Here is a 72,089-nt window from a genome sequence, read left to right on the forward strand (position 1 = left end):
GAACACTGCACTGCAATGTGTATATATTTTTTTGTAATAATATACTATTTTGTAATAATATCCATATTATGTTGGAATGCCAGCTCTAAAGGTAAGGCCACACTGCACGCGCGTTGGCGTTGAAAATCTGCATTTTTGCATAGGGAACCATTGGTTTAAGCGTAGACGCGTTACACGCATTAAAGCGGCACGTTAGTGGCGTTAGACGCAGCATACGCACGTAATGACGCACGTGAACGCACCAACGCACCAACGCACAAAGTTCAAAAAAAACTTTTGATGTGCCTACGCGTGACGCTTAGCCAACCAGCGTGGAGCTTGACCCGACGTCACTGGCAGAGAGTAGTGACGCTTGCACAGAAGCATATGGCGGGCATCTTTCTTTATTCTGGGTGGAAATAGTAACATAGTTACGCCATTAAAAGCGTTTATGTAAACATTTTTAGCGAGAAATTTGCATTTTACTTTCATAATGTTTGCTCAGTGAATGTGAAGGATGTTTGGTTTGATAGTTATGACGAAGAGGGAACGCTCCATTCACTTGCATGGACAGCGTCTCTGGTTCCTAAGCAACCTCAAAGTCTTGGCGGACTATATCTCTGCTGATCAACACTACGAATGCTGGAAACACACCAGACACACCATGTGAAGTTATTTAACCCGATTATTGTTATTTATATCCGAGATTATTTAATCTAACCCGATCTAAACTCTATCATTCACCCGAACACGGCGGCGTTTGGGTTTCCTACCTCGGACTCCTAAAATCCAGCGCAGCAACAGGCGCGTTAGGCGCGTTGAACCATTTTTGTGACACACAATGATCAAGCGTCAAGCTAGGCGCGTAATGCGCGTTTTTTAACCCGGAAAAACGCGTGCAGTGTGGCCTTAAGTTACAGTTTAAGTTACAAATCTAACCTTGATAAATGGATGTGTGGAAATAATGCCTGATATGACGGAGGCTAATAAATATTGATTGAATGATAATTATTGATGTATTATTGATTATGTCCATATTTTTTAATTTAATATCTTTTTGATTTGATAAAATGAATAATTTACATTATTTTGTTTTTGTGGACATAGAAAATATTGTTTGAGGCAAGCTATATATTTGTCATTGGCTCAAGTTATTCAATATAGATGTGAACCATTACCCTACATTTCTTTAATTGGTTCAATGAAAGACTTTTTACAGTGTGTATTAACTATGCCAAATGCAGAATTGTTCGCCATTAATAACAAGAGTGATGAGGATTTCAAAATGGTTAAGCAACGTCCAACCTGCCTTATTATATCATTTAGGGATTTCACTTTAAATACACCCTATGTAAGTAATGTATAGTATATATTTTTTCCATAGCTGAGAAGCAGCGGCGGTGGCGTAGTGGATTAGTATATATCCCGAACGCCAGCGAACAGGGTTCAAATCTCGCCAGTCTATCATCGTGCATTTTACCCCATAGATGTGGTGCCAGCACGGCCTTGAGAACATGGGTTCAAGTTCGAAAGAAGCACAAAAATATATAATTCCATAACCTTTCATGATTAAGTATTCCATATGCATGAGAATTTGGACTTTTTAAGCTTCACATAAATGCGCGTCACTTGGGAGAAGAACCCCGGACGCAGAAATTGAAGTCTGACGCGCTACCTCCACTCTACCACTCTCTCACGGCGACACAATGCGCAACGGTACGCATTGTCTGCATAAGGTCCAACAAGGACGATCAAATAGCGAATACCCTCTGATCGGAACCTGTATCTCTCATAAAGAATATTCTCAGGAATATTCTCAGACAGAGGCTCCGAAAGAGCCTCTGTCCGAGAGACCCCTGTACGATAAGGGCTCCGAGGTCCACAGGAACACCCAGTAATGTTGACGCCATTGTCAAAGGAGGGCGTCAACATTAATCTGATACTTGGCTGAAAACCTGCTCCCAACCAGGTTTGGTTGAGAGCATAAGGTAGGGCTGGGCGATATGGCCTAAAATAAAAGTCCCTGATTTTTTCACAAAAAATCCGATATCCGATTTAAATCGATATACATAAAAAAGCATTATGGCAGGCCCTGCCATTGTAAACAGTGTAACCTGTAACATAACATAAAATGTAAAATATATGAAATATAGGATAAAATATTTCTGTAAACATAAAATATTACTAATGATAATAGGACTTCTGATAAAGTGCCAACATAACATTCAAACTTTCAACACTGGTCATAAATATACAGTGTTTTGCAAACGGTAATTACCTTAAAAAAGGAAATAGTAACGGGAGAAGAATGAGGAAAAACACACATGCAGCTCTTTCCTTCACTCGTCTGTATTGAATGAGGAAGAGGAGCGCAAACCCCCTACTGGAGCCCAGAGGCATTACCAACAGATCGACAAATTATTAAACCACACATATATTTCAAATGAATTATGTTTACCTCAAAATAGATTATACTATATGAATAAATTGTTGCATACAACTTGTCACACTCGCTGCAATGTTTGTGTATCACTTTGGTAAATGCGCGCTCTGTGCGGGGGGAGGGCTGAGCCCATTCCGAACTACGGGAGCTGAGAGGGAAGCGTTTGCGGATGTTGAAGAAAAAAACGATTTTCATTTGAACAAGTCGACGTGAGCTACACACTCGAATTAATCGATAAAAATCGGTTTATCGCCCAGCCCTAGCATAAGGGTGCACTCACACTAGGCCATCTGGCCGTGACCAGCACGTGGCCGTTTTACCACCTAACCGTGCTCAAATCTGCCAGTGTGAGTGTGGCGAGTCTGGCCAGGCCAACTTGGCCACTTGGGAGAGGTGTGCTGCTACGGTACGGGCCGCCACGGTACAGATGCTAATGAGCCGACACTCGCACACGCACGGCTACGCAACCTGAGCTGGATGACGCATAGTCCATGCGACGACCATGGACATAAAGGCGAAGAGCCTTCTTCCCATTAAACGGTAAACATGGCGTCAAGCGGTTCAACTGTTGGTTCACGTTGGTCCCATAGAGAAGTAGAGTGTCTGTTAGCCATTTGGGCAGACGATGCTATTCAGGCACAGTTGGAGAAGACCCACAAGAATTCCGATGTATTTGGGAGAAACCGCGACCATATGCAAGTCGAGGACACCATCGAACAATGGCCCAGTGTCGGGACAAATATATTATTATGGTCCATGCAGTGGACGCTTGGTGATGACGTGTTACGAGGTGATGACGTATGTAAAAGAGCCTACCGTGGCCAGGCCACAGGTGCGACAGCCAACGGCCAGATGGCCTAATGTGAGTGCACCCTAAGTCAACATGGGGATACAGCAACGCTAAAAGAGATCGACTTTCGTGTCCCAGCTAACCCAGGCTTTGAGCGCAACATACCTCGCTAACCCACTAATCGAGGTTCGTAGTAATACAGGCCACAGCTCTTCAATTACAATGCAGTTCGTCATATTCTTGATTGTTAAAGCAACGTCTAAGTATTATCGCTATCATGTGCTGAAATGTAGATTAACCTTTTCGTGCTTACTGTTTAGCATTATTAATACTACTTTATTAATACAACATATGTAATCATCAAGAAGCTGTGGAGTTTTTAGGGAAACGTTTAACTGATTAGATAGTTGGCTTGCTTGGCTAGCGAGCCCAAGACAATAGTTCAACCGTGCCACAGAGCCACACGCTGCCGCGCCATAGAGCCACACGCAGGCATCACCGAGGGCAGAACAGACTATATTATGAACAAAGTTTCTTTGATACCTTGGAAACATGGTGAGTTTGGCAAGTATGGTAAAATGGCCTCGGTAGAAACGTAGGTGTTCCAGCAGCAAGCATACATACACACAACACAACACATGTATACATACATATCCCACCTAAACAAAACCATGAGCCCACAATACCTAGCCTACGATAGAAAATGTGGAATGGATGGTCCATGTGCATAAGCAGGGTGTGAACTACGGGGGGGCCAGGGGGGGTCTCAGCCCCTCTTAATGAGACATGAGCTCCCCTGAAAACATGATTTGTGAAATTTTGGGGGGGGGTCTCTAAAATATTGCCTAAATGCTGTTTTTTCCCATGCATTTCCTTTTTGATTTGCATAATTATGGATCACGTGTAAAATGTGGCTATTTTAATGTATGATTTGCGCATGAGGGTGATTCATCATCTTCATAAAGATACCGGCCTGCATGCAATTATTGTCCTCACCATTAAAGCGTGGGGGCGCTACGTCTTAAACGTCACTTAAAATCAGACATCGGAGAGCCGCTGGACCCGCGCAATTTCGTATTACATGTTTTGCAGTCCTATCTAAAAGAAAACAGGGAAACCTACTCGCAAATTTCGGATTTTCAAAGAAAACGAAGACGAATGACTGAGGATCAGCAAGAGGAGAGTTCTTCGGCAGATGCTAGCTTGGGGACAACCGACACCACCACCGCTGCACTTGCGGGGACTGCTGCCGGTAAAAGCCCGCCAACAGCCAAAAGCTCAGAGGCCGCTGATGACGGTGACTCCATACATTGCCTGGCCCACGACTACATGTCTCTCAGCTGAAGTTTCAATCAGAGGCCCTGTAGCTCACGGAGTATGTCTTTCATGCAAGCCAGATCCATTATATACTGTATATTAATATTTCTATGAATTATACAGCATTTTTTCCCAATAGCGCCCAGGTCATGTGACCTTATGACTCCAAATCAGTGGTGGATCACATGACTAAACAGGCCGATTAAGACAGACCTCTTTCTATTAGCTTTGAATGGTCCTTATAATAATAAACAAATAAGTCAATATAAATAACGCAACCAGTCAGAATTGCCTTTTAATACTCATTTTAATTTGAAAACCGGAAGCTGGTCTTCTCTGTGTATGGTAAAATGTAGCGGCTGGCTCGACCGCAGTCAGATTTGATGCGTGTGTGGAGGGTTGGATGTGATATGTGCTTACATGTGCTGACATAAGGCAAGTAGGCATACAGGCTTGTAATAATGGATGTGTTTTGAGTAAGCCCCCCCCCCAATATAAGTGAGCCCCCCGAAAGCCGCAGTATAGTTTGCACACTGTGCATAAGTATAAGAAGCTGTTATGGTATGACGGTATAAAAAGTGTGCAAATATATAGGTGTGCAAATAAACGGGTGCAATAAAATAAAAAATACATACATACGTTTGATATATATAAGCAGCTCGAGCTAAAGTTTAAATGAATATTCTTCTGTCCTTACTAAAAAGGGTAGGGGGTATGTCTTAAGAGCAGATGCTGCTCACAGATTTAACTGAATAATTGAATAATTTACACTTTTATCATATCAAACCGCATTAAACCGGTTTCCAAAATCTACAACCTGTGTTCTGACTTTCATTATAATTTCTGACTAAATTTTTGGTTGCAGTCAGATTTGAACGAGGGAACTGCTTCACATGTGCTCTTTGCTCTACGGATTGAGTAATTGCTACGGGTTTGGTAAGACCCCTAGTAATAAAAATAAAGTCTTACCTACTCCACCAGAAGTACCAATCCGTATAATGGTAACATCAGTACAATGGGCATGATGGAGCAGTTTTAATAGCTCGTGCAGCATGATTGAGATGGATGGTATACCCATTCCATGCTGAAAGGCAAAGAGAGCTGTGACATTTAGATTTACTCTATTGATAGATCAAGTATCATCCCAGGCCAGTTATGCTATTGTGTAACTAATGACTTTAATTCCATATTGATGTAGGCTTAATGTGATTGAAATTGCCTATTCACAGTGTATGTGAAATGTAGTTTTTACCGATATAATTGAAGTATTGATATATGTACTTACACTGACGGAGAGGACAGGACCCACTTTGTACATGGCATAACGATCTGTTCCGGCACATATGTTTGGGTACTCTGATTTGGGGTCCTCTAAGCCAAGCTCTCCAGCAATGTATTCAATGAACGACTTCATTCTCCAGGGACTTCCCCCGACACACACAAACTGAAGAACACAAAACACAAGCCAATTATCCAATAGTAGATGATCAAATGTGTCCATTGGCTATGGCAGGCTATACGGTAATTTTTTACTTTGACATCACCAAACAGGGCTGGCAGGTTGTGAGTTGAGGTCCCAAGGTTAAAGTGGTAGAGAACGTCCTCTTTCATCGTCTTCAAGTGGGGATTGTGCACATACACAGGGCTAGGCAGGATTAAAATAGTTATTTTAAAACATAGGCCTATACAATTTGTAACAAATTCACATTTAATACAGTCGAACGTTTTGGTCGATGAGACAAAGTTCTCTTTCACACCTGATTCCCGTAAATAATAAATAATGTATAAGCTAAAATGTGAAGGACTTTACTTTAGTCATGACACTGTGATCAACACTCACCAGCTGCTGGAGCCTTGGTTCTCATGACCTGGGTCCATGGTATCTAGATAGTAATCGGTTGTTTGTAATGACGGAGCCAAAACAAAACGCAACTACGAAGAAAGCAGTGAGTGAATGAGGAACAGGGAACGTAGACAGTTTTAAACGCTAAGGTGGCTCCACATTTCTAGACGTCAGACCACGACTCGTACAACACAAGCTATCAATTAAAGTATTAGAAAGATGGGTTATATTCTAATGAAGCGGCACAAGCGGTGTACCTTGGAATGCCTTATATCTGAGATAGCCTTCATATCAAGTACATATTTCAGCAGAAGACACCGTTTCTACGTGCTTACCTTTCCTTCCTGATTTCAAACCTGCTACTACATAGATGTGCTGACGTCAAACCAACGACACGTGCGTACGTGACTGTCGACCACAGCCGAACGCTTCCGAACCCCGAGCATCCGGTTCTTATGGCAAGCCGAATTGTCATTTATTAACTCAGTTTGACTATCCGGAATTTACATTGCAGATATCTGCAATTCAGTTTCGCCTAGTCAAAACTAACATTTCGGATATCCGCAACTACATTCCTCCTATCCGCAATTGTCATTTCAGATATCCACAAAGACATTCCTCCTAGGCGAAATGACGTCATTTTCGCCATTCATGTCTATGGGGTTTCTCATTGCGGATATCTACAATTCAGTTGCGGATATCCACTTTGTGAATTACGGATATCTGCAACTGAATTGTAGATATCTGTAATTCCAGTTTCAGATATCTACAATTTGATTCTGACTAGTCATAATTCCAGTTCAAGATATCTTTAATTCACCTCAATTCAAGATATCTACATGTCCCTTTTCAGATATCTTCAATTAAGTTTTGACTAGGCGAAATGAAGTTGTAGATATCTCTAACTGGAGTTACGACTAGTCAAAATGACGATGTAGATATCTCTAACTGGAGTTACGACTAGTCAAAATGACGTAGTAGATATCTATTATCAAGTTATAGATATCTTGAAAGGAATTTTGATTAGAGATATCTACAATTGTAGATATCTTTAACTTTCATTCTGCCTAGGCGAAACTGAATTATAGATATCTTGAATTCGAGTTTTGACTAGCTCCTAGTCAAAACTACGTCACAGATATCTCTAACTGTCGTTTCGACTAGTCACAACTACGTAACAGATATCTTGAATGAAGTTGTTGATATCTACAATGTAAATTCCGGATAGTCAAACTTAGTTAAAGGTTGGGTATGGAATTTGCTTTTTTGGCCATTTTTGCAAAATTACTTGAAATCCTTATCATAACCCGCTTACAGCCACTGAGTTAGAAGTACTGACATGAAAATTAAACAAGTCAATCATCTGGGGAACGGGCAGGGCTCGAAAAACTCCAGCCAATCATTTGGATTGCCACCTCGTTGCATTGGACAGTAAGTACGTCAATCAAACGGTCGTACTGCACTCCCCCTCCCCCGCGCCCCGCGCGCGACCCCTTCGTGCAGTACTCGTGACCCAGAGCTCGTGACCCAGAGCAAGCTCCTGTTTGTTGTTATCCTGCGGTAGCTACTGGAACTAGTTAATCCACATTTGGACCTAGCAGTAGAAGACAATTTCCATGGCAGACAAGACGCCACCATCCCCACCACCACCACCACCACCAGCAAAGAGAAGGAAAACTATTTTTCAGAGAGTAATTGATAATAAAAACGCTGAAAGAGAAAAACTGAAATCAAGAATAATCCTAGGCGCTGCTTTCGAACGTTGGCGGCCACTGAAGGACAAGGGTCTAAAAACCGATGCTTGTGTGGCGGTTGACCTAGTTTCAAAGTTTATACCGTTTATATTCCAGTGTTTCCCCTAGAATTTTTTTTAGATTTGAAGAACAAAGAACTTCATTTAATTTTAAAATAACAATATTCAAAACACAGTGAATTAAACACTTGCTATATTAATGACAATAATAATAATGCCAGTAAAGGCCACGGCACTTTCAAGGCAAAATATGTACAGTATGATTCAAAATTAATATCAAGCAATAATCAAGCAACATTGTGAACATTTTTAAATAACAGAGAAAATACAGGCCACATATAAACTTAACTAAAATTCGCCAAACTTCGACTTCGATGTCTCTATCTCTCACACACGCAGGGGCGGATCTAGAAAAATATTCATGGGGTGGCAAGAGGGGGGCAGGAGATTTTGAGGGGGGGCACCCTGTGGCAGAAGTATATACAGTATGCCGATCAATCAATCAATCAATATTTACTTGGAAAGCCCCCACATTTAGATATTTTGACTCGATAACATTATACTTAATTTATTGTGGGATGAGTAAAGCCTTACATTTAAACATAAAAGGTTTCAGACTAAATGTAATAAATTATTGCTGAATAATTACAAAATCAACCTGCCTTACAACAAACACCTGCACTATTACACCAGCAGGGGGCATGGGGCTAAAAATATATGCAAAGAGAGCTGCAATATGTACTTTAGTTAACAATGACTCATTGGTATTTGTCCATGAGATATTCCTATCAGATGTCAATCATAAGTCCAACTTGAGTGCAAATATCACTTTATTCACCGATTCCAATAATTTACATACAATATAGATATACAACCATTAATATAAATATTGTGTGGCATTTTCCCATGTTTGGTGACAAACAGTACCTGTTAAATACATCAGTACAATCAGTGGAACTGGAAAACAACAGAAAGAAAGTGCCACAGTTCAAAAGTAGGTTCTACATGAAGTTTTAATATTTTTAATATTAATATCTTATGGCTGAATGATGCCATAAGAATCTGAAAATGTTCATCATTATGACAGCATGAAAAATAAGGCTTTGTCATCATTTATTAGGCTCAGTGGTTAGCAGAACATGACGTTGGCATGCCTACAGGAGCTGAATGCGGCGATTACCATGTTGTTCAGCAAAACGCCTCACAAACTTTGGGGGCAATATTTCCTGGCTGTGTCACGTTAAAATTGTACCGGGAGCGAAAATTGTACCGGGTACATAATCAGTTGTCCGTTGCCAGGCAACGGACAACAGATTACGTAAGGGGTTGTCCGTTGCCAGGCAGGTTTCAATCGCGCTCATGTTGCCGAAGACGAAATAATATAATACAGATAACGGATCGCTAGATAACACTTGTTTTTACTTTATATTTGTATTGCATTTAATTATTTAATCGAATTTAGCTAGTAAACTGAGTGTTTAATGTGTATCATAGTCTAGCTAGCTCGTGTTAATTTAATTTCAAGAATAGATTATAGGTAATAGATAGATAGATAATAGATAGATATGGGTAGATAGGTGAGCAGGCATTTACTAACTGGTAAATGTTTTTTATTATTATTATTCACGTTATCCCCATAACATGTAGCTATTACTGTGTAGGGAAATAGATAAGTACAATGCAATACAATACAAATATGAAGTTAGGAACGCTAATAAATGTAATTTGTAAAATAAGTGTTATCTGTCTTGTCGCGCTCAATGAACGAGTTCGCGAATGTTCAAGAACCTTCCCACGTCGTTCGACACGATCGCCCGTTGCCAGGCAACGGGCGACGCGATCGTCTGTTGCCCGGCTGGTTTGGAATGGATTACTATGGATGACGTAGGCCGGTACAATTTTCGCCCCCGGTACAATTTTAACGTGACAGCTGCATTCACTTGCAGTCGGACATTTGAAACTCGCTTTCATAAATGTCTTGTAAAAGCAAAAAAAATAATAATAATTAATTTGGCGCTGCCAACTGGGGTGGCAGCTGGGGTGGCAAGGCTTTTTTTAGGGTGGCAGTTGCCACCCAATGCCACACCAGTAGATCCGCCCCTGCACACACGTCCTCTGCCCCACTGTGTTCGCTCTCGCTGTCATCGCTCCCCAGCTGCTCCGCTTCCACGGCTCTGTCACGTTAAATTGTACCGGGGCGAAATTGTACCGGGGGCGAGAATTGTACCGGCCTACGTCATCAGTTGTTTACATCTTGACAACCTGCCTGGCAACAACGACGCGATCGTCTGTTTGCCGGGGCCAGGTTGCAAAAAACCATTTGGCTCATGTTTCCAAAAGACGAAATAACATAATACAGATAAACGGATCGCTAGATAACACTTTTTTTTACTTTATATTGTATTGTATTTAATTGTTTAATCGAATAGCAACAGACGACGCGATTCGTCTGGTTGCCGGGAACGGGCGATCGCGGCAAATGACGTAGGACGCGAATGTTCAAGAACCTTCCTACGGTACAATTTTAACGTGACAGCTCCTCCCAAACTGTTGGCATCTTTGAGACGTTGTTTTGGTGCTCGCCATCTTCTTACGTTACACTCTGTGACCCCGAACTTCTTGGCAGCTTGGCAGTTGTAACTTGACACTGCCTTATTGACGACCATTATTTTAAAATTGGCATTGTCACGTTAAAATTGTACCGGGGGCGAAAATTGTACCGGCCTACGTCATCATTGTTGTTTACATCTTGAAAACCTGCCTGGCAACAAACGGACGCAATCGTCTGTTGCCGGGCCAGGTTGCAAAATTACATTCGGCTCATGTTTTCCAAAAGACCAAAATACATAATACAGATAACGGATCGCTAGATCACACTTCTTTGACTGTATATTTGTATTGTATTGAATTGTTTAATCGAATAGTCAAACAGACCGACGCGATCGTCTGTTGCCGGGAAACGGGCGATCGCCGTGCAATGACGTAGGAAGGTTCTTGTACCATTCGCATCCTACGTCATTTGACGCGATCGCCCGTTTCCCGGCAACAGACGATCGCGTCGTCTGTTGCTATTCGATTAAACCATCAACATCCGCTGTTGTTGATTGACCTGACCCACTTTTGAGCCACTTGTCTCTAAATGGTCAGCTTGTCTTTAAACACCGTTAACGGTCTGGTTGTTAAGGACGCTGGACTACTTCTTCCCGGAACCAATTTCTGGCGCCACCTGCGGCCGCGAATGTGTATTGACATTTAAAGGGAGAGGCGAAGAAGAGAAGCTGCGCTCTGAATACTAGACGACGACCCGACTTTTTCGGACCTATTTCGCGGGGGAAAAAGGAGAGGGGTCTGGCTGCAGACATCCTATGGAGCCAGTTTCCTGCCATAATTCAAACCTGAAAAAAAAAGTTTCAAAGGCTTGTAAGTCTGGGTTTGAAAACTCAATACCTTGTAAAAAAGGTTTTGCAACACTGAAAAAATGTATTATAACCTGAAAGAAATTCAAACAAAAATTCAAACATCTGTAAACATTAGGGGTGTGACGATACACTCAGCTCACGAGACGAGACGAAACACGATATTGGGTTCACGAGAACGAGACGAGACGAGATTTTAAGAAAACTACAATCAAAAATATATGACTGGACCAACAGACTTTTATTTAACCAAGTTGCGCATGCATTTTGAAATGTTTTATTATAACTGTACATGCATGAAATTGAAACTAAAACTAAAATTTATAAAAGTTAAATTAAAATAAATTAAATTAAATAATTCTCTTTTTTTCAAGTGCAAACAATATTATGTGCAAAACCAAATCAAAGTACCCAAAATGTACTTTGATTAAATGTATTTGTTTTCGCGGTTATTCAGCCTCTTCTTCTCCTCCGGAAAAACACGACTGCATTGCACTGTGGTATACGGGAGTAACATGTAGGCTACATCGTATGTACACTCAAATTTTGGGTATTTTAAGTGCACTATATAGTGCATGAAATTAACCACTGAGAATTCGAACACCACTACAAAATGGCGAGCACCCTATATAGTACACTATATCCGTGATAGGGAACGATTTCGAACACAGCTTATGGCTGCTTTCGATGCTTCCCCTGCTTCCCCTCCTTCTCCTCCTCTTCTTTTCCTTCTCCTTCTTTAGGTTCTGGCAGGCTAGATGTAGCAAAGGCGCATTACTGCCCCTGTCACACTAAATTTGTACCGGCTGCCAAATTTGTACCGGGCGCGTCATCAATACATAATCCATTCCAAACCTGCCCGGCAACAGATGATCGCGCGGTCCGTTGCCTGGCAACGGACGATCGCGTCGAATGACGTGAAAGGTTCACGAACATTCGCGAACCTTCTATCTAGCGATCCGTTATCTGTATTGTGCTATTTCGTCCTTGACCTGCTTTAAACACTCAGTTTACTTGCTAAATTTGATTAAACAATGAAATACAATACAAATATAAAGTAAAAACAAGTGTTATCTAGCGATCCGTTTTCTGTATTATGTTATTTCGTCTTTGGCAACATGAGCGCGAATGTTTTTTGAAACCCGCTTTAAACACTCAGTTTACTAGCTATATTTGATTAAAAAATGAAATACAATACAAATATAAAGTAAAAACAAGTGTTATCTAGCGATCCGTTAACTGTACTATGTTTTTCGTCTTTGGCAACATGAGCGCAAATGTTTTTTGAAACCTGCCCGGCAACGGACGACGCGATCATCTGTTGCAGGCAGGTTTGGAATGGATTACGTATGGATGACGCGCCCGGTACAAATTTGGCAGCCGGTACAAATTTTGTGTGACACCCCCACAGGCGACAAATAGAAGTTTGGATAAATCACAAATCTCGCGAGACCGATTTTTAACGCGACGGGTATATCGTCGAGTTTTAATCTCGCGAGATCTCGTCACCCCCTAGTAAACTATGATTTTTGTGTTTCTATTTTATCTTCTTCATCATTTTCACCAACACATTTCACAGTTCAAACCAATTTTCACCAGCGCAGTTTGCAGAGTTAAATCTGGCACGTGTTATAACAGTGTATTTTCATTGTTTCCCGTTTGAATACCTTGTAAATGGGATTCTGCAAACATGGTGTTCATACATTGAGAAATAAGTTTGAAAAGGTTGTATATTTTGTTTTAAAAACCGTGCTAAGAGGTGTACCGTTTACCGCCATGCAACGGATTTTTGTCCAGAACTGACTTTTCAGCATTGGAGACTTTTCAGAGATTTGACCACACAGGATCGCAAGCTTTGAGTCACGTGAATAGTGGCAGTGTTCTGTCGCCATATGTTTTGAAAACTCCTGACCGTCAAGTCTGAAAGAAAACAAAAAACGGTTCCTGGGGGCGGGACCATTTAGCTTTTAAACCTATTGGTTGCTCTCGGCTGACGTACCATTCCAAATCACATTCCTTGTCATCGGCAGAGCACTGTCAATCACGCACAGCCCGGTGAACGGCAGGTGTACATCCTTCGTCCCCCATAACGCCTCGTTTCCGCATACGTATGTTTTTCGTATCCGTGCTTCCGTAAATTTACGGAAGGAGTCGCAAGTGTTTTACGTACGGACATGAATTAGTTACGACAAAGATGGGGGAGCGTATGATAATGGCAGTTTTAGGAGGACCGGTACTTTGGAACATGAGGATCGACACATATTACAGAGATAAAAACAAAAACCAACCAGGCTTGGAAAGAGAATCGGCAGGAGTAGTTTGGCCTGCCAGGCTACTTACATGTTTTGCGAAAAACATAAAAACTTCCATACGGTATCTCCGTAAAACGACGGCGAAAGTTACATTTTTTGAAGTATATTACGGACATACCGGACCGAAATTTTACGGAGGGGAGGAGTCTCGGAGGAAAAACAGACATTACGGAGAATCACATAGGTATGAATGGACTTTCGGTCGGAGACGGTTTGATCGCATACGAGAATGTATGTATGTGGAAACGAGGCGTAAAGGCCCATTCACACCCTACGGTAAATACGGATACGGACAGTTTCGTCCAGTCCCGAGGTGTTTGTTCCGGTAATGGGTCCGTCGCCTCTGAGCTTACGAATCCGGAGTGCTCCGGGAGAACCCGGAAGCAATGCCACCCGGGAAAATCGAGGCGGCAGTATAGAGTCAAAAGTCAGACCATTCGCGAAAATAGATAGAGTAGTATAATATCTGATATGTATATTATATATATATAAGTATTTGACGTTTTGTACTTATATTATACTATATACCTGACATTTTTATTTTATTGTTTATTTTTATTGTTCCCCTGCTTTGGCAATGAGTTGTAACTGGTAATTTAACAACATTTTGAGGAGATAATCCGCTGGTTGGTGAGGGGTGTCACATGCCACCGCACACTTTTTGGCACTTTTTTTTGCCGATTTCGGATGACGCAAAGCAAAATCATCTCAACAGATGTCATGTTTGCATTGTCGATGCCGTTAATTTGTGAAACGACTGTCACTGCCCTCTAGAGGATTTATTGCGTAACATCCATAAGAACGCTGAAACCAGACGGAGGTATGAAGGGTAGTTCCGGGGCAATGTTTGGGGCGATGGACGAATTTCGTCCGGATCCGGAGGTATGGATCTATGGCAAGCCGAATTGACATTTATTAACTAAGTTTGACTATCCGGAATTTACATTGTAGATATCAACAACTTCATTCAAGATATCTGTTACGTAGTTGTGACTAGTCGAAACGACAGTTAGAGATATCTGTGACGTAGTTTTGACCAGTCGAAACGATAGTTAGAGATATCTGTAATTCAGTTTTGACTAGGCGAAACTGAATTACAGATATCTGCAATGACTTCACGGAAAACGACATTCAACTCGTCACACATCTTAAATGACAATTGCAGATATCTGTAATTCAGTTTCGCCTAGGCAGAATGAAAGTTAAAGATATCTCAAACTTCATTTGAGTGTTGGGCATTACGTTTTAGATATCCAGAAATACGTCATTTCCCCTTGCCGCCATAATCAAAGAAGAAGTGGGTTCATTTCCGAATGGAATAAGAAAGGAGCAGTCATGGCGTTGGCTGTGATCGAAAAGATCACGAGAAAATGCCATGAAATTGAACAAGCCCACACACAGGGGATGTGTGGAGAGAGAGAACGTCGTTCTATTGAAAGCTGTCAAAGAAATCTCGGAAGAATTGAATATTTGATATCACCGGAGACCAACAATGAACTCAATATCTGAAACGTCATTACAGATATCTGAAACGTCATTTCGCCTAGTCAAAACTCGAATTCAAGATATCTTTAATTCAGTTTCGCCTAGGCAGAATGAAAGTTAAGATTCTATGGTCAGCCGAATTGACATTGTATTACTAAGTTTGACTACATCCGGAATTTACATTGTAGATATCAACAACTTCATTCAAGATATCTGTGACGTAGTTGTGACTAAGATCGAAACGACAGTTAGAGATATCTGTGACGTAGTTTTGACTAGTCGCAACGATAGTTAGAGATATCGTGTAATTCAGTTTTGAACTAGGCGAAACTGAATTAGGTAGATATCTGTCAATGACTTCAAGGAAAACGACATTCAACTCGTCACACATCTTAAATGACAATTGCAGATATCTGTAATTCAGTTTCGCCTAGCATAATGAAAGTTAAAGATATCTCAAACGTCATTTGAGTGTTGGGCATTACGTTTTAGGATATCCAGAATTACGTAATTTCCCATTGCCGCCATAATCAAAAGAAGAAGTGGGGTTCATTTCCGAATGGAATAAGAAAGGAGCAGTCATGGCGTTGGCTGTGATCGAAAAGATCACGAGAAAATATGAGCGATGTAATCAGTGAATTGTGTGAAATGATGATTGAACGAGGAGCGCTCCGCTCCCGCTTAAAGTAAACGGTCCTATAATTTTCATTACAGATATCTGAAACGTCATTACAGGATATCTGAAACGTCATTAGAGATATCTGAAACGTCATTTCGCCTAGTCAACACTCGAATTCAAGATATCTTTAATTCAGTTTCGCCTAGGCAGAATGAAAGTTAAAGATATCTACAATTGTAGATATCTCTAATCAAAATTCCTTTCAAGATATCTATAACTTGGATATTAGATATCTACACGTCAGGTTCGCCTAGTCGTAACCTCCAGTTAGAGATATCTACAGACGTCATTTTGACTAGTCGTAACTCCAGTTGGAGATATCTACAACTTCATTTCGCCTAGTTGGGTTCAAAACTTAATTTAAGATAGGTCTAAAAGGGACATGTAGATATCTTGAATTGAGGTGAAGTAAAGATATCTTGAACTGGAAATATGCTAGTCAGAATCACATTGTAGATATCTGAAACTGGAATTACAGATATCTACAATTCAGTTGCAGATATCCGTAATTCACAAAGTGGATATCCGCAACTGAATTGTAGATATCCGCAATGAGAAACCCATAGACATGAATGGCGAAAATGACGTAATTTCGCCTAGGAGGAATGTCTTTGTGGATATCGGAAATGACAATTGCGGATAGGAGGAATGTAGTTGCGGATATCCGAAATGTTAGTTTTGACTAGGCGCAACTGAATTGCAGATATGCTGCAATGGTAAATTCCGGATAGTCAAACTGAGTTAATAAATGACAATTCGGCTTGCCATAGATATCTACAATTGTAGATATCTCTAATCAAAATTCCTTTCAAGATATCTATAACTTGATATTAGATATCTACAACTCAGTGCGCCTAGTCCGTAACGCCGTTAGAGATATCTACACCGTCATTTTTTGCTATGTCGTAACTACAGTTAGAGATATCTCCAACTAATGTTCGCCTAGTCAAACTAAAATTTTAAGATATCTGAAAAGGGACAGTAGATATCTTGAATTGAGGTGGAATAAAGATATCTTGAACTGGAATTAGATACTAGTCAGAATCCATGTTATCTCAAACTGAATTACAGATATCTACATTTCCAGTTGCAGATATCAGTAATTCTCAAAGTGGATATCCGCAACTGAATTGTAGATTATCCGCAATGAGAAACCCCATAGACATGAATGGCGAAAATGACGTCATTTCGCCTAGGAGGAATGTCTTGTGGATATCCTGAAATGAAAGTGCGGATAGGAGGAATGTAGTGCGGATATCGAAATGTTAGTTTTGACTAGGCGAAACTGAATTGCAGATATCTGCAATGTAAATTCCGGATAGTCAAACTGAGTTAATAAATGACAATTCGGCTTGCCATATGGATCGGCCTTTATCCCCATGCGGGTGTTGGCGGATGGGGGAGTCTTGGCGGTGGACTGCGACGGCATGATAGTTGTCTGACCCCTTGGAATGTACGTAAGTACATTCCAATCACATTATTTTCATCGGCAGAGCACTGTCAATCACGCACAGCCCGGTGAACGGCACACGTGATTGGAATGTACGTTAGCCGAGAGCAACAATAGGTTTAGAGCTAAATGGTCCCGCCCCAGGAACTTTTTTTTTCTCTTCAGATTTGACTGTCAGGAGTTTCAAAAGCGTAGTGCGCGACAGAACACTGCCAATATTCACGTGACGCAAAGCTTGCGCCTGTGTGGTCAATCGCTGAAAAGTCAGTGCTGAAAAGTCAGTTCTGAAAAAAAACGTTGCAATGGCGTAAACGTACACCTTTACAAGGTTTTAAAACTAAATTTCAACCTTTCAAACGTATTCTCAATGTATGTTTGCAGAATCCCATTTACAAGGTTTCAAAACCGGGAAACAATGAAATACACTGTTAGAACAGTGCCGGATTTGAAACTCTGCAAATACGCTGGTGAAATTGTTTGAACTTTGAAAATGTGTTGGTGAAAATGATGAAGATAAAATAGAACACAAAATCATCATGACAGAGATTACAGATGTAAAGTACAGTATGAGCTAGAAATATATCTCATCATTAATTATATGCCAATAATAGTTAAAGTTGATGCTCTGAAGGGACAATGGACATGGGACAGCAGGAGCTCCTGGAAAGGATACGTTTTTCAATTGATGAAGAAGAAAAGTATCCCCTGCTCTTCACCTTTGATTTTCAGGAAGCATGAGGCATTCCTTAGACATGGCAGCTGAGGAGGATCTTCGAGTCAAGGCCATGTTCCTGGGTCGCTGGGGGAACACTAATTGACATTGCTCTCTGTGTGTGTGTGTGTGTGTGTGTGTGTGTGTGTGTGTGTGTGTGTGTGTGTGTGTGTGTGTGTGTGGAAGTACTGAGTTCGGATATCTGTTGAGTGTTCTGAATAAAGTGTTAAAACGTTTACAATGTATTGATTTTTTCATGAGTTTACTTATTCACTTTGGATAGACACAGGGCTAAGTTAAAACACAGACTTGAGTTTGCCGTATTTAAAAATGGGTGGTCAAATTTTTTTTAAAAAAGGTGGTCCAGCAGCACACGGTAAGACAATATTATAGACAATTAGAGCCAGATATTAAATGAATGATGGTTCAGAGTAAGAATTTAGGAATGCAAAAGTGCTAATAACATAATAAATTATGTTGGAGTGCAGTCGAACCTTATGATATTAAGACAACAGAATGTAACATAACTAGACCTAATATAAATATGTCAGAAAAGGTGAAGCTACTGTATAAAGGAATTGTTCTAACTATTCCTGTCCACTCATAGTTGCTGTCAGCTTTACAATACGAGTATCAGTTTGTGTCCTATCAAATATTAAATTGAGATGATTACAGTATCAGGGTATCTGCAGGTTTCAGCAAGTCAAATTTAAGACTTTTTAAGACCTTTTTAATACCACCTTGAATGAAATTTAAGACCTTAAACACGCAATGGTGGGGGGGATCCCGCTGTATTACAACCCAAGCATAGCATGTGTGTCACTCAATGAGACTCATTCAAGTTTACTTTCTGTCTGTTCATTGAACATAAAGTGATAGTCCAGGGCTCCAGACTAACTTTTTCCTTGGGTGCACTGGTGCGCCTACATTTTTAATTTGGGTGCACCAGCACGTATTTATGGTATTAAATTGCCTTCAGTAAGACCTGGGGGGTATACCACGAACCTCGTTGAACATACCCAGGCTTTCTTGGGAAAACCTGGCTCGACAGAGCCGCAACTCTCAATCACAGTTAAATGGTACCACGACGCTCACTTTAGATTCAATTAGTTGAACCAGGTTTTCCGCTTTAGGTTCAATGCGCGTTCACATAAAAGGGGCGTTTCTCGCGTCATTTGACTCACCCTTATGCAAAATAAATCGCGCAAGAGCGGTGTATTTCATCCAAGGCGAGCAATGTATTATTATGAACTCCTACGAGGAATTCAAAGTTCAAATCACAGCCAAAGGGAACACGGTTGCCCATAATATGGCTAGGGTGGCGTGCTTGTTGGCCTTGTTGACGCTGCAGATTCGCTCGTTTCGGATGAAAGGCGCTGGTCCGAAGCGAGTTATATACGCCGTTTTGTCCCTTCCAGCAGTAAAGGTGCTCGCGATTTGAGAGTCAGGGAACATCAAACCGAAGAGATCTCCTATCCCCTCATTTGAGTTGTAGGACTGGTGCTTGACCACTGTGTTTAGAATCCACAACACCCTCCGCTTTCAGTGTTGGTGTCGCACCAAATGCTACCCTCAGGTCAGTGCTAGCAGCGCGGACCGTCTGCGGCGCCACCGCCGCAGCAGAGATGCAAAACGTAGAAATGGCTGGGGTCTGTGTGTGGCTCCTGGCAGAGGTTTTATGTTTTTGGCTCTGCATATGGCTGACGACAGCCTTAATCCCCATGGTGCCGAGCTTGAATGTAGGCTACTTTTGCACGGAATGCATCTGGCCTGTTCTGGGTTGGCAACGGACGCTAGCCAACCTCGGAAACGGACGTCTTCCAGCCAACTGACGTTGAACTTGCATTTACCCATTGTTGCAGACTAGCTAGCAAGCGCGCAGAGATCCGTTTATATATGCAGCTAGCAAGAAAGTAGCCCCTCGTACATCTCCTTCCCGAAAAGTCCCGCGAGAAAATAAATAAATAAAATAACCCTGCCCCGACAAATTTAAGACCTCCGAGTTATAAATTTAAGACCAGCATATGACATTTTTGACGAATTTAAGACTTTTTAAGGCCTTAAATTTAGAAAAATGAATTTAAGACTTTTTAAGACTTTTAAGACCTCCGCGGACACCCTGAGTATAACACAGAGGGAATTCTGAATAAGAATTCTGAATAAGGTGTGTATTTACAGAAAGAGAAGAGCCATAAACTCCAGCTTAAAGTCAACAGCGGGTGTCAAGTCTTCTGTCCAAAACCGGAAGCGTTTATCCGATTTTATAACGTAGTTTATTACGTTCATTAATGTAAACACATTACTTAACGCCCGTTCATTTATGTAAACACACTACGTAACGCCCGATTTTTTATTTTATTTTCAGATTTTTATTTTTTATTTTCAGATTTCCGGTGTGCTGGTGGATGTTTCTGTGCGTGGATGTCTGCAGCGGAAGTGCGTTTTTTTATTTAGCGAGAAGATACCGAATATATTTTCGTCATGGACAGTTTGTTATTGCTGTTTGCGACAAAGTATACATTTATTCATATCACCTTTGCTTGTACCAAACTAAACTAAACAATCAAATGAAAATAGAAACCTGTAACTAATTTCAAAGAATCATATTCTCAACAAAGTAGGCCAAAAGAGATTTAAACAATATACAATTTTAATTGTGTAACATAAATCAATTCAGCAGCAAATTTGTCAGAAAAGGCCATACCTAAAAAGTATTTTAATAAAATATCAAAAAAAGAAACAAAAGTGCAATTATTGTAGATTTTTCTTTTCACCCAAAGTTCAAAGTGATTCCTTTCTAGTTTCCTGAAGCACGAGATGATGTTCTCCCTGTAAAACACACACACACACACACACACACACACACACACACACACACACACACACCACACACACACACACACACACACACACACACACACACACACACACACACACACACTTAATCAATAAGCACATCCTATAGAGCTGTAGAGGAAAGGAGCTGTACATGTTGACAAATATGTTGATATAGAACAGGGGTGCCCAACCTTTTTTGACCCAAGATCTACTTTTCAAGTAGCCAACCTCCCGAGATCTACCAGCAAACCTACCTTCAAGCCAGGGGGGGGGGGGGGGGGGGGGGGGGGGGGGGTAGAGAACAATTGTTGACGGGGGTGGGGGGGGGGGGGGGGGGTTGTATCGTGAACCTACGGACTTCAGTGGGGGTTTCATTCCGTCTGCGCACGGCACCTTCTCAACGATAATCAATAATCTTCCTCCCACTCAGGGTGAAAATGGTAGGTCTTAGCTTGTTTCCCCTCAGCCATGCCAACGTTTAGGAGTGTGTAACTACTGTTGACGGCTTTCAACTGCTGTTAACAGCACATGCGCTACCGCGCGTATATGTCCCGCGCAAATTTAATTTCATTAAAAAAAAAAAAAATTTTTTTTTTTCTTCTTCACCCCTCGCGATCGACTTGGGATCTGTCGGCGATCTACTGGTAGACCGCGATCGACTGGTTGGGCACCCCTGATATAGAATATATGCCATAAAATACATATATATGATATAGCACTAGCAGTGCTATTTAGTAATTTTAGTAGTATAAAAGCAAGGAATACATAATGTTGAATGAATATGTGACTGGAATAAGAGACTGAATTCACATATAATAAAAAGGAGTAACGTTATTACGCGGTGATTGCAGTCAGGAACGGGGGCTCGTACAATGTCGAAGACAACGCTATACACTATACATATAAAACACCCACCCACAGAATATATGACACATTGTATTAACAATATAAACAATATAATAATGACAAAGGTTATAAGATGCAAGAAAACCGCTAAACTACTGGGTTGTAACCTTTGCGAATATGTTCTCAATGGTTTTATGGGATAAGTATTTCCTTCACTTGTTCACAAAAAACAATATACACAGTCTTGTATCTCTGCCTTTTCTTCAGTTTTCAACAGAAAAAACTTGTTTTATGGTCACGACTACCCTCATAGATGATTGGCTTGGTTCCAGGCTTAAAACTCCTAATATAACGATTTTATGAAAAGTCAATTGAGAATGAATGGGAAATTTAGTCCCGGATCCAGAGCTGTTAAAAAGGGGGCGGTCACTGTTGCGCTCTATTGACACAGCCAATACCCCTTCCACTAACGACAGGCGAGCTACACTAGTTCCTGTTTTCTTTTTATTCTGGAAGTCTCCTCTCTACCAACAAATGATTGATACCCCTCAGTCCCATTATTAGCTAGCTGAGGTTTGCCTTTAAATCTTTGATGTCAAATGATACAAATTACTTGTATTGTAAGTGGAAAGGCATGCAAGAAAACATTTAGCAGAGGACAAAATACAACCTATGCTAATATCAACTTTTGTGGCTCATTGACACTGGCAGACAGTTGGGAACAATTCAGAGGTGAAGAGCTTTTGTTTTGGTATCCTTGAGGGAGATGCCTGATAAATATATAAAAATATTTGGCTTCACCCAGGTTAATTGCCAGATGAAGTCTGATTAACAGTTAATAAATCTATTTTTTTATGTTACGTTTTGTTCTAAGGGTAATACAAGTATGTAAAACCTACAGGCTATCGTCCATGAAAACTCGTCCAGGATGCACACAATGATCGTGCATCCTGACAACCTCGTACGAGTTTGTCAGTGCACAGCGTTACATGCCAAAAATAGATATTCTGTTTGCAAAGGCGTCTGACTTGTTGATTATTTATGAAAATAGACATTTTGAAATGAAAGCTACATTTTGAATAGTTTAATTATAATATTGTTTAATAACTGTTTATGCTGAGACTGCTTTGGTTCTTGCAACCTGTCTGTGTATGGGCTTTGCACACTGTCAAGGGAAAGAGTCAGTGGATGAAAAAAGTATTATGACCGCTTACTCGTTGCTTATAATAGTTTATTAATTTCCCAGTATAATTTCCTTATTTTTGAATTGTAAAATATATACAATCATTTTTAAGCGTTTTTGAAATTATTGGAAGCGAGTCGAGCTGACCTCGCCTACTGTACTGTACTGTATATTGGTGAAACACAATAGCGCATGCGCAACGGGGATTTTTAAAGGTTACTGTACAGTGGCGGCGGCTAGCATCAGGAGCTGAAACATCACTACAGTAGCGCTAAGAAGGTTCTACGAGCGCTTCAGACCAACCTTGCCAACTAAAGACATACGAAAGATAAATTAATGATGGTTCAGAGCAAGAATTTAGGAATGCAAAAGTGCTAATAACATAATAAATTATGTTGGAGTGCAGTCGAACCTTATGATATTAAGACAACAAATGTAACATAACTAGACCTAATAAAAATATGTCAGAAAAGGTGAAGCTACTGTATAAAGGAATTGTTCTAACTATTCCTGTCCACTCATAGTTGCTGTATTTAAAATAATTATTAGCCTCAATCTCTGATGCCTGTCAGCTTTACAATACGAGTATCAGTTTGTGTCCTATCAAATATTAAATTGAGATGATTGCAGTATAACACAGAGGGAATTCTGAATAAGAATTCTGAAAAAGGTGTGTATTTACAGAAAGAGAAGAGCCATAAACTACAGCTTACTGTCCGTCCACACCAGAAGCGAATTGAGCGACCAAATCGCCGGAAGTCATTCACTTTCTATGGGCAAGAGCGACCAGAGCGACCAGAGCGACCAACGCTACCAGCGGCCAAAGTTGAGCGACCAGAGCGTCAAAAAGAAGTTGAAAACTTTTTAACTTTATGCAAATGACTATTATTCGCTTCAGCGACCAAACACTGACAGCCAATCGGAATGTAGACGCTCTTCGCTTGCGTGGATCCCAGGGAACATCGGCAGGCACTTTGGTTCCTACCTACCTTTATTCACTCACTGAACAAAATGTCGGCTGAAGTATTAATCGCGGCTGTAACTGGGCACCCGGTGTTGTACGAACCCACCCTTTTTCAGTTCAGAGATCGAAACGCCATAGTGGTTTGGATATCAAGTGATGATAAGCGGGAGTATTTATAGGCTACATCTAGAACGTTCGTATTTAAGCGGGAATCATTATAATTTGCTCTACATGCCACCAATCTAACCAACCAATCGCGTGTAGCATGCTTTAAACAAAACCAAAAAAGTATTTGAAATCGTCACATAAACAAACTAATCGACAAGACGAGGGATAAATGACAAGGGATATATCTTGTCTTTTATCCCTCTATTCCCCACTATTCACGGAGCCTGAGGTGAATAATTTTTAATTAAATAGTCTAGATAGATAGATAGTCAAGTCTTTATTAATACCAAACGACACAAATCGTCGGGAATCCATTTAGGTGGTTCGTCCCACACAGGACAATAGCCTACAATACCACACAGAACAAGTCTGACTGGATAAAACACACAATACATCACATTAAAACTAGACACGCGTTGATAGATAGATAGACAGAAAGGCCTAGATAGATAGATAGATAGATATGTTCCATTATTTGCCTTGCGGAGCCAACCAGTCCTGTGCACGTATGCAAATGAGCCATGTGTCCCAATGTCTATTTGTTTTGAATGCGACGAATGAGTGCAGATCATGATTTGCAGATCCAGATCAGTGAAACATATTTTAACTACTACAGCACGCAGGGTTTTTTGTTCTCGGTTGTAATTAGCCTACATTTTAGGATTTTTTTTATATTGGGGGAATCACTGTCCTACTTGTTGTCGAAGCACTTTATCGAACAAGCAAAACCGTCTCGGCAATATGGCCAAGGTGTATGGGAGAGTTCACTATTTGATATGGCTGTCTGTAGGGCCTACTAAACGCATACGGCTCCTTTAAATGCGTCTGCATAATTGAATTGTACGTCATGAGCGACTTGAGCGACCAAAGCGAACAGAAAAATTTGCAGCGAAACTTTGTGAGCGACCAGAGCGTCTTTGACGCTTTGGTAGCCTTAGCCGGAAGCGTTTATCCGATTTTATAACGTAGTTTATTACGTTCATTTATGTAAACACATTACTTAACGCCCGTTCATTTATGTAAACACACTACGTAACGCCCGATTTTTATTTTATTTTCAGATTTTTATTTTCCGATTTCCGGTGTGCTGGTGGATGTTTCTGTGCGTGGATGTCTGCAGCGGAATTGCGTTTCTTTATTTAGCGAGAAGATACCGACTATAATAAAAATATATTTTCGTCATGGACAGTTTGCTGTTTGCGACAAAGTATACATTTATTCATATTACCTTTGCTTGTACCAAACTAAACGAAACAATCAAATGAAACACAATAGCGCATGCGCAACAGGGATTTTTAAAGGTTACTGTACAGTGGCGGCAGCTAGCATCAGGAGCTGAAACATCACTACAGTAGAGCTAAGAAGGTTCTAAGCGCTTCAGACCAACCTTACCAACTAAAGACGTACGAAAGAAAAAAAAAAAAACTCACTTTATGAGGTTTTCTAACATAAATATGAGTTCCTCTAGCCTGCCTATGGTCCCCCAGTGGCTAAAACTTGCGTTTGGTGTAAAACAAGCACTAGCTGTTCTGCTCGCCTTTGAAAAAAACGGAGGCTCAAGCACGCTGATTTGGAATGTCTTTATTTATGTCGTCATAAAGCATCTAAGCTCCTCCCCTTACTCTGCCTGGCCCGCCCAGAGACGTTGGCCCGCCAATGGGACACGACCGTGTGAGCGCCACATGTGTGTGTGTGAATACACACACTGTAACGCAAGTGTTTCTTGTCGGTTCTTTGACGTCTCTTGTATTTCCACAACGAGACTGTCGTGGGGGTTATCTGAGCCATGGTTGAGAAGGAATTGGGGGAAAGGAACTTTGGCTTTGACTCGCTGAAGTACATGAACTGCGAAATGCCGCCGGTTGCCGCGAGGCACCATCGCCCAGCAGCGGGCAGCCGGCACCAGGCAGCGCACGGTTCAGTCTACTTCAGATTGATGTGAAAGGGGAAGAACCAGAGACGTCGCAGAACCCGACAGTCGTTTGTGATTAATAATATCGTCTGGAGGCGCACACAGCTTTTGGCCGTGATAATATGTATGATATGATATAGATATCTATGTATTATTTAGATATAGACTAACGCAATTGTTGTACATTTCCTTGTTATTTGGATAACCGTTCTGCTTTTGGTGTTATGGCGCATAACACGTCGGACTCTCGTCTCTGGTATTTCTACAACGAGACTCGTAGTGGGGGTTATCTCAGCCAAGGTACAGAATGAATTGGGGGGAAGGAACTTTGGCTTTGACTCCCTCAAGAACATGAACCACGACATGGAGGAGAAAGGGATTGTTGGCGGCGAATGTCTCCCGCTTGAGCCCGCTGAGGGACCACCGCCGGAGGCGGAGGTGCCTAAGCGCTGCCCGGCAACAATCCCTTTCTCCTCCTTGTCGCGGTTCAGTCTACTTCACATTGATGTGGACGTGGAAGAACCAGGAACGTCGGAGAACCCAACGCGGTCGTTTGAGACTCATAATATCGGCTCACACAGCTTTTGGCCGTGATAATATATATTATATGATATAGATATCTATGTAGGCTATATGATAATATTTAGATATAGAGCTCCAGGACTCCCGTGTGTTCTAGAATATTTACAGAACACGGCTAATGGCTGTGTGCGCCTCGCCATTGCGATACATCCACTGTAGACAGAGCGCATGGTACCGTGGCTGCAAGCTGCTCAGGGCCACACCCCCACCCTCCTCCTTGACCCGCCTCGCTCCTCCTTATTTGCATTATAGCTACAGACACCAAAACAGCGCATTTGGGGGAAGCTCAATGTGCGACTGGCTCGGAGTGGCTGTAACTCTGCACAACGGCTGAATTTCGGGAACGTCTTTGAATACTGTGTTAGTTGTCCACTAATACCTATAATAAAGAATACATAAAATAGCATGTCATGGGACCTTTAAAGTAGAGCTTAAAGTAGAGGTTACGAATGACGTAGTGTTAAGAAGGTTTCGAGAAACCGGGCCCTGGGCTCAAGACGTAACGCAAACAATAAAAAATAATTAAGGCTTGCACTGGAACTTCTTGTGATTTGCGTCCAAGGCATAATGTGTAGACGATTTTAGATTTCGGGGATTTTCTGACGCTTTTATCTAAAGCGACTCACAACAATTTATTCACACATTCACACACCAACAGCGGAGTCAATCACGCAGGGTTACAGCCAGCTCGTCCGGATTAGGGTGTTAGCGTGAGGAATCTTGCTCAGGGACACTTCGAGCCTCAGCTAGGAGGAGCCGGGGGTCGAACAATCAACCTTCCAGTTACTACATGGTTACTACAGCTTAATGAAAGTTACATTTAAGACTTTTTTAATGCCACTTCAAATGAAATTTAAGCCCAACGACACAATCAACACTAATGGAAAAAAATATTTGAACATATTTCCACTATCAGTAAGCTTTTTGGACAGAAACTAAAATGACCTCTTGCGCACATTGTGCAGTAGAGTACAGGGAAGATGAAACCGATAAAACACAACAGTAAGACCTATCATCTGAACACTATATCCTATATCATCTGAAAACTATAAGGAGAGTAAATACAAGAAAGCATTAACATTAAAACTTGTCGGAACCGCATGCAAAGGTGTGGGCACTATCAAAGTCTGGGAACATCGCACGGAATAAGTCTCCAATTCTCTTATTTGACTTGTATGATTGGTGTCATGTCACGGTGTTCAGACACCACAGTAACTCTGCTTTCATCGTTGACGTGCAACCTAACATTGTCCGGAGATTTGTTGCTGCTGTCCCGGTTGATGATTTCGGAGATGGGGTTGGAGGCACGATAGAAACGAAAGCAGAACAGGGGGGTATACCGCGAACCTCGCTGAACATACCCAGGCTTTCTTGGGAAAACCTGGCTCGACAGATACGCAACTCGCAATCAGAGTTAAATGGTACCACGACACTCACTTAAGATTCAATTTGTTGAACCAGGTTTTCCGCTTTAGGTTCAATGCGCGTTCACATAAAAGGGGCGTTTATCTGGTCATTTGACTCACCCTTATGCAAAATGAATCGAGCGAGAGCGGTGTATTTCACCCAAGACGAGCAGTGTATTATTATGAATTCCTACGAGGAATTCAAAGTCCAAATCACAGCCAAGGGGAACACGGTTGCCCATAATATGGCTCGGGTGGCGTGCTGACAAAAAATAGCCGACCGTGTTAATTCTTAAGTGAAAGGATTCTGCATATTGTCTAGAAAATATCATGTATCATCATGCCTTTTACTCCCATAGATGTGGTGCCAGCACGCTCCTACGAACATGGGGCCAAGTCAAATATAAATATAAAAATATTATTCAATGTGGTAAGTTGTAAGCATCTATTTGAAAAAATTAAGGTGAATCTAGCCTCTGATTTGCAATGGCCTAGGCTCCAACCTTTAATCTCATGTTGATTACCTGTAGCAAATAAAAAGAAAACCCAAATTAATCCACCGCCCTTCACCACTTCGTAGGAGCTGGCTCTCGCCAATAACGAAGGTCGGCCGATGATGGTAGGAGTGGAAGGGGGGGATGTCCTCTGACCCCACTGCCTCGACATCCAAGTGGTTTGTAATGAGTATGTATTCATGTATTGGCAATGGACTTAAATAATTGTCTTGCTAATCAAATGTGAAATGATTGAGTGTAAATTAATTGTGTCATTTTTAGTTGAAGGTACAAACATTATTTTGGAGGAGCCGCCGACAATCAATCCCCAATCAGAGGTAACTATCAAAGCAAAGTGTCACGTATTCTTCTAAATGTTTAATTTTTGGAAAGAATGTCTATATAATAGGTTTCCCTGATACTTGCAGGAGACTCAGTCTCTTGCAGGGATTTTTCTTAAAGATTTCTCACAGCTGTAATATGAATTTGTAGAATAAAAAATACCTTGGCCTAATTGGTGTCACTGACATAGCGGTTATGTAAGGGATAATGGACAACAGGGCACGTGACTATCCAAGGTTCATGTACGTTGAACGTGGGGCCACCTTTAAACTTGAAACACAGACACACTGCGCAACAGTAAGTGCACTGCTTCTTTGTGTAGCATTGCCTACATACGGTCCAACAAGGACGATCAAATAACGAATACCCTCTGATGAGAATCAGTATCTCTCATAAAGAATATCGTCAGACAATGCCAAGGGATCGGTTCTGTCCCGAAAAACCCTCTGTCTCCGGAGAGACGCCTGTACGATAAGTGCGCCGAGGTCCACAGGAACACCCACAAATGGTGACGCCATTGTCGGAGGGGCTAGGAAGCTGGACGCTTTTGAAAGATGGATATGAGACTTTTTAAATGGTATTTAAGGCCTTATTTTTAGATTTATGAATTTAAGACTTTTTAAGGATCCGCGGGAACCCTGTACTAGTCAACCCGCTCTGCCTCCTGAGCTATTGCCGGTTACTTGCTGCTTAGTTGTTTACAATAGTAATTTACTAGTATTTACAGTAGCTCTGACAGCACCTGTAAAACCACTACATAATACCGTACTACGAATAGGGTTGGTCCAAGACAACGGTTTTGGTACATACCGCCTTTTCCAAAACGATGGGGTGCTCTGGTAAATATTTAGGCTTTTTCTTGGCCACAGGTGAGGATGCCAGCTCACATAGAACCTCTCTCGTGTAGGATATTCTCCCTAAGACAAAATTAGAGAACATGCTTAATAAACATTACATCATGCAGTGCCAAGTAAACAGCAATATGTGAATCATACATTCGTATGTGATCTTTTAGTTTTTTTTAATGTAAATAAGAAACTCCAATATGAAGTCAATCACGTCTTAACCAACCAATCATGAAGTGTTTAATGTCTTTATGGACCGAAAATTGCAGACAACATGAGATAATAATGAAAATCTGATTACACTTTCCAAATAATTACCCTTATAACTCTCTATTTCCAATACATGAGCCTCATGGCTGTTTATCTGTCAAGTTATTTTGGGACAGGGCAACATGTTAGGGTTTTAGGTTATTAGGTTTTTAACCATACTACCCGGTAAATTGAATATTTTATGTTTAGACATAGTAAAATAAACATTGGAATTAGTAAGCTATTCCATCAAATGTCGGTATTTCCTTACCTTGCTTCGGTGTGTGTAGGCGAATTATACTGTAGAATTGCTCTACAGTAATATTCTTCTTGGACAGCAAAAAGATGCATACACATTAATAAACTGATTGGGAATAATACAGCGATACAGGGCACTGATGGTTTAAACTGGTTTGCCACAAAGAAGCCTTACCTGTTCATGCTCCACCGGTGCGCCCGCAGGTGTGTCTGCGGGTCCATCATCAGACCCTAGAGGAGGTAGTTGTAAATAGAACTATAACTATATGGCCAGGCTAAAGCCCTCAATGCTCTCCTTCACCCTGGTCCAGTATAAAGCCCTCCATGCTCTCCTTTACCCTGTTCCAGGCTAAAGCCCTCCATGCTCTCCTTTACCCTGGTCCAGGCTAAAGCCCTCCATGCTCTCCTTTACCCTGGTCCAGGCTGAAGCTCGCAAAGCTCTCCTTTACCCTGGTCCAGACTGAAGCCCTCCATGCTCTCCTTTACCTTGGTCAAGGCTAAAGCCAACATGATCTCCTTGACCCTGGTCCAGGCTAAAGCCAACATGGTCTCCTTACCCTGGTCCAGGCTAAAGCCAACATGGTCTCCTTACCCTGGTCCAGGCTAAAGCCAACATGGTGTCCTTACCCTGGTCCAGGCTAAAGCCAACATGGTGTTATTACCCTGGTCCCGGCTAAAGCCCAACATGCCCTCCTTTACCCTGGTCCAGGCTAAAGCCCAACATGCCCTCCTTTACCCTGGTCCAGGCTAAAGCCCTACATGCCCTCCTTTACCCTGGTCAACGGTGCTGCGCCGCAGGGGTCGAGCCGGCTCCAGGTGCTTCTGCAGTCTCCTTCTCGCTAACGTTACCTCCATCCTGTAGAGTACTTGAATTACTGCAAAATAACATCCAAATCTTCGCAGTTGCAAAGGAATACATCGTCATACTTAATAACTTTGTCTCCACCTTTAACTCTTTGATGTCAAATTATACAAATTTATTGTATTTTAAGTGGAAAAGGCATGTAACAAAACATTTAGCAGAGGACAAAATGTAACTTATGCTAAACATGTCCTTTAGTGACTCATTGACACTCGGAGATGGTTGTTAACTAAACAGATCAGAGGTGAAAGCTTTGGTTTCAGCCTAAAGTTTGGTTTCTCCCTACAGCCGAGAACAAACTGGTCAATGACGTTATGTCTTTTTTTATTCAACATACTAGGCATGCACCGGTCGACCTGCCATATATCGGACGGACATTACGAGACGAAGCTGAAGTTGGCAGCCGATTCGCAGCAGCCGATCCGGCAGTTAAAGGGTAATTCCGGTGTAAAATGGATTTGGGATATGTTTTTGTATGATAACGGGTTGAAACATTCATTTTGGAGCACAAAAACCGCATATAGACGCTTTCTTCAGTTGGCTATTTTTAGCCGATTTTATCAAAACGCTATAAACTTGGAACAATGGGGGCAGTGGTTATGGTAAAAACTAAATCGCTATTTTAAACCACTTAAAAGGCTAAAAGTAGCCCGACACTTCTTTGGTAGTATAATAAGGGTCTTAACATATAAAACGAGGCATTGAGAACTTTGTTAGTGTACAGATTGTTTATTAAAAAGTACATTTTATACACACAATACCATCAGTAGATCACCCGTCGACGCCATTTTGTTTTCAAGACTCGATAGGTAGATTGACGAACACAGAGATTGTGACATCCGTCAGCAACACGCAAGCTCTGTGTTCGCCAATCTACTTATCGAGTCTTAAAAACAAAAAGGGCGTCGACGGGTGCTCTACTGATGGTATTGTGTTTATAAAATGTCCTTTTTAATAAACAATCCGTACACTTAAAGTTCTCAATGCCTCGTTTTATATGTTAAGACCCTTATTATACTACCAAAGAAGTGTCGGGCTACTTCTAGCCTTTTAAGTGGTTTAAAATAGCGATTTCGTTTTTACCATAACCACCGTTTCAACTCGTTATCATACAAAACATATCCCAAATCCATTTTACACCGGAATTACCCTTTAAGGAAAAGTTAAGGGATTCTTAACAAGAGGCATGGAGCGGCTGATTCTCCGTTGTTTAACCTCCTAAATCGCTGCGGGAAAGCCACATTAATTAGTTTAGATTATCTAAGAGAGTCTAAACATTCTTTAAAAACAGTTTACAATTTATGTAACCATTATTTAGTTTGTTAAAAAAAAAAAAGAGGGGAGATTTCACTGCTTTTTTTTTGTATCTGGACCACATTAGAACTGGTCCTGATTGAAAACCACTACAGCTAGACTCTTCAAATCTGGACTAGATTATCACAGTGAGGATATACATTGTGGAAAACATAGTTTCAGATTTGTGAAACCTTTTTTCTATTTGTGAAAATTCAACAAATGCACATTTTAAGGCCTTTTAGGGGTCCATACCGCATTAGAACTGGTCCTGATTGAAAGCCACTACACCCAGAGTCTTCAAATCTGGAATAGATTATCACAGTGAGGCAATACATTATGGAAACATAGTTTCAGATATTTGAAATGTTTACCCTATTTGTGAAAATGCAAAGAATGCACATTTTAATGCTTTTTAGGGGTCCAGACCGCATTAGAACTGGTCCTGATTGAAAACCACTGCACCTAGACTCTTCAAATCTGGACTAGATTATCACAGTGAGGCTATGGATTATAGAAAACATAGTTTCAGATTTTTTAAACCTTTTTTCTATTCTTGAAAATGCAAAGAATGCACATTTTAATGCCTTTTAGGGGTCCAGACCGCAATAGAACTGCAGCAGATTCTCAAAAGGAGAAGTTGGAACCCAGAAAACAGCTTTGTGTCATTAGCTGTGTGATTCTGACAGGATCAGACTCAAAAAGCAGTTTACTTTGTCAGCAGACACCACTTATAAAGGTTGCGTTAAAGGGGCACTGTGTAATATCACATCATCAAGAAAGTTCTACAAAGTTCTAGAATGCAACGCTCCCTGGGTAACCCGACCCCTTTTGAATAATAACAGAAGCTACAGTGGCCTTCAAGGACTAGAACAATTCTAAACAATGCACCTGATGACATTCCAAAAACATGGATTCCTCCATAAGACTTGCCTGCTCAATGTACAAAATGTAATATCTGTAATTCTCCGCTCAGGAGGATGATTCAGATTATTGGCAGAGGTGATTTTACACCAATAAAAACATATTTATGAATGAGGATATTGATTTAAGTTAATCAATTACTTAAATGTTACAGTGTCCCTTTAATGCAGAGAATAACTTAAAATAGCATAGTTAAAAACAATATTGCAGCCAGTAGACAGGATACACAGTGCGGAAAATGGGGTCTTTAAATATAAATCAAATGAAGAACAACCACAATCATGTCTGAATTATGTTTATTCTAACAAAGGCCACAATAATAGCTTTGGTGAAAGTAAGGGGAATTCAACTGGCAGAAGCAGTGAAGGTGATTGACTGAAGCCAGTTACATGAAAGGTGAGAGAAAAACAAATTTCCTTTGAAAGAACTAATTAACCAATATACTTTAAAAAAAGTTAAAAATGACTTTTTCTTCATTTGGTTTTAAAGTGAAAAAGAAGAAATTTGGATGGAAATAAGACAGGAAATGGAAAGACGCAGACTCCTGCACTGAGTCAGTGCAAATACAAATACCATGTTTATTTCAAAACTACAATCTATCCATATGACCATGTTACAGAGACTCTTCTAAATTTCTGTACTTTGTAAAGCTGATGTCTTTATATTTGTTTTACTGTCTTACGTTTTGGCTTTTCTGTACTTCCACATTTTACTTAATCCACAATTTAACTCTGTAGATGCTGATACAAATGCTCTTGTTGGTCGTTTGTGTGCGGTGGACCTTGAAGTTTAGCTGTCCTTTTTACTTATAACCTCAATCCCTTTCAGAAAACAATGCCTGTATATTGTTCCGTAACATTTTTTCTGGCTTTTAAGATTCTTTGGACAGTTTTGATAGTTTTGGACTGTATGAATAGTTGATCAATAATTGCACCTAGAAATTTGTTTTGATATACCTTTTTTAAGTTTACGCCCTCTATCTGTTCCTGGATGTTTTACGATTAATTACAGTTTCAAAATATCATGTCAGTTTTGTTTTTGCATTTGTTTACAACATCTTTAATTTCTCTCTCAAGAACAGGATTGAGGTACATTGAGCTGTTGTGTATCACGAGGTGATGATTATCAATGTAGTCCAGATTTGAAGAGACTAGTGGTTTTCCATCAAGACAATCTAATGCAGTCTGACATGTGCCTTTATTGCATTTTCACAAATAGGGTAAAAGTTAAAAAAATCTGAAACTATGTTTTCTATGTTTTCTGTGATAATCTAGTCCAGATTCGAATAGTCTAGGTGCAGTGGTTTTCAATCAGGACCAGTTCTAATGCGGTCTGGACCCCTAAAAAGCCTATTTTCAGAAATAGGGTAAAAGTTTCACAAATCTGAAACTATGTTTTCCATAATGTATATCCTCACTGTGATAATCTAATCCAGATTTGAAGAGTCTAGGTGTAGTGGTTTTCAATCAGGACTAGTTCTAATATGGTCCAGATGCAAAGAAAGCAGTGAAATCTCTGAAATGTTTTAACAAACTAAATAAAGGTTACATAAATCGTAAACTGTTTTTAAAGAATGTTCAGACTCTTAGATAATCTAAACTAATTAATGTGGCTTTACCGCAGCGATTTAGCCGCTCGTTAAGAATCGCTTAACTTTTCCTTAAATGCCGAATCGGCTGCTGCGAATCGGCTGCCATCTTCAGCGTCATCATTACCAGGGTCTATGAAGATAAAACACCTAGTGCCTAGCATCACACGCATAGACCCTTACCCAGCAGTTCGGCCGACATCTGCCATCAGTTCACCGTTCAGTTAATTCACCAGTAAAATTCAACTGTTCAGTTGATTAATTTCGGTTTAAAGTAGTTAAACCGGTAAACCGACAATAACCATGACATTGTGAGTGATAAGTAGGATGTGCTGATGATAGCACGCCTCGGTCGGTGAGCTAGGACTGACCACTTTTATCAGTTCGACCACCAGACTAATCTTCCTCTCTTAACAGGACACATCTTGATCAACCGAGTCAAATTAAGCATTATTATGTTGATAACGATGTTGCTTTGTACAATATATTCAATTAAATGTCCTTTATAAATCATTCACCTGTCTCTCCTGGGAACATGCACTCCCTCGTTGTTGGTTTTCCAGAGCGGGATGAGTGATATCCCTCCGCGGTGGCTTGTCAATCAGCTGAGAGTTGGATCTGTCTGATATCCCTCCACGGAGGCCTACCAATCAGCCGGTTGACTGACTTTGTCGATGTTTACAGCTTTTAGAGCCCACATTATTACATCCACCTTATTCTGAACATCCTGCATGGTTTAAACAAAAACTATAAACGGAATTACTTACTTATGTATTTAACTTTTCCTGCAGCATTAACGGGATCCTTCTCCATGGTGCAATCTTATTAAAACCCGAGCACTTGTCACATTAAGTTTACTATAAAGAAAAACAATTGACCAATAAATAAAGGTCTTGTTGCATTTTTTCCATGTTAAATTGTTGGATGCAGGTCAATTAATACATTTGTATTAACATGGTAAAATGGAAACCTGAAATACAATGCATCATGAAACCAATAACACCACTACATCGATTAAACTGAATATATGGGTGGTGTTGGCTTAATTATTAATTAATTAATAATTGGGTTAGTTATGCTGTGCTAGTAGCTAAATAACAGTATTAGCTGTGTTTAATTTCTATTAAATAAACTACGGTAACATTTTAAAAGTCTCACCTTGCTTACAATTAAAAAAACATTTCCTTTTTTGAAAATACTTTACTTCTTTACCTTTGCCTTGTGGGGCATCAAGTCATGACTGGAAATGAAAAGTAAACCTTAAACAACTTCTTATGCAAAAATGTGTAAGTAACAAATCCTAAATGAGTCAAAATCAATTCATTTATTTGGCCTGTCTGCAAAGACCGCAGTTTCATTGTTTACATTGTCAATGTTGAGATGTAAATCTTGCATTAAGGTTTTCCTCCAAAAATAGTTAAAAAAAATTCATTCCCTTTCCAAATGTATGTGTCAGATCTTTTCACAACAGATGTCAAACAAAATAATGCTTACGTGAAACGTTCAATTAAGTGAAGCAATTATGGGTAATAACATTTGTATTCAAAATAAAATAAAGTGACGATACATTGACTTAAGGTTAAAGATCATCTCAAAATAAAGAATCAATTTGACAAACAATGGCTCAATAAAAAAGAAAACATAAAGATGATATGCCATTTGTTTTAAATACCATAAACCTAAACCACACCCCATGTTCACACAAAAACAAGCTGTATTTTTCGATTACCAATTGGTCTTCCACTGAGTTCTCGAACTGCCGTTAATGCTTCCTGACGAGATTCAAACACTACTGTTGCAGAGCCTTTTGGCATGCCATTTTTATTGTACTGCAGTGAGACAGATCCAGGGATGACACGATATCCATAGCAAAAGTCATAGACCTCATCCATCTTGATTTGAGACGGCAAGTTGACAAGCTTTAGGCAAGTGGGACCATCGAAATTCTGTGCAGGGGGAGCCATGTCTGTGTGCGATGATCCATTTCCTCCCCCTTGATGATAATGCACAAGAGAATCCCTACTGCTGCCACCATGGATTTGAACCTGGAGATTAGCCATCGGCATATCAGCATGGGATGGTTCCCTCATGTTTGGGTAGTCCATGTCACCAGGATAGGGTCCCTCGCTGCTGCTCCGTGCAGAATGCCTTTCTTCACACGCCATTGGCTCTTCAAGCATTGGGGGCCCCACACCGAACTCCCGCATCTCAGACCGTGCAATGCATTTCAACACCACTTGTGACCCAAGAAACCTCTGCCCATTTAGAGATTGAGCATTCATAGCCTCTCCTTCAAACTGAAAGACAACCAAAGCCTCTCCAATACCCGCACCTTTGTGGTCACGAAGCAAGAGAACACTATCCTCAGTTATATTCAACCCGAAGAAGAAGTCCATGATCTCGACTTTTCGCACATCAAAGGGCATATTCTGAACATAGAGACACACTTTCTCAGAGTTGTATGGATCTCCTTGCCGACTTGGAGGGCTTCCTTCAAATCTTTCCGTCGCCTCACAAGGTCCATCCTTGGGGTTACGTGACTCCAGAATGGAGAGCATCTTCTCTCTTGATATAGGAGATATATACACATTCCTGTTGAGGAATTCTTCTTTGTGGCGAGTCAAGGCAGCACAGTAGTTGCTTAGGCTTTTAAAGAGCACAAATGCTGATCTTGTTCTCCTACCCCCTCTGTCTAGCAGGTACAGTATCTGGTCATCCTGAAGCCTTGCATGGTGGAAAAGTTCTTTAATGTTTCTTTTAACAGTTGAATAAGACAGATTTTCCAGCAAAACACAAAACTCTTCAGTGCAAGCAGAGTTGGGCAGGATGGCAAAAGGGGATCGTGATCTCAGTCGACGTGGATGCCTTGCAAGTTCCTGTGGTGACTTTCCTTTTTCAAACTTGCCATTATTGTTGTAACCTCCAACACCACCAAGCTCATGCCATTGTTGTTCAGTTGCCAAATACACTTCCACAAACCGTGAACCAATGTATCCCCTATCTCTCTTTATGCCATCTCTTGCATCCTGTCTTGTTGCAAATTTAACAAGCCCTAGCCCATTATTTTGACCACGCCCGTTTTTCATTAAGATTATGCCATCAACCAGCAAACCATCAAAAAACTGTCTCACATCAGATTCAGTCACCGAGAAGGGCATTCCCTTCAGAAACACGTACAAGTCATCATTGGAGGGAGATGCAGTCCTCCGGTACCTGGTCACAGAATGACCTGCCCTGCCACCCGAACTCCTGCCTGCATCTGGGTGGTTAGTTCTTCTAGGTCCCACTGGAACATCACCATGGAGTCGTCTTGAATCTTCCTCCAGTGGTCTCTTCTGATCCAGCTCTGCGTTTTTTGTACTTTCTTCCAGAAGGCTCTGCATTTCCGATTTACTGCTCAGCAGCAAGTTAACAGGGGACCCCTTGATACAGCCTCCTGAACGTATCATGGCTCTTCTTGCATCTTCATCAGAAGCAAAGATGATGAAAGCCTCTTCATTCTCCCCACCAATAATATGCACCCCACCATCAGGGATTTTTAGGCCAGTGAAGAAATTGCGAATGTCCTCGGAACCTGCTGTGATTCTAAGGCCCTGTAAACGGATGACCACCGCCATGCCGACGCAAAAACAACAGCACCTGCAGACAGAGGGGTACAGAATCACATTATTGCTGACGAAGCCTTGCTTGATCACCATTCATTCCTAGGCAGTCCAATACAACACCACTGAACTTCATTGGAAGGGTGTACTTCAATACATGGAGGAACACCATTAAAGATAGCCACTGCAACAAGCATGAAAGAATTTAAGTGCAGTCCTCAACAAATAGATTGGAAAATCCAACAAAAACAAAGCAATCACTCTTGATTGCAGAATGAAAGAAATACAATCAAGTTGCCATTTCCTTTATCAAAATGCCAAGAGGATTAGTCAAATAACAAAATGTTGCCATTTTATGAGCCTATTATCTTCTCAGACACCCAATAGTGTGATATGAGATGGCTCTTGGTAAATACACTCACCTATGGCCAAGGAAGTGCATTAAACCAATCTACAAAAATAATGTTAACACAACCAACCATATGCAACCAACAAGATGCTCAAAATAATTGCCCAACAACCAAAAATGATATTCCATAATGAAGCATTTAGGACCAAAGGTTCCTCATGAGTATTAAAATATAACCTGAAAAACATTTTGACTTAAACTTATGGCAGAACTCTTGTTTTTCATGAAAAGCATTCCAGCCTTAATTGCATTCCAGCTAAAAAAAACTTTACATGCTTTTGTTTTAATCAGGACCAGTACAGTAGAATCCAACACACTTCACAAGTCAGAATCCACGCACTATGATTAACAAACCATCTTAACCTTTGAGGGTTGGCGAATTTGAAGACAAAGTGTGTTTACAAAACAGTCCATCTGAAGAAGAAATGTTATTTGTACCCCAACCAAAATCTGTATTGGAGCAGTTATTCCCTACCCAGAATATCAAATCTTGAAATACAAAATTATCTGAACTGCTACTATCTGATATCAGTTGACCATGGTGTGGCCATGATGCCTGGCACGACTATTTTTCATTCTAGGTTTCACATTATGCATCGCTCAGCTCAACCAATTGTGCAATTGTTAGACTTGCAGTAATGCTGACTAAATATTTGAGCTGTACTTGGAAAATCCGGATTTCTGCAAATTGCTTGACATAGATTTTGAGTTCTGAAGCACTCTTTTTCTGGTGAAGGTTGGGAAAAAAAATAAAAAAGAACAAACATGTGATTACAGCAATTTGGAAGCAAATATCAAACTTCCTATTTAACAAGTAGCCACTAGCCTAATTAAAACTCCAGTGAGACAATGGATGTCACTGGTGACATTAGTACAATCTTTGATGAAACCAAATATCACCACTTTACCTTTGTTAACGTTTAAACAAGATCCAGAGATTCCACATAGGTATAAGGCCACAGTCAGAGAGAGAATTTCCTCAGATCATGCAAATACTTTTATAACTAAAAGCTAAGATAACTAGTATTAACAGCATATTGAACATTCGGTTTCAAAAGAAACGTGTACAACTAATCCTTTACAAACGAATGTACAAGACCACATATAAAATATATGAAAACTAGCCCAATCTAACTTTAATCAATGCAAAACTGCCACACTTCTAACCAGGCCATCGGTTAACACGAATCATTCACTTCCCATATGCACTACTAACAGTGACTAGCAAAACACAGGTGTCCTTCTTAGCTGTGAAGTTGAAGGCAGACATTACAACACGTCGCTGTGGGAAAAAAATGATTATTCATCATGGTGACTAAACGTTAAGAGATTGACATTAAATCAATGAGATTAAAATGAGTTTTTTACAATTAACAAACAACGCAGGCCTAATCATTGGCAACCGTGTAGTAAGCTACCGCTAGTTTGTTGGAATTTCTAGTCATAATAAAACAAATGCTTTATACATCATCAAGGGCTAACATAAAAGCCTACTTGAAAAAAATAAAGATTTAAGTGCCTTTATTTATGCCATCATCATAACAAAGTCGGTGTGTGTATTTGCTAACGAATGCTATCAAGCTAACCAGGCCTCAAGCGCTAGCTAGGCGGCTACACCCATCAGCACAGCTACCGACGTTACACTATCTAAGCATATTTTACCTATAATCAGGTCTAGCTAAATGTCCAAACTTACACAAACGGCTAGCACTGATGAGAAATGTACTTTCAGCAGAAACCAAACTTGATCTATTAGATAAATGCAGGCCCGTCCCACGCCACGTTCCTGTAGTGAGTGAGTCCTCGTTAGTCCTTGTTGTGGCCTTGAGCCCCGCCAGATGGGGGAGCTGTTGGGAGACATTTAGCAGCAACAAAAACACACTTAGATCAATATAACTTTATATAAAGGTTAGGGGAGAAAGACTACATTTAAGTAGAGCCCCCCCACACACACACCTTTCGCAACTTGTAGTTTGGCCATGGCGTCTCTCAGTCCTCTGCACGAACTGCAATTTTTCCCCTGTTAAAAGGGTTTTCCTCTGAGTTTTTACGCATTGGATGTGAGGGTTTAAGGGAAGAGGATGTTGTTAGGATGCTCATGCTATGTAAAGTTCTTTGAGACAAACTTGTTTGTAAAAAGGGGCTATAAAAATAAAATGGCCTTGCCTTGCCTAACCTGCTTGGACTGTAATTCATATTCATGCTACTAGTTTGATCATTGACTGACTACATGAATAGTTGCACAGGGGAGATTCTTATAGAAGTCTTATAGTCCAACGGTATAGGGTATATACAAATTTGATGTGTTTAGGCCATTTATAATATCTAGTAAATATCATTACAAGTAATTTCCAAACACATTAAAGAAAAGAAAAAACAAAAGCAGAGGGATTTTGCAGCAGTAGCACAATTTTACTCAAACAGAGTGGGAGAGGAATCAGGTTAACAAAACATCTAAGAACATCTAAGCTGTCTAACACATTAACAACGCAACATTAAAACATCACAAAAACATCACAAAAAAAAACCTGGAATACAAAGAGTTTGCTTTGTTTACTGTACACTCTTTGTCACTGTACAGAGTAGACAATATGATTTGCTTGTACAGCACCTCAAAAAACTCACTGTAGCCCCTACATAGGCACACCCAGAGCTATAGAGAGAGAGAGTTGCGACACTTCCATTGGACTCCGTTGTAGCGCCTACTTCCGGGGTATGGAGCCTCGAATAGTTCCAAACAACCATTTTACGGCGTAGGAGACCGTTCATTTCCATTGCTGGCCGCCGAGTAACTTCTGAGGTAAATTGATTAAATAGCAACCTCTTTTGAATTGTCAACTGTCTATATTGTATCAGAGGCCCTTTATGATGCATATACTGATCTTTATTTGTAAATGCACAGCGTAATTATATATATATTTATCTTGGTAGACGACCGACTGCTTGCTAGTTTGTTAGCTCGATTTCACCATCTGTGAAGGTATCTCCAGGGGTAAATTGATTAAATAGCTACCTCTTTTGAATTGTCAACTGTCTACATTGTATCAGGACCTTTATGATGCATATATTGATATTTATTTGTATATGCACAGCGTAATTATATATATTTTTATCTTGGTAGACGACCGATTGCCTGCTAGTTTGTTAGCTCGACTGCACATGGGTTATGTGATGGTATCTACACCAACAATTACAAAGTTCAGTACTGAATCTAACTTTTATTTAGTTAGTTATTTATGTTGGATTACTAGGATAATTTAGGTTGATTTAAGGACGGGTTTTATGATGCGATAGCTAGTAGAAATAACAGTGTTTGTTTTAATTATATCCTGGAAAGGGATATAGGGGATGTTCAGCACATGAAGCCCTACAGATGCCGCCGATTCAACAATGCTGATTATGATGGGCGGTCAATTTAACCTGTATGGCTTTTTCGTCTTAACTTCTTGTTGACTGAATTGTTTCTCTTTCTTAGTGACAAATTGATTCTCTTTCTTAGTGCCAAATTGATTATTTTTTGTTTTGCAATAGCCCTCTCTGCTCTCCTTCTCATTAATTTTTCCTTTTCTAGTTGCCTTATTAGGTCCTCCACAGTCACCCCATCAGTCCCTGGCAGTCTGGTCCCTGGAGCAGCTGGCCCTGGCAAAAGTTATTCCTTCACTGTTGACCCCTGACTGACTGGCCCTCGGCACACAAATCCCTGGATCACCTGCCACTGGATCACCTGCCACTGGATCACCTGCCCCTGAATCACCTGCCCCTGGCAATGTGGCCTCTTGATTGCTCTCTCTGTCTCCTGTGATGTCCTTTTCAACGCTCTTGAAATCCACCTAAATTTCTCCCTCAATCTCTAACAATTACAAGGTAATGTTGCTGTTATATGTATTTTGCCTTTGCATTTGCAACTACTGTCATCTCCAATGTAAGAAAATGAATTAAAGCAAAACATTTCTGTAATGTGAATTAAATCATCTGCCACAATCAGAAACCAATACAATTTATAAATGGATCTACCGGCAATTTTTAATTGGGTAGAAATGTGTCGATTATCTACATTGTGTGCAAATCCTCAGAGAATCCCTGCCTTCTGGTTGTTTTTTAAACTGAATGTACAAATATGAATTATGTAATCTCATTAGGAGTGTAGACTATCCTTGAATTACATGAAATGGGGAATATTGTTAGCTGCATGGATCATACCGAAGTTTAATTTGGCGCAATATGTGTGGTCCGTTGCACTTGGTTCCGGAGGCACCCTCACAGAAGGGGGTTTCCTCCTCTTCGGTTTAGGGCGATGGATGAAAACTGTTGGGCCTGCATCAGGCCTCAACTTCAACATCCTATCTACTTTTGTGGCTTTGAATCGGTCATTTTCAAAGTGTACCTGTAGGTAGGCTTGTAAGATCAGTTTCCATTGCACTTCAAATATCATTGGAAAGTCATAATTCTCTACACTTAGAATTATTATGCCCTTTGAAATGCTAGCAATTGATCTGAACATGACGTTACATCGTTTTTGACTTGCTGACTCAAGTTTTGACGGCTGACCATTGCCATCCATTTCTCCTTGCGCTCTTGGTCCTTGGGGAAGCCGTGATAACCCTTCTCGGACCGATTGGAGCATCCAAACGCTGCACAGCCAACCATGGTATGACCATTGATCTATAAAATGTTAGTTGTAACCAATGTACCATGACACCATTGAAGATCACAGAGCGGGTAACAACTGTTCCTCAACCACTTATGCCCCGACTTTTGAGAATAGGTTAGAGGTCAGAGTTCATGACCAAACGAGGATCCTCCCTCCTAAACCCATTTTGAATTTGCTCAGGGCTATTCTAAGTATTGTAATGGCATAAAGTATAGTATATTTGCAACGTTATATGTTAATGGTTTGCCCTAAGTATATAGTGTTCCCTGCTGTGTCCATTGTTGAAACTGTTCACACAATCGCAATCACTTGTTCTTGTCACACTAATTGTTTAATAAAAAAAAATACAATTTCATTCATCCAAGCGTAATGAGTTGTTATTCTTTAATATATTTGATACTTTGTGGCTTATATCTTTAAATGATCATGGTAGAACATCTTGAATACTTTGATTTCAACACAGATGTAAGGTAAAAGTTAAGGTTAGGCCAGTATGCTAACACGAACGTGAAGTTTTCCCTCCAAAACTTAAAAACGTATCTAAGTAATAGTACTTATAGATAGCTTTCAGTTGCCCCCCTACCGCTCTAAATGTAAAACTGACATTTACAACTATGCAATAATGCAATAACAGTCAGACAAATACTTGTATGTGATTTTTTCATTCATATTTACCATTTAATATTAGAATCTCTGCTGTCGTCCCATAGAATAACATTGAAAGCGCGGCGTGTTTGGAACTATTGAGGCTTACATGAACCACGTAAATACCACGTGACCACCCTGTCGGCGAGGCGACTTTCCGTCTCGTAAACGGTCGTTGCCATTTGAAACGGTCGATGCCATTTCCGAACATTTCCGATTGCGTCCGCTCTCCGATCTTGAATTGATTAGCCGCGTTGCCCAATCAGCGTTGAGCTTGACCCGACGTCACTGGCAGAGAGTAGTGAGCTTGGACAGAAGCATACGGCGACATCTTTCTTTATTCTGTGTGGAAATAGTAACATAGTTACGCCATTAAATGCTTTTATGGAAACATTTTTAACGAGAAATGTGCATTTTACTTTCATAATGTTCGCTCGGTGAATGTGAAGGATGTTTGGTTTGATAGTTATGACGAAGAGGGAACGCTCCGTTCACTTGCATGGACAGAGTCTCTGGTTGCTAAGCAACCTCAACGTCTTGGCGGACTATATATCTGCTGATCAACACTACGAATGCTGGAAACACACCAGACACACCATGTGAAGTTATTTAACCCGATTATTGTTATTTATATCCGAGCATATCAGTCTTTATCATGGGTGTCTTTACGGGGACAGTTGCTGTTGGCATCTTACATTCAAAGGCCAACTGTGAATAATTTACTTAAGGTAATCATCCTTAAATTTTATTGATGAATAGCTGACAGATGTAAGTTTATTTTATTCAAATATCATCCCTTAAATTCAAATTGTTGCTAAGCAAAAGAGCCATTATAGCAAAAAGTGTTGCAACTGTCCCAGGTCTCCTCTATTCAATCAATCATTATGTATGACTGGCATAGATAGTTTCATAATTACTCACGGCAACTGAGCGGAAAAAAACATTCCACCCTGTGCTGTTTTTAACTGACTCCAAGAGCGGACGCAATCGGACATGGTCGGAAATGGCATCGACCGTTTCACGAAGCATTCGGAATTCAAGATCGGAGAGCAGACGCAATCGGAAATGTTCGGAAATGGCATCGACCGTTTCAAATGGCAACGACCGTTTACGAGACGGAAAGTCGCGTCGGCGAGATCATAGCGTGTCGCAACTCTCTCTCTCTATAGCTCTGGGCACACCCAGCCGCGCTTTCAATATAACACACACTCGCATTCTATAATCACCGTCAGTAAATAATAATATGAAAACAATATTAAATATCTTTCAACAAGAAAAAAAAATTTGTTTACTGTAAATGGATAAAGGTCAATCGATGCGCAATGTTCCAGTATCATCCCACTGCAGACACAAATGGGCGTTCTCGTGTGGTGGGGCTTCCCGTTTACGCAGACTGGAACGCCCCCTTCTTATTCTTCGTCGCCTTTCTCGCTGAACTGGATTAAAATGTCAAAGTGTACTACTCAAAAACCATGTAAATAGTGTTGTAAATAAACTTCAAAAGCTTTTCAGATCTTATTTGGAAAATAACTTCATATGGTGTGTCTTTTTACAATTTATTCATTACCAGCATTCGTAGTGTTTATCAACAGTGAAATAGTCCGCCAAAGACGTTGACGTCGCTTAGCAAGCGAAGACGCTGGGGTTGACAAGTTACCGGACTACTACCCATGCAAGTGAACGGAGCGTTCCACGGCATTGAGAAGACCCGTGTAATAAAGGCCTATAATATTTCTGTTTATGGCATAGATTTCTCCCCAGGTTGGGCCTGTTAGCAGAGTCACACTCTCACGGCGGAATAATAATTCTAATAGATTTATCTCTTTAGCCGTACTGGCGTAGTTTATTTGTGAACCGCGAACAGACGCACGCTCTCCTAGAGCCAAGTGCAGAGAGGGAAATGTCTCGGACATTCCCTTATATGGTCACAGACATGGCGCAACAGCGTCTCCTTTTGGTTCTGAACAGATAACTACAGTTACATGCAATCATACATATATCATCACTCCCATTTATGAATGACATGTATACAACTTTAACATATTCAATTAAACAATCAAAAAGAACATGGCAGTCAAATGTCAAACATTTATAATCCAAAAATAACATGGCAGTCAAATGTCAAACATTTATAATCAAAAAGAGCATGCAGTCAAATGTCGAACATTTACACACCAAACATCACCCCTGCAAATTTCATTAGCTTGAGTTTGGAGACAGGCTTGGTCATAGCATCTGCAACCATGTCATCTGTGGGATAGTAAAACAAGTGTTATCTTCTCTTCTCTTATGGTGGACCTAATGAAGTGATACTTAATGTCCAAGTGCTTACATCTCTGCCTGCACAGGGTTCCTAACAAGTGCAATAGCCCCCTGGTTGTCCTCATAAACAACAGTTTTCATGTACACATAGGTATCTATGCCTTTCAGTAGCCTAGTTGCTCCAAATAGATACACTCCTGTATTGTTAGAGCTAGAGCCATGTATTCGGCTTTGCACGTGGATAGTGCTACTGTCGGCTACTTCTTGGTTTTCCATGAGACCAATGAGCTGTCTTTACTCATGCTCACAAAATAACCACTTGTACCCCTGAGATAGCGCAAAACATGTTTCACGTTAACCCAGTGCTCATCTGTGGGGTTAGCATAATGCTGTAATAGTCTGCTTACCACAAAGCAGGTCGTGTACAGGTAGTTAAGTAGATGAGACTGCCGACAACTTCTCTGTACTTCAGAGAACATCAGCCATTTCAGGCGCATCCTCAGAACAGTCTATCTTTTGGTCACATGGTGTCTCCCTAGTTCTACACTCTTGCATGTCAAAACGATTCAGGATCTTTCCAACATGCCTCCCTTGTGACATCTTCACGCAGCCATCAGACTGGCTGAAATCCATGCCCAGGTAATGCTTTAACCTGCCTAGGTCCTTCATCTTAAACCTGGTGGAAAGCATGGTCTTCACATGCTCTAGAGGCATCTCCAAACGGTGGACCGCGGTCCGGGTCCGGACCAAGGTATGGTCCTATGGACCCATGACCAATTTAAAATAATAATAATAAAAATAAAAATAAAACTTTTTTTATTTTTTTTAATGATTTCACTATACAAAGCATGTATGTAAGATTATGTTAGTAAAATCATTTCTCACTGAAATACAAATTGAAAGGCAGAATAGTCTTTAGTGCAGCATAAAAACAGCAAAAAGCAATGATCTTCACAGAGCGAAGATCATGCACTCACCGAACTCCCCCCCTCCCTCCGTCTGTCACGGCATGTGCGTAATAGCGTCACTCAGAAAATAGCCAATCAAATTTTTTGTTTACCGGAAGAGCGATTTGGAATGAGAAAATGGCATGCTCGAAAATAAGGAAAGTTGACCCTGAAAACAGACATTTTAAAGATGAAGGGACTGACCAATGCTTGTTCATTCTCCCGCAAGGCAGTACAAAACCTTTGTTGTGTCTTTTATGTGTTGAAACCGCGGCGCTGATAAAAAGCGGGAATATTAAGCGGCATTACGAATCCAAACACAGATCCTTCGAGGAAAAGTATCCCCAGAAGTCAGAAGTAAGAGCGTGGAAAATATCCGAGCTGAGAGCTCAGTATGAGAATTCTACGCGTGTCTTCACACACTCATTTACAGGCCAGCAACGTGCAAATGAATGCTCACTTAAGATTGCATGGATTTTGGGGCAACATAAAAAAATTAATCAGTGACACGACTGTTGTGAATGAGTGCTTGAACGCCGCTGCCGAGACGTTACTTGAAGGTAAACAAAGGGATGAAATGTGTGGAAAAAATGAAGCAAATCCCAATTTGAGCTGCAACGACAACCAGAAAATCCAAAATGTTATCAGATGACGCACTGTCACAGCTTCATGCGGCTGTTCAGAGTGCCCCATCCTTAGCCATTGATGAGTCTTCAGATGTAACAGATAATGCCCAGCTTTTGGTTTATGTGCGATTGTTTCATCAAGACAAGAAAGAGATCTGTGAGGTCCTGTTGGGTCTAACACCACTTGAGAGTACACTGTTTTGCTTACTTGAAATGAAGGCCTAATGCTCTTTCTGTGTTTATTTGAGATGTAGGTCTGGTGTACCTGTTTTGCTTACTTGAAATGTAGGCCTAATGCACTTTGTGTTTATTTGAAGTGTAGGCGTAGTGTTCCTGTTCTGCTTACTTCACATGTAGGCCTTATGCACTTTTTATGTTTTCTTGAATTGCAGGCCTAATGTACCTGTTTTGTTTACTTGAAATGTTAATATGCCTTACTTTGTCTTACTAGTTTTTCATGGTTAAAAGTAAGCTATTTGGAAATTGAAAATAAATACATCTGAAATGATAAGGTAATATGACGTGTTGATTGTATTTCACAAGAATGCTATTAGGACGTGGTAGGTTTGGACCTTTCTTGGAAGGAATTTTTAGTAACTGGACCTTGTTCAATTTTAATTGAAGACCCCGGCTCTAGACTCCTAGGGCCCTATCTTGCATCCGGCGCAAGTGACTGAGGCCCCGTCCACACGAAGCCGAAACGGGCGAAACCGTTCCGGTTTCGATCTATCCGGTTTCGAAGTATCTCTGTAAAGACGAAGCCAAGCGAAACCGGATAGATCTGTAGAAACGCTGTAGTAAACATTCCAGGCCCATAAGGGGCGCTGCTTCTGGTACACAAATCCAGAAGAAGAAGAGGCGAGCATGCGCATAAAGGCTGCCCCCCGAACCACTAACAACACAAAAAAACAGCTCTTCTACGATGGCGAACTAGATTCTCAATAAATAATGGCTTAGCAACCCACAAGGGACATGATATGCTGCAGAACGATTACAAGCTTGTAGTCCGCCATCATATTTTTTGTTGTGATTTCTGAGACTCCGCGAGCTTAAGAGCCATTGGCTAGGAGGTCGAGGGGTGGGGCGATGACGTCATGGTTTGCGGTTTCAGTCGGTTTCAGGCGTCCACACGAAACCAAAACGAAACCGGATATATTTGAAACCACCTCCGAGGGTGGTTTCAGAAGTTTGCGGTTTCGGTCAGCGGATTCGCCGGCTTCGTGTGGACGGAAGGCCGAACCGTACAAGACCTTTGCGGTTTCGCCATGAAATCGGCTTTGTGTGGACGGGGCCTTAGTCACTGGCGCATGTGTCGTTGCTAGTTTACAACTGGCGCAGAGCGTTCTTTTCCCACCACCGCCACTCGCCGGTAAATTAGGGATTGATCATGCGCCCCAAGGGGCGGTTCGGCGGAAGGAGGAGGCGTGTTCTGGCGCAAACGGTATTTTGCCATTTCTGAATACCATTGCGCTACTGACCAGGAAATACCTGGTTTAAAGTCAGTGGCGCGTTGTTCAGATGCTATTTTAAGGGCGCATGCATACATGCGCATGCGATGCATACGGATTGCTTGTGCACCTCGCGCATACACTTTGCTTCTCCCATCTACCTAGCACATTCTTGGTAAATTATTTGGGAAAGAACAGCTGATGCAGCGGTAATAAGTTGTACTTTTAAATCAATGCATCTGCAAACACCGTACAGCAAACACATATTTTCTTGACAGAGACATCGTGTAGGCCTACATGCCCATAACTTTTAGGATTGATGAGTATTTGATCGTGAAAAACATTGTTTTACCGCGAGTGAGTGTTAAAAAGAATGAATGAATGCGGGCGCGCGTGTGTGCTCTGTTTAAACACACGCAAACTAAACACGTAACGCATAATACAATCAATGGCAATGTCTATTACCGCGGGGACACATGTATTAATGTATTGCGTAGGCTATATCATTAAATAGAACCACAGTTACCGCATATCATATGTTATGTCATATACGTTTTCTTTGCCGAAATTTATTTGAAGACTCAGTATTTCTGAAGTTGTGGAAGAAAACCCCTTATTCCATGTGTGAATTAGGCCATATTATTTGGCAATAAACTGAGCCATTTGCAGTTTGAAATTCATGTGCATCTGTCTCAGACTGCAGACGCGCTGTCAAAATATCAACTCGTCCGATTCAAATGCGCTCATGGCTCTTAAAGGGGATGGGAGCTGGCACTCTCATTGGTTTGTTGGACGTTACGCCCAAACCACACCTACGGGTAACTAGGCTGCTTCAGACCAACCCTTTTGACACTTGCGCCGCGACGCAAGTGTCATTTATCCGCCTGTAAAATAGCGATAGCGCCGTAGAACCGCCCACAAAGCTACTTGCGCTTTGCGCTTCCCACTTGCGTTTCAGACCGTTAAAATAGGGCCCTTAGTGTTGTTGGCTGCAATGATAAGATCATCCACCCAGATAACAGCTATCACCTTTCCTGTCTGTTTGGACTCTTCTGTGTATACACAGTGGTCTGCTGGGCTCTGTGTGAAGTTATCATCTATTAGACTGTGTGAAGCATCTCATTCCAATTACGCCTCGACTGTTTCAGGCCATAAATGGACTTCTCTAATTTACAGACTAGCTTCTCTCCCCCCTTTTCGTAACACTCAGGTTGTTCCATGTAGATATCTCGATCGATGGGCGCGTGTAGATAGGCTATTTTTATGTCCATTTGATGTAATATCAAGTTGTCTTGGGCTGCCTTCTGCATTACTACACGTACACTTGTCAGATTGGCTGTAGGTGAGAATGTCTCGCCATAATCTAACCCTGCCCTCTGACTATATCCTTTAGCCACAAACCTTGTACCGGTCATGTCCAGCACTGTCCTCCTTAATCGAGTATACCCACCTACCTCCCACTGTCTTTCTGCCCTCTGGCAATGTAGTCAGGGTAAAGGTCTGGTTGTCCTCTAAGGACTCGATCTCCTCGTCCATTGCTCTTTTCCACTTTCCTGATTCAGTTGATGTCATGGCCTCTTTAAAGGTCAGCGGCACACCACAGAGTGCTCGGTAGCAATATTCTATACTAGTGAGTGTACTGTCCTCCTCGTCACTATCTCCCTGAGTATAATCTCCCAGATACCCGGGGGGTCTACGCTCTCTGGTGGGATATTTCCCACTGCATGAGGCCTGTGGCGTCACCCTAGGGTGCTTCTCGCCATCATCCTCTGGTGACTGTGGACCGCCAGTCTGTATGTCTGTGCTGAGGACACTAGGTTGTGGTCTCTCTCTCTCCTCACCATCTATTTTGGGGTCCAGCCCTAGCTCCTGAATCTGAGTCCCGTTCTCGCAGGTTGTCTTTGTGACAAACTTTACCAGCCTGAGCTTTTGCACTTTCCCTTTATTGGGGTAGTAAACTAGAAAGGCGGGACTGCCCTTGTCATGCCCTACAAAGAGTCCTCTCTCACACCCAGGATCTAGTTTACCTCTGTCCTGTTGGTAGGCGTAGCATCCTGACCCGAACTTGTGCATCTTGGCTCGATCACAGTTTTTCCCTGTCAGTGCTGTATAAGGTGTAGTGCCTGTGCACTTATTAAAGCACCGATTCCTGGTGTAGGCTGCTTCCTGAACGGCATAGTGCCAAAGGCTCTTAGGTAGGTTACTGTCAATACGATTACACCTGGCCATCTCGAAAAGAGTACGCCCTTCCCTCTCAGCTATCCCGTTCTAGTGTGGGGAGTAAGGACAGGACGTCTCGGGATTGATTTTGTTCTTTCTCAGTAGTGACTGAAACTCTGTTAGTGAACTCGGTCCCGTTATCTGACCGAATGCATTTCACAGTGCCATAATGCGCTACATCAGCCAGGAACTTCTCAGTGGCCTGAATTGCATCACTTTTTGCTTTGAGAAAGTAAACAAACACTGCCCCTGTACACACATCTGTGAAAGACTGCATGTACTTGAAGCCATCTATTGATTCATTGTTTACTGGACCAGCTAGATCTGTGTTTACCAATTCAAGTGGTGTCTTTACCTTGTCAATTGGATCTCTGTTTCTCGTTTGAGTAAACTTCCCCTCTATGCACGGATCAAATTCTTTGTCAGGCCTACGTTTTGCACCTTTAATGTGCATGCCTACTGTTACATCCTGCAATTTCAATGTGTCCTCGTAATTACAATGACCCATGATCTCATGCCATGTCTGGATATTATGGCTGACATTACACACAGGCTGACATTAACAGCCTGTGACCTTCAGCACTCACTGGATCGGCTGGCGGCCGAGTGTGAAGCGGCTGGGATGAGGATCAGCACCGCTAAATCTGAGGCCATGACTCTTAGCAGGAAACCGGTGGATTGCTTACTCCGGGTAGGAAATGAGTCCTTAGCCCAAGTGAAGGAGTTCAAGTATCTCGGGGTCTTGTTCGCAAGTGAGGGTGCTATGGAGCGTGAGATTGGCCGGAGAATCGGAGCAGCGGGGGCGGTATTGCGTTCGCTTTACCGCACCGTTGTAACGAAAAGAGAGCTGAGCCGCAAGGCAAAGCTCTCGATCTACCGGTCGATCTTCGTTCCTATCCTCACCTATGGTCATGAGGGCTGGGTGATGACCGAAAGGACAAGATCGTGGGTACAAGCGGCCGAGATGATTTTTCTCAGAAGGGCGGCTGGCGTCTCCCTTAGGGATAGGGTGAGAAGCTCAGCCATCCGTGAGGAACTCTGATTAGAGCCGCTGCTCCTTTACTTAGAAAGGAGTCAGCTGAGGTGGTTCGGGTAAGGATGCCCACTGGGCGCCTTCCTTGGGAGGTGTTTCAGGCACGTCCAGTGGGGAGGAGACCTCGGGGAAGACCAAGGACTAGGTGGGGAGATTATATCTCAACACTGGCCTGGGAACGCCTCTAGATCCCCCCAGTCAGAGCTGGTCAATGTGGCCCGGGAAAGGGAAGTCTGGGGCCCCCTGCTTGAGCTGCTCCCCCCGCGACCCGACCCCGGATAAGCGGATGACGATGAGGATGAGGATTACACACATCATTTTCATATTCACACTCAGTTTGTAAGTAGTACATTCTCTTACATACATGGCTATTAAACCTTGTGCCATCAGGCGCCACAAGAACATCTTTACCTTCGTCAAAGGATACCTTGGCACCACTAGCGGTGGCACACTTCACCGAGAAAAGTCCTTGGGGGAATGAGGGGATGTAGAGGGCGTCCTTGAACGTCGCTGGGGGTCCGTTCTTCGTTGGCGCCGCCCGGGCTTTCAGCACTCTCCCTCCCACCTCCTCGGCGACTGGGTCTGAATCTTCTGAGGCCTCAAAGTTCCGCAACTTGGCCTTGAACTCCCCCAGCTTCATGTCCGCTAAACCATGACGGACCATCAGCGTGAACGGCTTGTACTTTTCTGGTATTCCCCGCATAACCATCGCCAACATCAGTCCCTCACTTGGCGCTTCACCTGCACTCCTGAGCGCCGTAATTATTTGCTCTGCCCTGATAATGTATTCCGTTACAGTCTCTGTGTCAGCTTTCTTTAGCGAGGTAAGTGTTATGTACAGGGAGATAATCCGGATCCTACCCTTACCGAATGAATATCAGTCCCAAGCTCGTATTGTCGAGTAAAGGCGCCAACGTACGATGGCTCATTGCATTCACTCAATAATAAAAATTTCACCTGGTTATCTCATAATTATGAGATAATTATCTCATAATTATGAGATAATTATCTCGTAATTATGAGATAATTATTTCGTAATTATGAGATAAGCCAATCAGCGTGGAGCTTGACCCGACGTCACTGGCAGAGAGTAGTGACGCTTGCACAGAAGCATACGGCCGACATCTTTCTTTATTCTGGTTGGAAATAGTAACAGTTACACCATTAAATGCGTTTATGGAAACATTTTTAGCGAGAAATGTGCATTTTACTTTCATAATGTTCGCTCTGTGAATGTGAAGGATGTTTGGTTTGATAGTTATGACGAAGACTGAACGCTCCGTTCACTTGCATGGACAGAGTCTCTGGTTGCTAAGCAACCTCAACGTCTTGGCGGACTATTTCTCTGCTGATCAACACTACGAATGCTGGAAACACACCAGACACACCATGTGAAGTTATTTAACCCGATTATTGTTATTTATATCCGAGATTATTTAATCTAAATGATATTTATGAGATAATTATCTCATAATTACGAGATAATTATCTCATAATTATGAGATAAAATAAAAAATAAAATAAACATTCAATTTCTAGTCTTTTTTACACGTAGTAAGTTTCAATAACTCCATACCATTACATATCAACATTCAAGGAGCAAAGATGAGACGTCGCTGTGTGGTGAACTGATAGAAAATCGTAAACAACAACAATCGTCGGTGGGGAGAAGCCATTTTTCCATTGACTGGAAGCCTGCTTTATTTATTGTAGGTTACAAAAAATAAAGAAAATGGCGGCATTGTTGTTGTTATCGATTTTCTATCAGTTCTCACCACACAACGACGTCTCATCTTTGCTGCTTGAATGTCGGTATCAGGGTATCTGCAGGTTTCAGCAAGTCAAATTTAAGACTTTTTAAGACCTTTTTAATACCACCTTGAATGAAATTTAAGACCTTAAACCCACGATGGTGGGGGGGATCCCGCTGTATTACAACCCAAGCATAGCATGTGTGTCACTCAATGAGACTCATTCAAGTTTACTTTCTGTCTGTTTATTGAACATAAAGTGATACTCCAGGGCTCCAGACTAACTTTTTCCTTGGGTGCACTGGTGCGCCTAAGTTTTTAATTTGGGTATTTATGGTGCACCCAAGTTGTGAGTTGTTGAGAGGGGGGGGGGACGGGGGGGACAGCGTCTGGGCCCCCGGGCAGTCGATATTTACGCCACTGATAATAATATTTTCACCATTAAATAAATGCCTTCAGTAAGACCTGGGGGGTATACCACGAACCTCGTTGAACATACCCAGGCTTTCTTGGGAAAACCTGGCTCGACAGAGCCGCAACTCACAATCACAGTTAAATGGTACCACGACGCTCACTTTAGATTAAATTAGTTGAACCAGGTTTTCCGCTTTAGGTTCAATGCGCGTTCACATAGAAGGGGCGTTTCTCGCGTCATTTGACTCACCCTTATGCAAAATAAATCGCGCAAGAGCGGTGTATTTCATCCAAGGCGAGCAATGTATTATTATGAACTCCTACGAGGAATTCAAAGTTCAAATCACAGCCAAGGGGAACACGGTTGCCCATAATATGGCTAGGGTGGCGTGCTGGCAAAAATAGCCGACCGTGTTAATTCGTCCGTGAAAAGATTCTGCATATTGTCTAAAAAATATAATGTATCATCATCCCTTTTACCCCCATATATGTGGGGCCCCATGAATTGCGAGCCCAAGTACCGGGAATGCACTTGATCTCCGACCCAATATCGGACTTGCACGTCAAGTTGCTTGCTTTTAGTGGCGTGGTTCAACGTCTCAAACGTCAAAACAAAATCAGCCTTGTTGACGCTGCAGATTAGCTCCTTTCGGATGAAAGGCGCTAGTCCGAAGCGAGTTATATACGCCGTTTTGTCCCTTCCAGCAGTAAAGGTGCTCGCGATTTGAGAGTCAGGGAACATCAAACCGAAGAGATCTCCTATCCCCTCATTCGAGTTGTAGGACTGGTGCTTGACCACTGTGTTTAGAATCCACAACAACTCCGCTTTCAGTGTTGGTGTCGCACCAAATGCTACCCTCAGGTCAGTGCTAGCAGCGCGGACCGTCTGCGGCGGTGGCGCCGGGGCAGAGATGCAAAACGTAGAAATGGCTGGGGTCTGTGTGTGGCTCCTGTCCTGGCAGAGGTTTTATGTTTTTGGCTCTGCATATGGCTGACGACAGCCTTAATCCCCATGGTGCCGAGCTTGAATGTAGGCTACTTTTGCATGGAATGCATCTGGCCTGTTCTGGGTTGGCAACGGACGCTAGCCAACCTCGGAAACGGACGTCTTCCAGCCAACTGACGTTGAACTTTTTTGCAACCAATTGTTGCAGACGAGCTAGCAAGCGTGCAGACATCCGTTTATATATGCAGCTAGCAAGAAAGCAGCCTCTCTACATCTCCTTCCCGAAAAGTCCCGCGAGAAAAATAAAAAATAAAATAGCCCTGCCCCGACAAATTTAAGACCTCCCGAGTTATAAATTTAAGACCAGAATATGACATTTTTGACGAATTTAAGACTTTTTAAGGCCTTAAATTTAGAAAAATGAATTTAAGACTTTTTAAGACTTTTAAGACCTCCGCGGACACCCTGGGTATGTAATGGTATGGAGTTATTGAAACTTACTACGTGTAAAAAAGACTAGAAATTGAATGTTTATTTTTAAGCCTCGAAAGTTGCACTGGGTGCCTTTAAGCTTGTCATCTTTGTCCTGTTCGTCCGCTGATAGAGGTCCGGGAGGCTCGTTCAGGATTGTCTGCTTCAGTCCTACTCCGTGCATGCAGCACAACATCCTTTCTTCCCATAGCTCATACTCCTCTGCTCTCCCGTCGAACGTGGGCCACTTGGTCTTGCTTCCGTTTGCCATGGCTTTTTGTGTCCGTAGCTCAGCTTAGCTCCCTTTTAGCCTAGCTTTAGCTTCCCGGTTCTCCCGCCGCTAAACTAGCTACAACTTCCAGCTAACTAGCTATCTCTCAGCGTGCTGGCAAGCAGACGTCTTGCCATCCCACGTGTCCGTCGTCAAACTATTAGAATCTCGCTGTTACTGGGCCCATAACCTGTTAGCAGAGTCACACTCTCAGGGCGGAATAATAATTCTAATACATTTCTCTCTTTGGCTGTACTGGCGTAGTTTATTTGTGAATCGCGAACAGACGCACGTACTCCTAGAGCCAAGTGCAGAGAGAGGAAAATGTCTGTGACATTCCCTTACAGTATATGGTCACAGACATGGCGCAACAGCGCTTCTGTCACGTTAAAATTGTACCGGGGGCGAAAATTGTACCGGCCTACGGCATCCATAGTAATCCATTCCAAACCTGCCTGGCAACAGACAATCGCGTCGCCCGTTGCCTGGCAACGGGCGATCGCGTCGAATGACGAGGGAAGGTTCTTGAACATTTGCGAACACGTTCATTGAGCGCGACAAGACAAATAACACTAATTTTACAAATTACATTTATTAGCGTTCCTAACTTTATATTTGTATTGTATTGCATTGTATTTATCTATTTCCCTACACAGTAATAAAAAAAAATTACCAGTTAGTAAATGCCTGCTCACCTATCTATCTATTATCTATCTATCTATCTATCTATTACCTATAATCTATTCTCTAAATTAAATTAAGGAAATTCAATTAACACAAGCTAGCTAGACTATGATACACATTAAACACTCTAAATTCGATTAAACAATTAAATGCAATACAAATATAAAGTAATAACAAGTGTTATCTAGCGATCCGTTATCTGTGTTATACTATTTCGTCTTCGGCAACATGAGCGCGATTGAAACCTGCCTGGCAACGGACAACCCCTTACGTAATCTGTTGTCAGTTGCCTGGCAACGGACAACTGATTATGTACCCGGTACAATTTTCGCCCCCGGTACAATTTTAACGTGACAGCGCCACGGCGCACTTATCGTACAGGCGTCTCTCCGGAGACAGAGGGTTTTTCGGGACAGAACCGATCCCTTGGCATTGTCTGACGATATTCTTTATGAGGGATACAGATTCTCATCAGAGGGTATTCGTTATTTGATCGTCCTTGTTGGACCGTATGTAGGCAATGCTACACAAAGAAGCCGTGCACTTACTGTTGCGCAGTGTGTCTGTGTTTCAAGTTCGAAGGTGGCCCCGCACGTTCAACGTACATTAACCTATAGTCAAGTGCCGTGTTGTCCATTATCCCTTATATAACCGCTATGTAGGCCTAGCCATTTTTTATTCTACAAATTCATATAATAGAATTCTTAAAAAAAAAATCACCTCCATAGTCGCCCTGGAGTGACAGGGCGACAGAGTCTCCTGCAAGAATCAGGGAAACCTAGACATTCTTTCCAAAAATTAAACATTTAGAAGAATACGTGATACTTTGCTTTGATAGTTATATACCTCTGATTGGAGATTGATTGTCGGTGGCTCCTCCAAAATAATGTTACCCTCATCCTCATCGTCATCCGCTTATCCGGGGTCGGGTCGCAGGGGGAGCAGCTCAAGCAGGGGGCCCCAGACTTCCCTTTCCCGGGCCACATTGACCGGCTCTGACGGGGGGATCCCGAGGCGTTCCCAGGCCAGTGTTGAGATATAATCTCTCCACCTAGTCCTGGGTCTTCCCCGAGGTCTCCTCCCCACTGGACGTGCCTGAAACACCTCCCAAGGGAGGCGCCCAGTGGGCATCCTTGCCAGATGCCCGAACCACCTCAGCTGACTCCTTTCTAAGTAAAGGAGCAGCGGCTCTAATCCGAGTTCCTCACGGATGGCTGAGCCTCTCACCCTATCCCTAAGGGAGACGCCAGCCACCCTTCTGAGAAAAATAATGTTACCTTCAACTAAAAATGACACAATTATTTTACCCTCAATCATTTCACATTTGATTAGCAAGACAATTATTTATGTTCATTGCCAATACATGAATACTCATTACAAACGCCTTGGATGTCGAGGCAGTGAGGTCAGAGGACATCCCCCCTTCCACCATCATCGGCCAACCTTTGATATTGGCGAGAGCCAGCTCCTCCGAAGTGGTGAAGGGCGGTGGAGCGGTATTAATTTGGGTTTTCTTTTTATTTGCTACAGGTAATTAACATGAGATTAAAGGTTGGAGCCTAGGCCATTGCAAATCATAGGCTAGATTCACCTGAAATTATTCAAATGGATGCTTACAACTTACCACATTGAATAATATTTTTATATTTATTTTTGACTTGGCCCCATGTTCGTAGGAGCGTGCTGGCACCACATATGGGGGTAAAACGCATGATAACACATTATATTTTTTAGACAATATGCAGATTCATTTCACTTACGAATTAACACGGTCGGCTATTTTTTGCCAGCACGCCACCCTAGCCATATTATGGGCAACCGTGTTCCCCTTGGCTTTGATTTGAACTTTGAATTCCTCGTAGGAGTTCATAATAATTCACTGCTCGCCTTGGGTGAAATACACTGCTCTCGCTCGATTCATTTTGCGTAAGGGTGAGTCAAATGACGCGATAAATGCCCCTTTTATGTGAACGCGCATTGAACCTAAAGCGGAAAACCTGGTTCAACTAATTGAATCTTAAGTGAGCGTTGTGGTACCATTTAACTCTGATTGCGAGTTGCTGCTCTGTCAAGCCAGGTTTTCCCAAGGTATGTTCAGCGAGGTTCGTGGTATACCCCCAGGCCACAGTTGCGACGGCCAACGGCCACAGCCCATGCCACGGCCAGATGGCCTAGTGTGAGTGCAGGCCAGAGAACAATGGGGCCAGTTGAGCACGGTTAGGTGTGAAAACGGCCAACGGCCACGGCCAGATGGCCTAGTGTGAGTGCACACTTAATTAATAATTAGTTTGAAGAGCACAGGGCAACAAAGCACACTAGCCAATAAGAGGACCCGCCCACCGACAAAACGAAAAAACGGCTTGTTTTCTGGTTTCTGCTTGTGTCAATTATTCCCAGAAAACAGACTAATAAAACGTACGTTGCTCATAATTTTCAGTTGCTATTGTTTGTTGACGCCAGAGCGTGGGGACGTTCAGGCACACACAATGATTATTTGCAGGCATTTACACGTAGACGTAAATGTGTCCCTATAATCTTCCAGGCACAGCATCTGCCCAGCAAGCATATATGTAGCAAAATTCAAATGGCAATGCAATTTGCAATTCAAACGGAAATGCAATTTGCAATTCAATAAGACATTATGCAATTTGCAATTCATTATGCAATTTAATAATGTCATTTGAAAATACGTTATTCAAAGTGTATTTTATTTTTAATAGGCTATGCAAAGTGACAATGAAATCCCTAATAAAATTTGAAAAAGTTATAACAATAAAAAATAGAATAACATTTTGTCAAATCTTTTGAGTTCCTTTATTCAAATTGAAAAGCTATAGCGTCCCCTTGATTGCATTGCACTTCACCACGCTCCGTGTTTTGCCAAATTCAAATGAAATTTCAATTCGCAAAATCTTTGGCAAAGCGTTTTGCATAATCTTTTGCAAAACGTTTTGCAAAACGTTTAGCAAAATCTTTTGCAAAGCGTTTTGCATAATCTTTAGCAAAACGTGTAGCAAAATCTTTTGCAAAGCGTTTTGCATCATCTTTTGCAAAAAGTTGTGCAAAAAGTTTTGCAAAATCTTTTTGAAATGTTTGAAATGTCATTTGAATTTTGCATATAACTTTATTGAGGATTTCAATGTCACTTTGCATATTAAAATACACTTTGCATAATGTATTTACAAATTACATTATTAAATTGCATAATGAATTTTCAATTGCATAATGTAATGACTTATTGAATTGCAAATTGCATTGCCATTTGAATTTTGCTACATATATCCTTCCATATATGACAACTCTCCTGCGGGGATTAGCAACAGCATAGCCTACCGTCTCGATCTCTGAATCGATTTCCCTGTATATCCGTACACAAGGGACGTAGGCCTACTTGAGCAGGTATATAAATATACAATTGCTGTGCAAATTGTTCATGCTATCGTTATGTATTATGTTGTCCAACACCCTTAGACTGATCGTTTTGTTCAACAACCAAAGATAAAACAATTCTAATCTAGGATGTAATATCTCCCCGTCGACTATACAAAAGGATGGGTTTATTGTAACACATACACCCTTTCAAAATGTAGGCTATAACCTTGTCTACTCTTTATGAACATCTACCTCAGACATGGCTCCACGCATTCGCTGGCTTCTTTGAAAACAAATGCACATGGCTAGCGTAGAAGTGGATGGGGAAGGGTCGTCAACGAGTTGTTACGACAGTGTTGTAAAATATCTCCTCCGAAGTTGCAGGGCGAGCTCAATGCGAGCGCAAACCAAAAAAACAGTGAAGTGGCCAAAGTTGCATAGTTCCCCTTTTACACACAGACACACACATATAATGGCTTCGCCATTCTCTTCAGACACACACACACACACACACACACACACACACACACACACACACACACACACACACACACACACACACACACACACACACACACACACACACACACACACACAGGGCCGGCCCGAGGCATAAGCGATACAAGCGGACGCTTGGGGCCTCCTGACCGCCAGGGGGCCCCTTATCGGAAAAAAGAAATTATAAAAAATATATATATAATTAAAAATAATTAAAAATAATATAATAATATATAATATTAAATAACTTAAACAAGTGACCTGATTGAATGAAATAAAGAATACATGTCATCTATACAAGAAAATTCTGATTTTATGATCAATATATCTGCCAGCATTCGAGTCATGCATATCAACTGCGTGCTCAATCTGCTGACAGATAATTCGCGGTCATAGACAGACACTGCATAATACTCAAGGTTAAGTTGGAAGGGACATATATAAGCATGTCATCTAAAAGGACGTATCTCTCTGGTGCCCAAAAACGGAAAAAGAAAAGGACAGAAGATGAGAAAAAAGAGCAAGATAAAGGTATGATTGCATGATTATTTAAAATATGTTTTGAACTCATTTGAGGGAGGAGCAGCTCAAGCTATCATAGGAGTTAGCTAGCTAGCTAGCGAGTTAATGTCATCTTATATTTGCCATCACATGAGCTATATTCATTAACAGTGTATGTATCTCATTAATATACATTTATCTAGGTGTATATCAGATGTCAACGATATTGGCAGTGTTTAGGATGTTCAATCAAACATGTAAAAACGAGATGGGTGAGGTTTACCCAAATCTTTGGGTAGCTCTCAGGATAGCCTGCACTCTGCCTGTGACAGTTGCCTCAGCAGAGAGGAGCTTTTCCAAGCTAAAATTAATTAAAACATACCTGAGATCATCGATGGCTCAGGAAAGATTAAGTGGACTTTCTGTTATTAGTATTAATAGCAAAGTTGGCCAAGCAATATCATATAATGATGTCATCAATGACTTTGCCTCCCGAAAAGCTAGGGAGGAAAGATTTTGAGGACAGTTACATTGTATTGAGACAGTTGGGAATATTTTCACAATAATTGATTGTTGAACCCTTGCTGTCATGTTACTGACTTATCAGTTTTGTTATTATCGTTTATTTGAATGTTTTGAAACAGTTTGATTTTAGAAGTTCCAAATAGTTAGTTTAAAAGGTTAATTGAATACTGAGTCACTTTCATTATTTAATCTATGTATCTATGTAACGTTCTATTTTTTATTATATTCATGCTTGTCTATTTTGGTTTTATTTTGTAATTGGAAATTGCTAACTTAATACGCATTTGCACAGTTGCAAATTATTTATTTAATATGTTTGTGATCGTTTGTTTGGAAGAGGCACTATCATTATTTATTTTTTAATGTTATTTTTGATAATATTAATGTTTGTGTATTTTGATTTCAGTTTAAGATTGCACATTTACAAATCTGTTGAAAGATCTGTTTATTAAACTGATACTTATATAAAAAAATACAAATGCTGTTGTATTTAATTATTTTACAATTTAACTTCAGTAAACCACACTTGATGCTTCACTTTGAATATGAAAGTTTAAAATAAATCTGTGATCTAAGTGCCCTCTAAGGTTAAAAGGTGACTGTTTTGTTGTAAATAACGACTATAATAATACAGGGGTCTATCAAGGGACAAAAGTCTAGAATATTTTTGGCATGAGAGCAACTGAATGAGCCTTCCAGGCCCAAGAGGTCAAGGGGCACTGAAGCCCAAGCCCAAGTCACCATCTCAATAAGTCAAAAAGCAAAATGCTATGAATATGCTTAAATTTAGGCATTTCCCTTCTCCAGCTGGCCATATAAAAAATACAGGAAATCACATCTACGTAATTCAGTATTAATACAATTGATAATGTCAATTAATTCATTGTCAAATCATTGTAGTGTGACATTTTTGTCAATAATCGTCGAGCGCAAATGACTCCGCTAGGTGGGAGGGGGGGCCCCAATATCAAATTCTGCTTAGGGCCCCCGAAAGGCTTGGGCCGGCCCTGCACACACACACACACAGACACACAAACAGACACACACGTAACGTTTGGAACTTTATTCCACTCATTCGTCTTCTACCTTCAAAATGTTTAGCAGATTTCCTAGATTCAGGCCCCGTCCACACTAATGCTGCGTTCGAGTATTCTCTGCGAACCGACTCGGATCTCGGATCTGACGCCACGCCCACACTTCAAGCGTTTTATTATTTCGCTCGGTCGTCGGAGGAAAACATGGACGCCACCCGGAAAGCTGTTGTCGCGGTAGCGTTGGCAGAGGACCAGGCGATCCAATATAAGTAGGCTATAGGCCATAGTCAAGTCAAGTCAAGTTTATTTATATAGCACATTTAAAACAACAGTAGTTGACCAAAGTGCTGTACACAAATACAATATATTTGTGTACATAGGCAGAGATACGGACGCAGTAAGGTATTGCAGTAATAGGAGTGATTGAAATGACCATTTAAACCACCAAAGTGGTCCAAGCACAATGAAAACAGTTCATACTTCAAGTCACAATGGGCGCAGCCATCTTGAATTCTGTCTCGGAATTTCGCTCGGTCAACACTGAGTTCAACCGAGATGGCGAGATCGCCGTCCGAGGAAAAGGGGCGTGTTTGTGCGTGTTGTGTAAAACGCACCAAAGCCGAAACGGGCGAAACCGTTCCGGTTTCGATCTATCCGGTTTCGGAGTATCTCCGTAAAGACGGAAAACGTTTCTCAATTCCTAGCACGCGTACTACGGACTCGATGACTTGCAAGCACGTACTTGGCAAGTCCGTACTTCAAGCACAGACTTGCGAGCACTTGGAACAGCAGCGGACTCGATGACGTCACCACCTCTGCTCGTCCGTTAACTGTGCTACGGCCTCATTTAGGCATATACTACTGAACAAAATAAACAAATGATATAAAACAAAATCCCAGCCTCTTTCATTTTCAAATAGTATGTAAATATTCTGAATGAATAAAAATTTAAAAGATATGCGTGTCCTGTCATGTGTATGAGCTATACACACACGACTTTATATATATATATTTATATATTATCTTATATTATTATTATTATTATTATATTATATATTATATATTATATAAATATATATATAAGTTAAGAGTAACTTAAGCTACAGTTGTGTGTCTTCTCCATATTGTCCGCCATCGTACTGCTGCGAGTGCAAAATGCATCCTGGGATTTATAGCGGTTGCAAGTACACACATGCATGCTCGGTGAAACGGCGAGATCGAGCATGCATCAAGAACACTTCCGGGTTTTACGACAGTACTCGCTTGATGCGTGCTTCGAATTGGAACAGTGCTCGGGCAACGACTGATGACGCTTCACGAGTCCACGAGCACACGAACACGCACAAGTACGCGAATTGAGAAACGGCCGGAGTCAAGCGAAACCGGGTAGATCTGTAGAAACGCTGTAGTACACATGCCAGGCCCATAAGGGTCGCTGCTTCTGCTACAGAAATCCAGAAGAAAAATAAATAAGAAGATGCGCCCCCCGAAACACTTGCAACACAAACAAACAGTCAGTCAACAGTCTCAATAAATAATGGCTTCGCAACCCAACAAGGGACATGTTTTGCTGCAGAACGATTACAAGGCTGTAGTCCGCCATCATCTTTGTTGTTGTGAGTTCTGAGACTCCGCGGGCTTAACAGTCATTGGCTAGAGGGTCGAGGGGTGGGGCGATGACGTCATGGTTTACGGTTTCAGTCGGTTTCAGGCGTCCACACGAATCCAAAACGAAACCGGGTAGATTTGAAACCACCTCCGAGGGTGGTTTCAGAAGTTTACGGTTTCGGTCAGCGGATTCGCTGGCTTCGTGTGGACGGAAGGCCAAACCGTACAAGACCTTTAGGGTTTTGCGATGAAATCGGCTTTGTGTGGACAGGGCCTCAGTGTAATGATTCAACCATCAGCTTCAGGCAGCAGTGTAGCGGAGCATCTCAGCGTCAGCAGGCGTTGGCAGTATGACTTCAAAACCCTTCAACTCATTCATACTTCATTCCACAGACTTCATTCTGCATTCAAAATGTTCAACAGATATCCTAGATTCAGTGCAATGATTCAACCATCAGCTTCAGCAGTGTAGCAGAGCATTTCAGCGTCAGCAGACTTTAGCAGTAGGCCTATGACTTCAAAACCCTTCAACTCATTCATACTTCATTCTACAGACTTCATTCTGCATTCAAAATGTTCAGCAGATTTCCTAGATTCAGTGTAATGATTCAACCATCAGCTTCAGCAGTGTAGCAGAGCATTTCAGCGTCAGCAGACGTTAGCAGCAGGACTTCAAAACCCTTCAACTCATTCATACTTCATCCTACAGACTTCATTCTGCATTCAAAATCTTCAGCAGATTTCCTTGATTCAGTGAAATGATTCTTCAACTTTCAGCTTCAGCAGTGTAGCGGAGCATTTCAGCGTCAGCAGACATTATCAGGATGACTTCAAAACCCTTCAACTCATTCATACTTCATCCTACAGACTTCATTCTACATTCAAAATGTTCCACAGATTTTCGAGATTCAGTGTAATGATTATTCAACGTTCAGCTTCATCAGTATAGCGGATCATTTCAGCCTCAGCATTCATACCGCGATATCTTCAGGGATTGCAATTCTAGTTAGTGTGAATGCTGTAGCATTCAAACTCTAGATATTGAAATCGTCATTGTTCTTATTCTTATTTTTATTAGTGTGAATGCTTTGGCATTAAAACTCTAGATATTGAAACCTTATTAGTGGGAATGCTGTAGCATTCACACTCTAGATATTAAAATCTTTATTTATTCATCTTCTTCCACCGTTTTTTGTCTTCAACTCCTCCGCCATGCTTTCAGCTACAGAAACCATTCAACTATTAAAACGTTCAGCTCTTTAACGACATGATGGCTATTATTCAGTCACTCTTTCAACTTTTTAAACTATTCAGCTTTTTCCACTTTTTTTTAACATGGGTTCCTCCCATTGACTCCTCTGGAACTTAATCTGTTTAAGACGTTACTAAATCGATTTTCAACCGTTTACCTTCGTTTAACCATTAAACAGATATGCACACTGATACAGTCTTTACATCTTGGTCTTTCATCTTGCATGGCATAACAGTCTGCTCACCTATAAGGGTGCGCTGACTATTGCCAGGAACGCCTACTCTTCCAGTATCATCAACTTGAATAGAAACAATCCTAAGTTTCTTTTTGACACGGTGAGGAGTCTCACTCAGAAACAGACTCAGACCGTAGGCTGCTCGATTGTGGCAGGTGAATTCATGGATTTCTTTGAGAATAAGATTCAATCAATTAGAGAGGAAATTGATGTTTGTCGTGCGGCTTGTCCTGCACATCCTGTGGGGCAGGATGGGGTCCTGCCAAGTAGGATGGGGAACTCTGAAACTCTTGTATGTTGGATCCTCTCCCTTCCAGGGTTCTTAAGGAACTTCTTCCCACAGTGGGGCCTGCAATCCTTTCGCTTATGAATCTTTCGTTTTCAACAGGAATTGTTCCTTCCAATTTCAAGGCTGCGGTGTTAAAACCGCTACTCAAAAAGCCTGGCCTAGATCCTGAATTAGTCAGGAACTATCGGCCTATATCGAATCTGCCCTTCCTGTCCAAGGTACAGGAAAGGATTGTAGCAAAGCAAATCGTTGATTATCTGACGAGGAACAATCTCTTCGAACCTTTCCAGTCGGGGTTCAGGAATTTCGACTCAACTGAAACTGCTATTACAAGAGTTGTAAATGACATCCTTCTTGCTTTGGATAAAAATACAAGCTCAATGCTTGTGCTGCTGGACCTGAGCGCTGCGTTCGATAAGATCGACCACAGCACTCTTCTTCACCGTCTTGAGCACTATGTTGGTTTCGGGGGTACGGCTCTTGGTTGGCTTGAATCGTACCTCACAGATAGAACCCAATTTGTGCTTCATGAGGGTTAAGACCTCTCCTGGAACCGTCACCTTATCGTGGTGGAGAGGTTTGCGTGTCCCTGTGAACCTGAGAGCTGTGTTGTCTGGAGCCTTGTGCTCCTGGTAGGGTCTCTCATGGCAGAGTGGTCTCAGGTGAGGGGCCAGACTAAGAATGGTTCAAAAAACTCCAATGAATAACGTAAAAAGAGGAGATGTGACCCGGCCCGGAGGAAGCCCGGGGCCCCCGTCTGGAGCCAGGCCCAGACGGAGGGCTCGATGGCGAGCGCCTGGTGGCCGGGTTTGCCACGGAGCCCGGTCGGGTACAGCCCGAACAAACTACGTGGCACCCCCCCTCTCTTCATCCCATGGGCCCACCACCTGTGGGAAGACCCGTTGGGGTCGGGTGCGCAGCCACATGGGTGGCAGCGAAGGTCAGGGGTCTCGACGGACCAGACCCGGGCGGCAGAAGCTGGCTCTGGGGACGTGGAACGTCACCTCGCTGTGGGGAAAGGAACCGGAGCTTGTGAGGGAGGTGGAGCGCTATCAGTTAGATCTGGTGGGGCTTACCTCCACGCACAGTCTCAGCTCTGGTACCGTACTCCTGGATAAGGGTTGGACTCTATTTTTCTCCGGAGTTGCCGAGGGCGTGAGGCGCCGGGCGGGTGTGGGGATACTCATAAATCCCCGGCTGAGCGCCGCGGTGTTGGAGTTTACCCCGGTAGACGAGAGGGTCGCCTCCCTGCGCCTAAGGGTTGTAGGGGGGAAAACTCTGACTGTTGTTTGTGCGTATGCACCAAACAGCAGCTCAGAGTACTCGGCCTTCTTGGAGACCCTGAATGGAGTCCTGTATGGGGCTCCAGTAGGGGACTCCGTAGTTCTGCTGGGAGACTTCAACGCCCACGTGGGCAACGATGGAGACACCTGGAGAGGCGTGGTGGGGAGGAACGGCCTCCCTGATCTAAACCCGAGCGGTCGTTTGTTATTGGATTTCTGTGCTAGTCATGGATTATCCATAACAAACACCATGTTCAAACATAAGGGTGCTCATAAGTGTACCTGGTACCAGAGTACCCTAGGCCGAAGATCGATGATCGATTTCGTGATCGTGTCATCTGATCTGAGGCCGCATGTTTTGGACACTCGGGTAAAGAGAGGGGCGGAACTGTCAACCGACCACCATCTGGTTGTGAGTTGGATCAGGGAATGGGGGAAATTTCCGGATAGACCTGGTAAGCCCAAACGAGTAGTGCGGGTGAACTGGGAACGTCTGGAGGAGGCCCCCGTCCTAGGTATCTTCAACTCACACCTCCGGCGGAGCTTTTCTGGCATTCCTGTGGAGGTTGGGGGCATTGAGCCGGAGTGGGCGGTGTTCAAAGCCTCCATTGCTGAAGCTGCGGTGGCTAGCTGTGGCCTCAGGGTCTTAGGCTCCTCAAGGGGCGGTAACCCTCGGACACCGTGGTGGACACCGGTGGTCAGGGAAGCCGTCCGACTGAAGAAGGAGGCCTTCCGGGATATGATATCCTGGAGGACTCCTGACTCGGTTGCAGGGTACCGACAGGCTCGAAGGGCTGCAGCGGCTGCCGTGTCGGAGGCTAAGCAGCGGGTGTGGGAGAAGTTCGGAGAGGCCATGGAGAAGGACTTTCGGTCGGCACCAAAGTGTTTCTGGAAGACTATCCGGCACCTCAGGAGGGGGAAACGGGGAACCATCCAAGCTGTGTACAGTAAGGATGGGACTCTGTTGACCTCAACTGAGGAGGTCGTCGGACGTTGGAAGGAACACTTTGAGGAACTCCTGAATCCGAATAACACGCCCTCTATGTTGGAGGCAGAGCTCGAGGTTGATGGTGTTTCGTCGTCAATTTCCCTGGTGGAGGTCACTGAGGTAGTCAAACATCTCCGCAGTGGCAAAGCCCCAGGGATTGATGAGATCCAGCCAGAAATGCTAAAGGCTCTGGGTGTTGAGGGGCTGTCATGGTTGACACGCCTATTCAACATCGCGTGGGAGTCGGGTACAGTGCCAAAGGAGTGGCAAACCGGGGTGGTGGTTCCCCTGTTCAAAAAGGGGGACCAGAGAGTGTGTGCCAATTATCGGGGTATCACACTTCTCAGCCTCCCTGGTAAAGTCTACTCCAAGGTGCTGGAAAGGAGGGTTCGGCCGATCGTCGAACCTCAGATTGAAGAGGAACAATGCGGTTTTCGCCCCGGACGTGGAACTACGGACCAGCTCTTTACTCTCGCAAGGATCCTGGAGGGGACCTGGGAGTATGCCCATCCGGTCTACATGTGTTTTGTGGATCTGGAGAAGGCGTATGACCGGGTCCCCCGGGAGAAACTGTGGGAGGTGCTGCGGGAGTATGGGGTAAGGGGGTCTATCCTCAGGGCCATCCAATCTTTGTACTCCCAAAGCGAGAGCTGTGTTCGTGTTCTCGGCAGCCAGTCAGTTTCGTTCTCAGTGGGTGCTGGTCTCCGCCAGGGCTGCGCCTTGTCACCAATCCTGTTTGTGATATACATGGACAGGATATCGAGGCGTAGTCGTGGTGGGGAGGGGTTGCAGTTCGGTGGTCTGAGGATCTCGTCACTGCTTTTTGCAGATGATGTGGTCCTCATTGGATCATCGGCCTGTGACCTTCAGCACTCACTGGATCGGCTGGCGGCCGAGTGTGAAGCGGCTGGGATGAGGATCAGCACCGCTAAATCTGAGGCCATGACTTTTAGCAGGAAACCGGTGGATTGCTTACTCCGGGTAGGAAATGAGTCCTTAGCCCAAGTGAAGGAGTTCAAGTACCTCGGGGTCTTGTTCGCGAGTGAGGGTACTATGGAGCGTGAGATTGGCCGGAGAATCGGAGCAGCGGGGGCGGTATTGCGTTCGCTTTACCGCACCGTTGTAACGAAAAGAGAGCTGAGCCGCAAGGCAAAGCTCTCGATCTACCGGTCGATCTTCGTTCCTATCCTCACCTATGGTCATGAGGGCTGGGTGATGACCGAAAGGACGAGATCGCGGGTACAAGCGGCCGAGATGAGTTTTCTCAGAAGGGTGGCTGGCGTCTCCCTTAGGGATAGGGTGAGAAGCTCAGCCATCCGTGAGGAACTCGGATTAGAGCCGCTGCTCCTTTACTTAGAAAGGAGTCAGCTGAGGTGGTTCGGGCATCTGGTAAGGATGCCCACTGGGCGCCTTCCTTGGGAGGTGTTTCAGGCACGTCCAGTGGGGAGGAGACCTCGGGGAAGACCCAGGACTAGGTGGAGAGATTATATCTCAACACTGGCCTGGGAACGCCTCGGGATCCCCCCGTCAGAGCTGGTCAATGTGGCCCGGGAAAGGGAAGTCTGGGGCCCCCTGCTTGAGCTGCTCCCCCCGCGACCCGACCCCGGATAAGCGGATGACGATGAGGATGAGGAGGGTTTAGAATCAAAGCACTGTAAATTACGCTTTGGCATACCACAAGGGTCGGTCCTTGGTCCATTACTTTTTGCAATCTACATGCTTCCCCTGGGCGACGTTATCCGCAGCTTCGGAATTAGTTTCCATTGCTATGCGGATGACACCCAGCTCTACATTCCTGTAGATTCCGGGGACTCGGCCCAGATTCAAAGGGTTGAGTCCTGTCTGGCTGCTGTGAAGGGCTGGATGTCACAAAATTTCCTACAGCTTAACACTGGGAAGACAGAGCTGATAATTATCGGCACGAAGCGGGACCGGGAAGAGTTTAAGGATGTCTCTCTGTGGTTGGATGGGCGAGGCAGTTGGAGTTGGCCGTCGGCGCCACGGCAGGGGGGCGGCCCACGGCTGTACGGAGGAGCTGGTGAGGATTCTTCCTACTCGCCTCGGCAAGTCCGCTTTTCTGCTGTGGGACAGTCTTCCTGATGCGACCAAGTCGGATTATGCTGCGATTAAAGAGAGGCTGGGAGCAGCGTTTGGACAGAGACAGTTAATGGACTGATTCAGAGCAAGCCTGTACAGTCCGTGTCGGTCTCTGATGGTCTCCAGAGAGCTGTTGAGAAGCTAACAGAGGACATGCACACCATGAGAGTGGGAATGAAAGAACTTTGTGAGGAAAATCGGAGACTGAGGGCGGGGGATGCTGACACAAGGGGGCGAAGGTTTCGCTCGCCCTCAGGAGGAGGCTGTAACTGTACCTGTGGCGAGTGGGGCTGCCCGTTGAGAGGCTCTCGTGAGGAACACCGTGGCCGCTCCCCCGAGCCTGGGCGGTCCCCGCGCCAGGGGGGTTTTCCGTCTCGTGGCTATCGTTCAGATCCGTCTGGGAAGCCCTCCAGGCCGCCTGGGGGTAGAAGCCCTAGCCCGAACTGGCGTGCCCGACGTGAGGACAAGCCCAGGCGACGTGAGGATGAGCCCAGGCGACGTGAGGAAGAGCCCAGGCGACGCGGCGTGCACTTCCTGCCACGACAGCAGGATGCTGACAACGGCCATCAGGGAAACGGCCGGTAGTTGGTGTCGAGGCCCAAACGCCAGCTACTCCTATGGTGGGTCCCTTGAGCCATGACTTTTCCAATGACATTGCTTGTATGGATTATACTGGCCACTCAACTTCTTTTGTCAGGGGTGTGGTTGAAGGCACCGAGGTTCTCATGTTGGTGGACTCAGGGGCCTTGGTGTCACTGATTAGTGCAGAATTCCGTATGTCAGTCCCTGCCCTGCGAAACAGGCCCCTGAAAAAGAACTATATTGACTCTCGGGCAGTTAATGGACAAAAGTTAGACACACTGGGTACCAGTGAGATCAACTTCCGTCTGGGCCCGACCTGCTGGCAGCACACTTTCCATGTGCTAAGGGAATCCACTCAGTGTGTTCTGCTCGGACTGGACTTTCTGGCTAATAATCATGCATTGTTGGATTTGGGGCGAGGGGTGTTACAACTATGGGACGTTTCTGTTCCCCTGCTTCAGGGTGGAGAGTTGGTTCCAAGTTGTTGTAACGTATCCCTCGCTGACGTCATG

At 42.5% G+C, this 72,089-nt stretch overlaps 2 protein-coding genes and 1 long non-coding RNA gene across 18 annotated transcripts in view; 1 reads left to right on the top strand and 2 right to left on the bottom strand.

Annotated features, from left to right (window-relative positions):
• Nucleotides 1–7,233, bottom strand: part of upp1 (uridine phosphorylase 1) — a 38,229-nt gene extending 30,996 nt beyond the window's left edge. For 6 of the 8 annotated variants that reach the window (XM_056603049.1, XM_056603051.1, XM_056603052.1 and 3 more), the window contains exons 1-5: nt 6,630–6,693; nt 6,370–6,461; nt 6,063–6,174; nt 5,815–5,973; nt 5,499–5,613 (exon numbers count right to left, since the gene is read on the bottom strand). In XM_056603049.1, coding sequence (XP_056459024.1) covers nt 5,499–5,613; nt 5,815–5,973; nt 6,063–6,174; nt 6,370–6,461; nt 6,630–6,662 — 511 coding nt within the window. In that variant the 5' untranslated portion in view covers nt 6,663–6,693. The other 2 variants (XM_056603057.1, XM_056603056.1) reach the window with 2 other exon arrangements.
• Nucleotides 7,234–20,558: 13,325 nt separating this feature from the next.
• Nucleotides 20,559–40,983, bottom strand: rbm12bb (RNA binding motif protein 12Bb). 9 transcript variants are annotated; one of them, XM_056603046.1, is made up of 8 exons: nt 40,901–40,983; nt 35,452–40,791; nt 32,677–32,727; nt 31,040–31,122; nt 30,442–30,497; nt 30,280–30,337; nt 29,725–29,831; nt 20,559–21,008 (listed from the first exon to the last, which is right to left on the bottom strand). In XM_056603046.1, exon 2 carries the CDS (start codon nt 38,629–38,631, stop codon nt 36,631–36,633), a length of 2,001 nt encoding a protein of 666 aa, XP_056459021.1. In that variant the 5' UTR covers nt 38,632–40,791; nt 40,901–40,983; the 3' UTR covers nt 20,559–21,008; nt 29,725–29,831; nt 30,280–30,337; nt 30,442–30,497; nt 31,040–31,122; nt 32,677–32,727; nt 35,452–36,630. The 9 variants fall into 9 exon arrangements, with proteins under 9 accessions (XP_056459021.1, XP_056459020.1, XP_056459018.1 ...); XM_056603045.1 differs by having other exon boundaries at nt 31,040–31,141; XM_056603043.1 differs by having other exon boundaries at nt 31,040–31,161.
• Nucleotides 40,984–41,624: 641 nt separating this feature from the next.
• Nucleotides 41,625–44,328, top strand: LOC130391885 (uncharacterized). Its single transcript, XR_008896951.1, has 3 exons — nt 41,625–41,744; nt 42,282–42,366; nt 42,516–44,328. It is a non-coding gene; the product is annotated as an uncharacterized LOC130391885 (long non-coding RNA).
• The last annotated feature ends 27,761 nt before the right edge of the window (nt 44,329–72,089 follow it).

The sequence above is a fragment of the Gadus chalcogrammus genome, chromosome 11 (assembly GCF_026213295.1).
Source record: "Gadus chalcogrammus isolate NIFS_2021 chromosome 11, NIFS_Gcha_1.0, whole genome shotgun sequence".
Classification (NCBI taxonomy): domain Eukaryota; kingdom Metazoa; phylum Chordata; class Actinopteri; order Gadiformes; family Gadidae; genus Gadus; species Gadus chalcogrammus.

Coding starts and splice junctions, on each gene's coding strand:
- rbm12bb (XM_056603046.1), bottom strand. CDS start 38,631: ATGGTGATCAAGCAAGGCTTCGTCAGCAATAATGTGATTCTGTACCCC.